General features: G+C 43.6%; 1 protein-coding gene across 1 annotated transcript; it reads right to left on the reverse strand.

Moving 5' to 3' along the window:
• Positions 1 to 9,127: 9,127 nt before the first annotated feature.
• Positions 9,128 to 34,512, reverse strand: LOC149438993 (apolipoprotein L3-like). Its single transcript, XM_089659601.1, has 2 exons — positions 34,423 to 34,512; positions 9,128 to 9,871 (listed from the first exon to the last, which is right to left on the reverse strand). The coding sequence occupies exons 1-2, from the start codon at positions 34,510 to 34,512 to the stop codon at positions 9,128 to 9,130; spliced, it is 834 nt and encodes a 277-aa protein (XP_089515727.1).
• Positions 34,513 to 72,089: the final 37,577 nt, after the last annotated feature.

The following is a 72,089-nucleotide window of genomic DNA, read 5'->3' on the forward strand; positions in this document are numbered from 1 at the left end:
CAAATATACAGAGCACATTTTTCAGCAGACAGTGAAAAACAGCAGACATGTTACTTCCTGAAGAGATGATGGAGAAGAAGATAGAACCAACAAGTTTTACACATATACACAACTAGTAACTTTTAGTGTATAGTGCCATCTACTGGCCAAGTGATATTATCACACAATACTATATAGTACATTATAGTACATGCTGTTGCATTCCCAACAACTGCAACTGTCACCCTGCCACTGCCAGCCACAAATACAGTTCTTCCATAGCACTGATTTTGTCTTTAATATTGGTGCTGGTGGCATCTTATGACAATTATTTTTGCAAATTAAAAGAAATTTAGCAGTTTCATGTAAAATGTATTTATTTATTTAATAAATGGTATTGCCTAGGGTGCAAAATAGTCTAGCACCTGCCCTGCCCCTACCGCTGTACAAGCTGTCAGCATGCAAGCTGGAGGGAGTGTGAATGGACTATGAGTGTGCTAATCATGGCCCATTCAAACTACAAGTCCGTTTGCTGCGATTTTCTCATTTACAGATTCTTGTGAATCAATGACACAGCTATTTGGGCGGAGCTCTGCAAAGCTATTTTCAAAATTTGACAGCGTGTGCAGAGAGAGAGAATCTCCTGCCCGCTCTCACAGGGAGTGGGGGATCACGGTTGTGGGGGGGAGGTTGCTGAAGATGCTACGTGTTGCTCCCTAGATACAGATGTAGCACATAACACGTTCAGGAAGTGAACTTAGCCCAGAAAGGCTAAGTTCCCCTTTAAGAAACAAAATAATAAATTAACATAATTCTTATTATTTTATATTTTTTTTTCAGCCGAGCCTGCAGAGCATTGCACCTGCGATCAATAGATCACGGGTGCAATGTCAGTTTCCTGCTTGCCTGCCATACCTCCTTATGAGCAGAGTTACAAAGCTGAAGGAACTATCCAGGAATTAAGAGGGTGCTCGTCGGCACCCTTACAGTTCATTGAAACCTACAAGCCATCAGATTACTGTAAATGAATGACTTGGCTGTGTGAATAGAGCAGCGGGCGTCGGGAGAGAATCAGGGGATGGGTGCCAGTGGGCAAACCTAGAACATGTTACATATCACACACTAAATATGGGTGTAATGTGCAACATGCTCCAAAAGGTGAATTTATCTTTTAACTGGTTCTGCGCCACCCTATAGCAGAAATACTCCTATAGGGCAACACAGGTGGGCAGGGGTGGACTGACAACTCATGGGGCCCCCAGGCAATAGGGGATCATGGGGCCCCTGTGTCCTTGGCCAAACTCAAAAAAGCCTATGAAAAGGTACCAGGGGCATCTCTTGGGGCCCCCTACTGACCCCAGGCCCTCGGACAGTGCCCGAGTTTCCAAATGGTCAGTCCACCCCTGCAGGTGAGCCAAATCATGTATATATATGTGATTTTTCAGTTCCAGGTAGGGGGAGCATGCACACCGCAATTTGCGGCCTCGACTGTCAATCACTGGGTCCCCGCTGGTGATTGCTCGCCAGCACCCGGTGATCACTGAGTTTTTACGATGGGGGAGAGACCTGTGTATAAACAACACAGATCTCTCCCCTGTCAGCTCCTGCACACTGCTTTGTATGGCTCTGCATAGCAGAGCCATACAAAGCAGTGTGCTTACAGTGAAGCGCACATACAGCCAACATGGTGAAACAGCACACAGTTAACCCTTTGATCGTCCCAGATGTTAACCCCTTCCTGCCCAGTGCCATTAGTACAGTGTCAGTGCTTTTTATTAGCACTGATCACTGTACTGGTGTCACTGGGGATGTCAGTGACACCAAGTCATTTTTCCCCCAGTGTCAGAATGCCCACCGCAGTCCCGTAGTCCTGCTATAAGTCACTGATCGCCGCTATTGCTAGTAGAAAAAAAAAATTCCAGTATCTATACCGCCATTTGTATACACTATAACATTCACGTAAACCAATTAACTTACATGTATTAGCATTTTCTTTTAGCAATGACATGTAGCAGAATACATTTTGGCCTAAATTTTTTAATTTTAATATTTTTTACTGGACATGTATAATAGCAAAAAGTCAAAAATATTGTTTTTTTCTCAAATTGTATTCTGCTTGTTTTTGGTTAAAAAAACTCCCAATAAGTGTATATTGATTGCTTTGTGTGAAAGTTATAGCGTCTACAAACTATGGTATAGATAATGGAATTTACACAGCTTTTACTTTTTGACTGCCCATCGCATTTCTTGAGGTGCTAAAATACCAGGATAGTACAAACACCCCCAAATGACCCCTTTTCGAAAAGTAAACACCCTAAGCTATCTGCTGAGAGGCATATTGAGTCCATGGAAGATTTATTTTTTTTCCACAAGTTTCTGGAAAATGACAAAAACTTTTTTTTTTTACACAAAGTTGTAATTTAAATGATATATTTCTCACACAAGCCATGGTTATATATGGAATTACACCCTAAAATACATTCTGCTACTTCTGCTGAGTATGAGGATACCACATGTGTGAGACTTTTTGGGAGCCTAGCCACAGACAGGAGCCTGCAATCCAATGACCATTTTGAAAGCCTGAAGGTGCATAACTTCCTCATTTCACTTCCTCACTACCTATCACAGTTTGGAAGGCCCTGAAATGCCAAAGTAGCACCAACCAATTCAAAAAGAGGCATGGTGAGTATTTTGCAGATCTCATTTTTTTCTCACAAAATTTTGATATATATAAAAAAAGAAAAGAAAAAATATGTTTGTTTTTTTTCTTCATTTTCCAAAAACTTGTGGCAGCAAACAAGATCTGCAAAATACTCACCATGCTTCTTATCAAATTCCTTGGCTTGTCTACTTTCCAAAAAGGGTTCATTTGGGGGGGTTAGGTGGTATCCTGGCATTCCAGGGCCTCCGAAACTGTGATAGGTAGTCAGGAAGTGTAATGAGGAAATAAAGCCCTTTAAAAGCCTGAAGGTGCTTATTGGATTTTGGAGTCCTGTACTTGGTTAGACTGCCAAAACGTCTCTCACATGTGGTACCCCCATACTCGTGAGAAGAAGCAGAATGTATTTTGGGGAGTAATTCCACATATACCCATGGCATGTGTGAGCAATAAATCATTTACAGGTAAGTGACAATTTTGTGTAAAAAAAAATAATTTTTTTTTGTTTGTCATTTTCCAAAAAACCTGTGGTAAAAAAATAAATTCTTCTATTGATTCAACATGCCTCTCAGCAAATAGTTTGGGGTGTCTACATTCCAAAAAGGGGTCGTTTTGGGGGGTGGGGGCGTTTTATGCCCAGCATTAGACGTTTATGCCACACATCACTCACTCTTCTAACCACCTGAAGACCAAACCTTTTCTGACACTTTTTGTTCACATGAAAAAAAACAGTTTTTTGCTAGGAAATTAATTTAACCCCCAAACATTATATATTTTTTTAAAGAAAACACCTTAGTGAATAAAATGACGGATGCTGCAATTTTTTATGTCATATAGTACTCGTGCAGTGATTTTTCAAATGCATTTTAAAAAAAAAACAACTTTTTTTTTTTACTTTTAATGCACAAATACACAATATATTGGCCAATTATTTGATAAAATATAAAAGATGATAGTATGCTGAGTACATAGATACCAAACATGACATGCTTTAAAACTGCCCATGCCCCGTGCAATGGCGACAACCTGCATACGTTTTTAATATCTATAGGCAACATTTTAAAAGTCTTTACAAGCTACCATTTTAGATTTACAGAGGAGGTCTAGTGTTAGAATTACTGCCCTTGATCTGACGTTTGTGGCGATAACCCACATGCATGGTGCAACTGCTGTTTCCATACTGGCACAGGGTCAACGCTCACAAACGCAGGTGTGCGCGTGAGCGGGGGGATGAGGGTACTTTTTTTTTTTTACGTTATTTTGATTTTTTTTTATTATTTTTACACTGTCCCTTTCATTTTGTTTTTTTTTCATCACTTTTAATGTTATCACAGGGAATGCAAATATCCCCTATAACTTCAATGGGCATTGTCATGTATTCTTTTTTGAGAAATCTGGGCTCTATCAGACTCTAGATATCTCCTCTGCCCTTATATTATCTAATCAAACCAAGATCGGTGTAATCAGGTGCTTTCCCAATTTACAAATGGTGCTGTTTAAACCCTGCAAAATTGAAGTGATGAAATGCTTGTAGCTTCTGATTTCTTACGCTATAGAGATGTTTGGCACCATTTGGGTATCCAATCAGCTCTATGGTCAGCTGGTAGAAACACCGACTGCATTCTCAGGTTCCCCTGATGGCACGGGACTGCCCGAGAAGGCCGTGGAAGGCAGCAGGGGAGGGGGGGCATTGTCTCCCTGTGCTTGTAAAAGCAATTCTGCAGCTAATTAGCCACTAGAATTGCTTTTACATTAAAGCCAATCGCCAGCTGAAAAAAATGATACCAGGATGATGCCTAGCAATGGAGGTGTATTGTGTATGAGCGTGCTCCTGGCAATCAAGGGTTAAATGTGATTACCAGTGTACTGATGGGCAATCTGACACCATCTGGGAGGGGTGTGAAAACCACAGCCTGAATCAGGTATATATATATGTGATGCCCTGTAGCAGTATTTCTGCTGTAGGGTGGTCAGGAAGCGGTTACATACGCAGTTTGTGTTACGGTGCTGCGTTTTACTTTAACTGACAATTGCGCAGTCATGCAACACCACCAAAATTAAATTTACATCCCTTTTTCCCCACAAAATTGAGCTTTTGGTGGTATTTGATCGCCTGTGCGTTTTTTATTTTTTGCGCTATAAAAAAAGTGACAATTTTGAGAAAAAAAAACAATATTTTGGACTTTTGCTATAAAATATGTCCAGTAAAAAAAAAGTAAAAATCTACCATATTTTCCGACGTATAAGACGACTTATTACCACTTGAAAAGCTTCTCAAAAGTCGGGGGTCGTCTTATACACCGGTATACGGCATACTGACACTTTTTAGGGGGGCGGCGGCTTCCAATGGAAGGGACACTAAGTACAGGGGTGGGCAGGGGCTGCTGTTTCTTACCTGGCTCCAGTCCCACGACGATCCGGTCCAGGAAGCGCGGCTGCTCCTTCAGTTCGGCCACTGGATGTTCACGCGGCTGCTCGGCTCTGCCTCCTCAACGGTGATTGGCCGCCAGAACTGTAGCTCAGGAAAGGCACACAGGCGGCCAATCACCGGCGAGGGGGTGGAGCCGAGCGGCCCCGCGAAAATCGAGTGCAGGAGCAGCAGGTAAGTGTTCAGTGTAGAGGTGCTGCTGCAACCACATATGCTGGCTGCAGCAGCACCATACTAGAACAGGGTCAGCAAGTGTAATTGGTGTCAGTGGGAGGAATAGTGCCCCATCATTGGTGTCACTGATACCAATGATGGAGCACTATTCCTCCCACTGACACCAATGATGGGGCACTATTCCTCCCACTGACACCAACGATGGGGCACTATTCCTCCCACTGACACCAACGATGGGGCACTATTCCTCCCACTGACACCAATGATGGGGCACTATTCCTCCCACTGACACCAACGATGGGGCACTATTCCCCCCCCCCCCCACTGACACCAATGATGGGGCACTATTCCCCCCCCCACTGACACCAATGATGGGGCACTATTCCACCCCCCACTGACACCAATGATGGGGCACTATTCCACCCCCCACTGACACCAATGATGGGACACCAGTCCTCCCACTGACACCAATGTTGGGACACTATTCCTCCCACTGACAGCAATGATGGGGCACTATTCCTCCCACTGACACCTATGATGGGGCACTATTCCCCCACTGATACTAATGATGGGGCACTATTCCTGCCACTGATACCAATGATGGGGCACTATTCCTCCCACTGATACCAATGATGGGGCACTATTCCTGCCACTGATACCAATGATGGGGCACCTATTCCCCCCACTGATACCGATGATGGGGCATTATTCCTGCCACTGATACCAATGATGGGGCACTATTCCTCCCACTGACACCGATGATGGGGCACTATTCCTCCCACTGATACCAATGATGGGGCACTATTCCTCCCACTGACACCGATGATGGGGCACTATTCCTCCCACTGGTGTGCATTGGAAGAGGGGTAGTCTTATACGGCGAGTATAGCCCAAACACTACATTTTTGCAAGAAAAGTAGGGGGTCGTCTTATACGCCCAGTCATCTTATACGCCGGAAAATACGGTAATTGCGTCATAAATTTCGGCCAAAATGTATTCTGCAACATGTCTTTGCTGAAAAAAAATCCCAATACGTGTAAATTAATTGGTTTACGTGAAAGTTATAGTGTTTACAAACTGCGGTATAGATACTGGACTTATTTTTTTATACTAATAGTAGCGGCGATCAGCGACTTATGGCGGGACTGCGGCGGACATTCTGACACTAGGGGGAACTGACTTGGGGTCACTGACATCCCCAGTGACACCAATACAGTGATCAGTGCTGCAAAAAAAAACACTGACACTGTACTAATGGCACTTGGGAGGAAGCGGTTAACTTTTGGAGACACTCAAAGGGTTAACTGTGGGAGGGGAGTGTTTTACCAGGGAGCGGGGGTGTGTACCACTCTGTTACACACTGTTCCAGAAGGCTGAACTCAGCGATCTCGGAACAGTGTCCTGAAAGATGACAGGGAGGAGAACTCCACTGAAAACAATGCAACCTTCCTCCCCATCAGTGTTTGCCGGATATTGCCGGGCATCGGCAGGTAATCACCGGCCGGGACCCGGTGATTGACACCCGCGGCCGCGATCAGTGCCGTGGGTAGGGCGGTCGCATGCCTCGCGCACACCCCCTACCCCGGAATGCAGGATCACGTTTATACTGCGTACAGAGGCCGCCTTGTAGCAGTATATGTACTGCGGGCGGTCCCCTAGTGGTTAATGAATATGTGCCTCCAATCTGAGTGAAGCAGACACTTTTAAAACTGAGTTTGTGTATCCTATAATCAGCTATGATTAAAGCGGTATTAAACCCAAAAACAAAAATGTAGTGAATTACAGCTTGCCAAGCATTAGATGTTGTGGCTGCATTAGTTTTCCTTTTTTGGCTTTATTCTCTCTTTCCACCTGGTGATCCCGCCATTAACATACCTCCTGTATTAGAGTGTCCGTATCCTGGATAAAGGAGCAACACAAACACCTTTGGACAGCAGCAACAGACTTACTGGCCAGCTCACCAGGAGAAAGTAAAAGAAAGAAAGCCTAAGGCTGCATTCACACTTGAGAGTTTTGTAGCTTGAAGCTCAAAGCTCCAAAAATGCTCGAACTTAAAAAATCAATTGTTCTCTATGGTGCCTGTTCACACCTGATCGAACAAACAGGCACTATAAAGAACAATTGATTTGTTTAAGTTTGAGTGTTTTTGGAGCTTCATGATTCAAGCTACAAAACGTTCAAGTGTGAATGCAGCCTAAGCAGAAAACTAATGCAGCCTTCACATCTAAGAATAGGTAAGCTGCAATGTATTAGATGCTTGCTTTTGTGTTTGATATCGCTCTAAGGTCCCAGTGGGCTGAAGTGTGTTATAGACCCAGTGCTTAAAATGTCTGTATGCTTACTTACATTTACTATAGTGCAGACCATATCTGTTGTCAAGGTGTAAAGTAAATAAAGAAATTAATGAGGAAGTGATTTGAAATAAATGTTTAATCCAATGATTGCCACAGGAACACATATAACTAATAACTGATACAATGCATTCATATATTTAGTATGCCTTTTTGACAGAAACAAAAAACATTTACTATTAAAATAAAAATGGCATAAAATGACAGTCTGTAGATAAATGAGTATAACACCATCACCTAAAAACTGACAGCAGTTACTGTATGTAAATGTAAATCATGTAAAGTTAAAGCAGCCGGGAAGTAATCTATCAAACACTTACAATTCATTACACCATTATGTGATTAACATATTCAATATTTTCTGTGTCAAAAGCTTTATGTTAAGGCTAGGAGCACATTGGCAATATTTAGTAGTTCAAACATGTTCATAAAATTGCTAATAGTAGTAGTGTTGATTGACCACTACACATGTAGAACAAATGGCTATGGATTGAGGAACACAAGTAGCATGCAGAAGTGACTGAATGATTGACAATGCTCCAAATGTGTGGGATTAATCACTACTACAAGATATTACCTGTTACTTGTATACCTCACTCCATAGAGAGGTTTTTGTAACAAATGTGTAATGACTGATTAATCACTGGCGGTTTTAGTAGTGCTTCCAGCCTAATCTACTGATTTCCCTAATAATTATTATATTAAAGTCAATATTTATGCAGCAAACATGTGGCCTAATATCACTTGAGCATTGGGGAAGCAGACGTAGTCCCCCTCTGTGATGTTCCAAGCCTGCATGCCCATATTGTGAGTGGGTTTTGAGAAGATGTGGCACACCTAACAAAGCATCAGACACAAGCCTGATGAGACCAATTATATGATGATAGTTTGTGTGACCAGGCCGGAATTCTCTTTAACCACCTCCCGCCCCCCATACAGTCCAATGACGGGCGCAAGGTGGTTCTCTTGTTCTGAGAGGACGTCATATGACGTCCTCCCATTCTCACCGCGCATGCGCGGCTCAGGGAGCGCGCAACGTGGCGATTGGCGGTGCGCTGTGTCCCTCGGACAAAGCGGATCACCGATCACGGAAAGAGCCGAAATGTCGGCTCGGTCATGTGATCAGCTGTGTCCAATCACAGCTGAAAACATGCAAACACAGAAATGCCAGTTATCGGCATTTCTCTCCTCTCGAGCTGTCACGCTGACAGCTCGAGAGGAGAGGCAAGCCGGTAATTGGCTTTCCGCGGAGGGGACATGTACACTGATCATCAGGGCACTGATGATCAGTGTGCCCTGATGATCAGTGTAGCCCCAGCAGTGCCAGTGGTTTTTGGTTTGTTTCAGAAAAAATAAAAAACCCAGAGGTGATTAAATACAACCAAAATAAAGCTCTATCTGTCACAAAAAAATGATAAAAATTTCATATGGGTACAGTGTTGCATGACCGCGCAATTGTCATTCAAAGTGTGACAGCACTGAAAGCTGAAAATTGGCCTGGGCAGGAAGGGGATATACAGTAAGTGCCCTGTAGGCTAGTGGTTAAGTTCCTTTCTCATCTCTTGCTCAATACATTTTAGCTCACTTTTGAGTTTTCTAAGTTTTTGAGCCAGGTCCCTAATCTCAGCAGCTTCCTTTGTTTTACAACCCTTTTTTAGATCTCGTGCTCCATTTACAATAAAATATGTATCAATAATTAAAAACAATCCAGCAAGAACCCCAGAAAGAGCCGTAATCACACGGGCCCCTTGGACTGCTGCTTCAGCACCTCGAGCTGCAGTTGCAACTATTCTGCCCAGCCTGCCTGCCTGAACTCCTGTATTTATAAGTATAAACCCAACTTTGGCAACGTTATGGATGTCATCGATACCATGTTTTTCAAAAACCCTTTTCATTTCTTCAGCAATCACTTGTATGCGCTCAATATGTTTCTTATTTTCTTTTACAATTTCTTCTGTTCTTTTGAGTTTATTTTTGATGTTCACAGTGTCTGCTATAGAGGCCGCAGCACCAGTGAGTCCTCCTGCTGTAGCCACACTAATACCAACTGCGCTAACAATCAAAGAAGCACCAAGTGTAAAAGGTGTCAGGATCAGGCCTACTACAGTGGTGATCCCTCCGGCTATGCCCACCGAACTTCCAAAGACACCAGTAATGGTAGCCTTTCTATGAAATTCATCTATGTACTTTGCAATGTCAAGCAATTCCGGGATACACTTGCTAAGGCACTCTTGCAGTATATTACTGGTTTCTAAGAATTCTTCCATGTATTGTCCAATCTGCAAAAAATAATTAAAAAAAGAAAGTATATGAAATACATGCCAAGAGAAAAACATCATCTTTGTAGTAATCTGTTCAATAGGATATGTAGAGTATATGTACACTGATCACTGCTGTCATCATTCTCTAGTTTCATTATTGTTTTAACTTTTAAAACTGAAGTTTTGTCATTTTTTTTGGAGGGGGGGGGGGGGAGATACAACAGTTATGTGTTATGATGTGTATCCTGTATCTTGCAGGAGGATGTTTCTTGTGACCATAATCTCTTTATGTCGCCTATATAGCCATCGGATATTCCTCAACAGTTATTTTCCAGTGCTGTATGTATTAAAAACAGGAGTATTTTATGAAATCAGGGAACCTGTGTGCAAGATCATACATTGGGCACCCTGTCCTTCAACCACTTGCCCTCCAGAGGATTTACCCCCCTTCCTGACCAGGCCATTTTTTGCATTACGGCGCTGTGTTACTTTAACTGACGATTGCGCACTCATGCAACGCTGCACCCAAATGAAATATATGTCCTTTTTCCCCCCATACATTTAGCTTTCTTTTGGTGATATTTGATCACTGTGTGGTTTTTATTTTTTTGCGCTATAAAAAAAAGACTGACAATTTTGAGAAAAAAATTTTTTTTTGCTGTTAACCACTTATCCTCCAGAGGATTTACCCCCCTTAATGACCAGGCCTCTTTTTGCTACTAGGCGCTGAACTAATTCAACTGATAAGTGCGCGGTCATGCAATGCTGTACCCAAACAAAATTTACGTCCTTTTTTCACACAAATAGAGCTTTCTTTCTGTGATATTTGATCACCTGTGTGCCTATTATTTTTCACGCTATATAAAAAAAAAAAAAGACCAAAAATTTTGAAGAAAAACAATATTTACTTTTGGCTATAAAAAATATATGGTAAACTCAAAGTTAGTTATAAATTTAGGTCAAAATGTATTCTGCTACATGTTTCTGGTAAAAAAAATCCCAATAAGTGTATATTGATTGCTTTGTGTGAAAGTTATAGCGTCTAAAAACTATGGTATAGATACTGCATTTTACGCTATTTTTTTGCCATACAGCACTGCACTAGTTTAACGGACAATTGCGTGGTCATGCAATACAGTACATAAATGAAATCTAGGTTCTTTTTTCACACAAATAGAGCTTTCTTTTGGTGGTATTTGATCACCTGTGCACTTTTTATTTTTGGTGCTATAAACAAAAAATTTTTGAGAATTTTGTTTTGTAAAAAACAACATTTTCTCAATTATGTCATATAAAAAAAAAAAAAAAACTAAAATGTCATCATAAATTTAGGCCAAAATGTATTCTGCTACATGTTTTTGGTTAAAAAAATCCCAATAAGTGTATATTGTTTGCTTTGTGTGAAAGTTATAACATCTACAAACTATGGTATAGATAATGGAATTTACACAGCTTTTACTTTTCTGGATGCCTATCACATTTCTTTAGATGCTAAAATACCAGGACAGTACAAACACCCCCAAATGACCCCTTTTCAGAAAGTAGACATCCTAAGCTCTCTGCTGAGAGGTATATTGAGTCCATGGAAGATTTTTTCTTTCCACAAGTTTCTGGAAAATGATAAACTTTTTTTATTTTTACACAAAGTTGCCATTTAAATTATATATTTCTCACACAAGCCATAGATAAATGTTGAATTACACCCCAACATACATTATGCTACTTCTACCGAGTATGGGGATACTACATGTGTGAGACTGTTTGAGAGCCTAGCCACACACAGAAGCCTGAAATCCATTGACCACTTTGAAAGCCTGAAGGTGCGTAACTTCCTCATTTCCCTTCCTCATACCTATCACAGTTTCAGAGGCCCTGAAATGCCAGAGTAGCCGCAAACCCCCACAAATGACCCCTTTTTGGAAAGTAGACACCCCAAGGAATTAAAAAAAGAGGCATGGTGAGTATTTTGCAGATCTCATTTTTTTCTCACAAGGTTTTGAAATAAAATAATAAAATAAAAAAATAAAATATGTTTTTGTTTTTATTCTTCATTTTCCAAAAACTTGGGATCTGCAAAATACTCACCATGCTTCTTATCAAATTCCTTGGGCTGTCTACTTTCCAAGTAGGTGCTATCCTAGCATTTCAGGGGCTCCAAAACTGTGAGAGGTAGTCTGGAAGTGTATTGAGGAAATAAAGCCCTTTAACAGCATGCAGGTGCTTATTGGATTTTGGGGTCCTGTACTTGGCTAGACTGACAAAACGTCTCTCACATGTGGTACCCCCATACTCGGGAGAAATAGCAGAATGTATTTTGGGGAGTAATTCCACATATACCCATGGCATGTATGAGCAATAAATAATTTGTGACAATTTTGTGTGAAATAAATTAATAAATAAATACATTTTTTGTCATTTTCCAAAAACTTGTGGTAAAAAAATAAATTCTTCTATTGATTCAACATGCCTCTCAGCAAATAGCTTGAGGTGTCTACTTTCCGAAAAGGGGTGGTTTTGGGGGGTTGGGGCATTTTATGCCCAGCATTAGAGGTTTATGTCACTTATAACTCTTCTAACAACCTGAAGACCAAGCCATTTCTGACACTTTGTTCACATGAAAAAAAAAATCAATATTTTTTTGCTAGGAAATTAATTTAAACCCCCAAACATTATATATATTTTTTACAGCAAACACCCTAGTGAATATAATGGTGGGTGCTGCAATTTTTTATCAAACGCGATTTACAAAAAAACAAAAACTTTTTTTACTTTTAATGCACAAACACACAATATATTGGCCAATTATTTGGTAAAATATAAAAGATGATGATATGCCGAGTAAATAGATACCAAACATGACATGCTTTAAAACTGCGCACGCAACGGTGACAAACTGCATACATTTGTAATATCCATAGGCAACATTTTAAAAGCCTTTACAAGCTACCATTTTAGATTTACAGAATTACTGCCCTTGATCTGACGTTCATGGCAATACCTCACATGCATGGTACAACCACTGTTTACATACCAGCACAGGGTCAACAGAGGTTATTTTTACACTGTCTCTTTCATTTTTTTTTTATCACTTTTAATGCGATCACAGGTAATGCAAATATCCCCTTTAACTTTAATGGGCATTGTCATATATTCTTTTTTGAGAAATCTGGGGTCTGTCAGACTCTACAGTAGATATCTCCTCTTACTTTACATTATCTAATCAAACCAAGATCGGTGTGATCCGATGCTTTCCCAATTTACAAATGGCGCTGTTTAAATTATGCAAAACTGAAGTGATGAAATGCTTGTGGCTTCCGATTTCTTAGGCTATATAGATGATTGGTAGAGATGAGCGAAGTATTCAAGAATTCGATTCGACTGATTCGGCGAATTTGTGAAAAAAATTTGATTCGAGTCGAATATATTCGCTGCGAATTTAACTTATAAAAGGGTGTTTCTAGGCTTCAGAGAGCCTTTATATTAGTGCAGAACACTGTACCTTTAATTTAAATGCCCTTGGAGTCTGCTGGGGAAGAGAAATAATACTGTCAGTCAGTATGACATGCAGATGAGTGCCGTCGATCTTAGAATCACCGCACACTTCACTCATTTGGGCAGTCACGGGGCCAAAACCAGAGTGTGGAGCCACAGTGTGGCGGTGGAGGCAGCAGCAATGGGAGGCCATACAGCACCCTATGACAAAATGGAACCCAGCAGCAGTGTGAGGAGACCTGAAAGTGGCACATGGCAGAGTGTGGCGATGGAGACAGCAGCAATGGGAGGCCGTACAGGGACCCATGACACACTCTGGACCTGGCAGCAGCATGAGGAGGCGGTACAGGGGCCCATGACAGATTACGGGCCTGGCAGCAGCAATGGGAGGCCCGTAATCTGCCAGCACCCTATCACAAAATGGAACCCAGCAGCAGTGTGAGGAGACCTGAAAGTGGCACATGGCAGAGTGTGGCGATGGAGACAGCAGCAATGGGAGGCCGTACAGGGACCCATGACACACTCTGGACCTGGCAGCAGCGTGAGGAGGCGGTACAGGGGCCCATGGCAGATTAGGGGCCTGGCAGCAGCAATGGGAGGCCCGTAATCTGCCAGCACCCTATGACAAAATGGAACCCACCAGCAGTGTGAGGAGACCTGAAAGTGGCACATGTTTGGGGCATGATTCATGGCGGATTTAGTCAGTTGTGTCAGGAACTGGTGGTTTGAAATCCAGACTAATCCACGCCTGATTCATTTTCACAAACGTGAGTCTCTCCACACTTTGGGTGGACAGTCGTGTCCTCCGCGGAGTTACAATACCTCCTGCCGCACTAAACACGCGCTCCGATGCCACGCTACTGGCCGGGCATGACAGCCTTTCAAGGGAAAATTCAGCTAGTTGGGGCCAAAGGTCAAGTTTCGTTGCCCAGTAGTCAAGGGGATTGTCTACCTCGGTTGGCAGGGTGCTGTCCAAGTAGGCCCAAGCCTGTTGTTTGAGTTCCTGCTCCAGGTCCACCTGATGCTGCTGCGGCTGGTTAGTAGTTTCCTCACTGCGCTGGTGAAGAAAGCTACTCATCATCGACTGCAGACTGAGGCAGCCGCTGCTGGTGGAGCTGCCACTGCTCCTACCACCCCACCCCTCCCCTGCTGCCATGGCAGCGGAACGCGAGCGCACAGGGCCCACAGTGTCTGAGGATGGACGTTGGCGCAGAAAGGCAGAGACCAACTGACTACATAGGTGGTTTTTATAGTACGTTATTTTGGCCTCCCTCTCAGCAGGTGTGAAAAAGGCCACCATTTTGGAATGGTAGCGAGGGTCCAACAAGGTGGACAGCCAAAAGTCATCCCTCTGTCTGATGGTTATTATTCTGCTGTCGCTACGCAAGCAACCGAGCATGCTATGGGCCATTTGTGCCAAGGAATGCGAGGGACTCCCTGCCTCCATCTCCACAGCATACTGCCACGGTGCGTCTGGGTCCTCTGTCTCCTCCTCCTCCTCCTCTACCAGATGCTCCTGCTCCTCCACTCCTGTCCGCTGAGTGGAAAAACCACCCATTTCACTCAATAATTCCTGAGCACCAATGTCCTCCTCTACCTCCTCCTCTTCTTCCTGTCCTGCCCCCACAGGGGTCATGTGGCGTTGAGATCTGTGCGCCACGTCTACCGCACCCTGACCAGCCATTGTTAACAGCATTTGTTGCAGGACGTGCAACAGAGGAATGACGTCGTTCATCCCATAGTCCTGCCGACTCACGAATAGCGTGGCCTCCTCAAAGGGCCTGAGCAAGCGGCAGGTGTCACGCATGAGCTGCCAATGGCTGACATCTAAGTTACACAGGGGAGTACCTTTATCCGCTTGTAACATCAGGAAATCGGTGATGGCCTTTCGCTGTTCGTAAAGGCGGTCTAACATATGTAGGGTTGAATTCCACCTTGTTGCAACGTCACAGCATGAGGAGTCGGTACGGGGGCCCATGGCAGATTACGGGCCTGGCAGCAGCAATGGGAGGCCCGTAATCTGCCAGCACCCTATGACAAAATGGAACCCACCAGCAGTGTGAGGAGACCTGAAAGTGGCACATGGCAGAGTGTGGCGATGGAGACAGCAGCAATGGGAGGCCGTACAGGGACCCATGACACACTGTGGACCTGGCAGCAGCATGAGGAGGCGGTACAGTGGCCCATGGCAGATTAGGGGCCTGGCCACAGCAATGGGAGGCCCGTAATCTGCCAGCACCCTATGACAAAATGGAACCCAGCAGCAGTGTGAGGAGACCTGAAAGTGGCACATGGCAGAGTGTGGCGATGGAGACAGCAGCAATGGGAGGCCGTACAGGGACCCATGAGACACTGTGGACCTGGCAGCAGCATGAGGAGGCGGTACAGGGGCCCATGGCAGATTAGGGGCCTGGCCACAGCAATGGGAGGCCTGTAATCTGCCAGCACCCTATGACAAAATGGAACCCAGCAGCAGTGTGAGGAGACCTGAAAGTGGCACATGGCAGAGTGTGGCGATGGAGACAGCAGCAATGGGAGGCCGTACAGGGACCCATGACACACTGTGGACCTGGCAGCAGCATGAGGAGGCGGTAAAGGGGCCCATGGCAGATTAGGGGCCTGGCCACAGCAATGGGAGGCCCGTAATCTGCCAGCACCCTATGACAAAATGGAACCCAGCAGCAGTGTGAGGAGACCTGAAAGTGGCACATGGCAGAGTGTGGCGATGGAGACAGCAGCAATGGGAGGCCGTACAGGGACCCATGAGACACTGTGGACCTGGCAGCAGCATGAGGAGGCGGTACAGGGGCCCATGGCAGATTAGGGGCCTGGCCACAGCAATGGGAGGCCCGTAATCTGCCAGCACCCTATGACAAAATGGAACCCAGCAGCAGTGTGAGGAGACCTGAAAGTGGCACATGGCAGAGTGTGGCGATGGAGACAGCAGCAATGGGGGGCCGTACAGGGACCCATGAGACACTGTGGACCTGGCAGCAGCATGAGGAGGCGGTACAGGGGCCCATGGCAGATTAGGGGCCTGGCCACAGCAATGGGAGGCCCGTAATCTGCCAGCACCCTATGACAAAATGGAACCCAGCAGCAGTGTGAGGAGACCTGAAAGTGGCACATGGCAGAGTGTGGCGATGGAGACAGCAGCAATGGGAGGCCGTACAGGGACCCATGAGACACTGTGGACCTGGCAGCAGCATGAGGAGGCGGTACAGGGCCCATGGCAGATTAGGGGCCTGGCCGCAGCAATGTGAGGCCCGTAATCTGCCAGCACCCTATGACAAAATGGAACCCAGCAGCAGTGTGAGGAGACCTGAAAGTGGCACATGGCAGAGTGTGGCGATGGAGACAGCATCAATGGGAGGCCGTACAGGGACCCATGAGACACTGTGGACCTGGCAGCAGCATGAGGAGGCGGTACAAAGGCCCATGGCAGATTAGGGGCCTGGCCACAGCAATGGGAGGCCCGTAATCTGCCAGCACCCTATGACAAAATGGAACCCAGCAGCAGTGTGAGGAGACCTGAAAGTGGCACATGGCAGAGTGTGGCGATGGAGACAGCATCAATGGGAGGCCGTACAGGGACCCATGAGACACTGTGGACCTGGCAGCAGCATGAGGAGGCGGTACAGGGGCCCATGGCAGATTAGGGGCCTGGCCACAGCAATGGGAGGCCCGTAATCTGCCAGCACCCTATGACAAAATGGAACCCAGCAGCAGTGTGAGGAGACCTGAAAGTGGCACATGGCAGAGTGTGGCGATGGAGACAGCAGCAATGGGGGGCCGTACAGGGACCCATGAGACACTGTGGACCTGGCAGCAGTGTGAGGAGGCGGTACAGGGGCCCATGGCAGATTAGGGGCCTGGCCGCAGCAATGTGAGGCCCGTAATCTGCCAGCATCCTATGACAAAATGGAACCCAGCAGCAGTGTGAAGACACCTGAAAGTGGCACATGGCAGAGTGTGGCGATGGAGACAGCAGCAATGGGAAGCCATACAGGGACCCATGACACACTGTGGACCTGGCAGCAGCGTGAGGAGGCGGTACAGGGGCCCATGGCAGATTACAGGCTTGGCAGCAGCAATGGGAGGCCCGTAATCTGCCAGCACCCTATGACAAAATGGAACCCAGCAGCAGTGTGAGGACACCTGAAAGTGGCACATGGCAGAGTGTGGCGATGGAGACAGCAGCAATGGGAAGCCGTACAGGGACCCATGACACACTGTGGACCTGGCAGCAGCGTGAGGAGGCGGTACAGGGGCCCATGGCAGATTAGGGGCCTGGCCACAGCAATGGGAGGCCCGTAATCTGCCAGCACCCTATGACAAAATGGAACCCAGCAGCAGTGTGAGGAGACCTGAAAGTGGCACATGGCAGAGTGTGGCGATGGAGACAGCAGCAATGGGAGGCCGTACAGGGACCCATGAGACACTGTGGACCTGGCAGCAGCATGAGGAGGCGGTACAGGGGCCCATGGCAGATTAGGGGCCTGGCCACAGCAATGGGAGGCCCGTAATCTGCCAGCACCCTATGACAAAATGGAACCCAGCAGCAGTGTGAGGAGACCTGAAAGTGGCACATGGCAGAGTGTGGCGATGGAGACAGCAGCAATGGGAGGCCGTACAGGGACCCATGAGACACTGTGGACCTGGCAGCAGCATGAGGAGGCGGTACAGGGGCCCATGGCAGATTAGGGGCCTGGCCACAGCAATGGGAGGCCCGTAATCTGCCAGCACCCTATGACAAAATGGAACCCAGCAGCAGTGTGAGGAGACCTGAAAGTGGCACATGGCAGAGTGTGGCGATGGAGACAGCATCAATGGGAGGCCGTACAGGGACCCATGAGACACTGTGGACCTGGCAGCAGCATGAGGAGGCGGTACAGGGGCCCATGGCAGATTAGGGGCCTGGCCACAGCAATGGGAGGCCCGTAATCTGCCAGCACTCTATGACAAAATGGAACCCAGCAGCAGTGTGAGGAGACCTGAAAGTGGCACATGGCAGAGTGTGGCGATGGAGACAGCAGCAATGGGAGGCCGTACAGGGACCCATGAGACACTGTGGACCTGGCAGCAGCGTGAGGAGGCGGTACAGGGGCCCATGGCAGATTAGGGGCCTGGCCACAGCAATGGGAGGCCCGTAATCTGCCAGCACCCTATGACAAAATGGAACCCAGCAGCAGTGTGAGGAGACCTGAAAGTGGCACATGGCAGGGGCATGATTCATGGCGGATTTAGTCAGTTGTGTCAGGAACTGGTGGTTTGAAATCCAGACTAATCCACGCCTGATTCATTTTCACAAACGTGAGTCTCTCCACACTTTGGGTGGACAGTCGTGTCCTCCGCGGAGTTACAATACCTCCTGCCGCACTAAACACGCGCTCCGATGCCACGCTACTGGCCGGGCATGACAGCCTTTCAAGGGAAAATTCAGCTAGTTGGGGCCAAAGGTCAAGTTTCGTTGCCCAGTAGTCAAGGGGATTGTCTACCTCGGTTGGCAGGGTGCTGTCCAAGTAGGCCCAAGCCTGTTGTTTGAGCTCCTGCTCCAGGTCCACCTGATGCTGCTGCTGCTGCTGCGGCTGGTTAGTAGTTTCCTCACTGTGCTGGTGAAGAAAGCTACTCATCATCGACTGCAGACTGAGGCAGCCGCTGCTGGTGGAGCTGCCACTGCTCCTACCACCCCACCCCTCCCCTGCTGCCATGGCAGCGGAACGCGAGCGCACAGGGCCCACAGTGTCTGAGGATGGACGTTGGCGCAGAAAGGCAGAGACCAACTGACTACATAGGTGGTTTTTATAGTACGTTATTTTGGCCTCCCTCTCAGCAGGTGTGAAAAAGGCCACCATTTTGGAACGGTAGCGAGGGTCCAACAAGGTGGACAGCCAAAAGTCATCCCTCTGTCTGATGGTTATTATTCTGCTGTCGCTACGCAAGCAACCGAGCATGCTATGGGCCATTTGTGCCAAGGAATGCGAGGGACTCCCTGCCTCCATCTCCACAGCATACTGCCACGGTGCGTCTGGGTCCTCTGTCTCCTCCTCCTCCTCCTCTACCAGATGCTCCTGCTCCTCCACTCCTGTCCGCTGAGTGGAAAAACCACCCATTTCACTCAATAATTCCTGAGCACCAATGTCCTCCTCTACCTCCTCCTCTTCTTCCTGTCCTGCCCCCACAGGGGTCATGTGGCGTTGAGATCTGTGCGCCACGTCTACCGCACCCTGACCAGTCATTGTTAACAGCATTTGTTCCAGGACGTGCAACAGAGGAATGACGTCATTCATCCCATAGTCTTGCCGACTCATGAATAGCGTGGCCTCCTCAAAGGGCCTGAGCAAGCGGCAGGTGTCACGCATGAGCTGCCAATGGCTGACATCGAAGTTACACAGGGGAGTACCTTTATCCGCTTGTAACATCAGGAAATCGGTGATGGCCTTTCGCTGTTTGTAAAGGCGGTCTAACATATGTAGGGTTGAATTCCACCTTGTTGCAACGTCGCAGATCAGGCGATGCTGTGGAATTCCGTTCTGCCGCTGCAGCTCAAGGAGGGTGTGCTTTGCGGTGTAGGAATGGCTGAAATGCATGCAAAGTTTACGTGACATTTTAAGGATGTCTTGCAGTGGGATGGTGGATTTTAGGAACCGCTTGACAACCAGATTGAACACGTGAGCCATGCATGGCGCATGGCACAACCTTCCTTGACGCAGAGCAGACACCATGTTCTTTCCGTTGTCGGTCAACATGGTTCCGATTTTCAGTTTGCGCGGAGACAGCCATCTGTCGATTTCTCTGTTCATTACACTCAGAAGTTCCTCCTCTGTGTGACTACGTTCGCCAAGGCATACCAGGTGCAGCACAGCGTGACACCGTTGCGCCCTGCACATGTGATATGCCGGTCGGGTAATGGGACTTGGCACAGGGGTGGCGGCTGAGGACACGGCGGAAGAAGAGGTGGTAGAGGCGGACATCTTTGCTGGACCAAGGACGTGCAAACGTGGAGGCAAAAGCGGCGTGACCTGTCCAAGTTGCTGGTGCGGCTGTGCCGGCACCACGTTCACCCAGTGTGCCGTAAATGACATGTACTGTCCCTGACCGTAGTTACAGCTCCACACGTCGGCGCTGCCGTGCACTTTGGCAGAGACCGACATGCTCAAAGACTGGCCCACCATCTCTTCTACATGTGAATGCAGGGCTGGCACTGCCTTTTTGGCGAAGAAATGACGGCTTGGCACTCTCCACCGCGGCGCGGCACAAGCCATCATTTCTCGGAAAGGTGCTGAGTCCACCACTTGGAAAGGGAGGGACTGCAGCACCAGCAACTTGGACAGGAGGACGTTCAGCTTCTGCACCGTCGGGTGCGTGCTCGCAAACTGTTGTCTCTTGGAAACGGATTCCAAGAAAGACTGCTGACGGAATCCGTGAAGAGGAGTAGCAGGAGAAGGAGCATCTGAACGAGCGGAAGATGGCAACGAACGACAACTCCCCTCAGCAGAGGTGTTGGAGCCTTGACTGGCTGATAGAGGGCGATTGACGTCGGGTGACGGAGCAAGTAACGGAGCGGGTGATGGAGCGGGGGCTGGGGCAAGCAGAACCGCCGTATCTTTATCACGGTTTTCCCAGGCCACCAAATGGCGACGCTGCATATGCTGACCCAACGCTGTAGTCCCAACATGGGCCCCCTGGCCACGCTTGACTTTCTGGCCACATAGTCGACATACGGCTACGTTTACTTCCTCGGGCGGCTTGACGAAAAATTGCCACACCGCCGAGTAGGAAACTTTGCCCCCGCTACTCCTCACTGGCTGACTGCTACTTCCTCCGTGCGCACCGGCACCACTACTGGCCGTGGTGGTAGGCTGCAGTGGAGCTGGTGCTCTACTCCGTGGCCGTTTGCCTCCACTGACACTGCTGCGACCCTGCTGCCTCCTGGGCAACCCACCGACTGCTTTGCTCACTGCCAAGCTGGCACCCTCTTCTCCTGATGATGCGGAAGCAATAGCCTGATGACGACGAGGCTGCCAAGTGCGATCAGCCTCATCATCATCAATTAGGGTCTCCGCCTCACTACTATCCCCCTCGGCTGCGTGTGGGTCAGGAGACAGACCTGTCTCTAGACCGGCTACCGAGCCACTCTCCTCGCCAGTACTTCTTCGCCTGGCTGCTGAAGAGGCGGATGTCTCCCCCCGTTCCTGACCGCCCTCTGTTAGCTCGTCCTCACTGTACAGTGGGGCTGAGCCCACAGCATGCGATACTTCGCTTCGTGAGGGAACACCAAAGGACAGGGGCAGGTAGAGGACACATGATTTCAGTGGGCTTGCTCCCGGGCCATGCCAACTAACGGTTGTGTCTGACGTACACACCTACCGTTGGCTGTAGGTGTCAGAGGTGACCTGGGAAGAGGAAGACGACCGAGCCAACCAATCGATGACGGCAGGGTTGTCGGTGGAGACACGACCGCTGGATGACACCGGGAGCACTGGCCTCTGGCTGCGACTAGTGCTGCCTCGACCCCTTCCTCTGCTGCCACGTCTGCTCGCTCCTAAAACATTGCCTCCTCTGCCACTCCTCTGCGTGTTGTCTGACATACTCTTTAATTCAACGATTCTGTGTCCCTGAGTAACAATTCTGTGTCCCTGAGTAACAATTCTGTGTCCCTCAGTAACAATTCTGTGTCCCTCAGTAACAATTCTGTGTCTGTCCCTGAGTAACAATTCTGTGTCCCTGAGTAACAATTCTGTGTCCCTCAGTAACAATTCTGTGTCCCTCAGTAACAATTCTGTGTCCCTCAGTAACAATTATGTGTCTGTCCCTGAGTAACAATTCTGTGTCCCTGAGTAACAATTCTGTGTCCCTCAGTAACAATTCTGTGTCCCTCAGTAACAATTCTGTGTCCCTCAGTAACAATTATGTGTCTGTCCCTGAGTAACAATTCTGTGTCCCTGAGTAACAATTCTGTGTCCCTGAGTAACAATTCTGTGTCCCTCAGTAACAATTCTGTGTCCCTGAGAAACAATTCTGTGTCCCTGAGTAACAATTCTGTGTCCCTCAGTAATAATTCTGTGTCCCTCAGTAACAATTCTGTGTCCCTCAGTAACAATTCTGTGTCCCTCAGTAACAATTCTGTGTCTGTCCCTGAGTAACAATTCTGTGTCCCTGAGTAACAATTCTGTGTCCCTCAGTAACAATTCTGTGTCCCTCAGTAACAATTCTGTGTCCCTCAGTTACAATTCTGTGTCTGTCCCTGAGTAACAATTCTGTGTCCCTGAGTAACAATTCTGTGTCCCTCAGTAACAATTCTGTGTCCCTCAGTAACAATTATGTGTCTGTCCCTGAGTAACAATTCTGTGTCCCTGAGTAACAATTCTGTGTCCCTGAGTAACAAATCTGTGTCCCTCAGTAACAATTCTGTGTCCCTCAGTAACAATTCTGTGTCTGTCCCTGAGTAACAATTCTGTGTCCCTGAGTAACAATTCTGTGTCCCTGAGTAACAATTCTGTGTCCCTCAGTAACAATTCTGTGTCCCTGAGTAACAATTCTGTGTCCCTGAGTAACAATTCTGTGTCCCTCAGTAACAATTCTGTGTCCCTCAGTAACAATTCTGTGTCCCTGAGTAACAATTCTGTGTCCATCAGTAACAATTCTGTGTCCCTCAGTAACAATTCTGTGTCCCTCAGTAACAATTATGTGTCTGTCCCTGAGTAACAATTCTGTGTCCCTCAGTAACAATTCTGTGTCCCTCAGTAACAATTCTGTGTCCCTCAGTAACAATTCTGTGTCCCTCAGTAACAATTATGTGTCTGTCCCTGAGTAACAATTCTGTGTCCCTGAGTAACAATTCTGTGTCCCTGAGTAACAATTCTGTGTCCCTCAGTAACAATTCTGTGTCCCTCAGTAACAATTCTGTGTCTGTCCCTGAGTAACAATTCAGTGTCTGTCCCTGAGTAACAATTCAGTGTCTGTCCCTGAGTAACAATTCTGTGTCCCTAAGTAACGTTTCTGTGGCCCTAAGTAACGATTCTGTGGCCCTAAGTAACGTTTCTGTGGCCCTAAGTAACGTTTCTGTGGCCCTAAGTAACGTTTCTGTGGCGCTAAGTAACGATTCTGTGGCCCTAAGTAACGTTTCTGTGGCCCTAAGTAACTTTTCTGTGGCCCTAAGTAACGGTTCTGTGGCCCTAAGTAACGTTTCTGTGTCCCTAAGTAACGTTTCTGTGTCCCTAACTCTCTCCCTCAATACAGCCAGGTCTGCCTCTCTTGAATGACTGGAGGCAAATGGAGATTTCTAAAATGGCCGCCATTTATAGCTCGACCATTATACAGTGCTGGCTGGCTGGCTGCTGATTGGCTAATGCGATCACATGTCATGAATGAATGCATTATGGGTCAGCGCGCCTTGTCTGCGCGCCTTTCCAGACATGCCCGCTCCGTCGCCGCACATGTCGCCGCCATTTTAGGAAAAATTTCGATTCGCGCATCCGAAGTATGCTAATTTTCGGATTCGGCGCGAATCGAAATTTTTCTAATATTCGAAACGAATTCCACTTCGCCTAGTTCGATTCGCTCATCTCTAATGATTGGCACCATTCTGGTCTTCAATCAGCTCTATGGTCAGCTGGCTGCATTCTCAGGTTCCCCTGATGGCACGGGACTGCCCGAGAAGGCCGTGGAAGGCAGCGGTGGAGGGGGGCATCATCTCCTGCTGCTTGTAAAAGCAATCCTGCAGCTAATTAGCCACTAGGATTGCTTTTACATGAAACTCGATCGCCAGCTCAAAAAAAACATACCAGGATGCTGCCTGCAGCTGTAGGCATCATCCTGCTATAACCATTCAAAGTCCAGTGATGTACCAGTACGTCGCTGGTCCTTGTTGGCAATATATGCTATGTTCTTTTTTTTTTGTATGCAGCTTGTGAGCTGAATGAAAAAAAGAGAAGAATTCTCTGCCAGAAAAAGTGTGTGGTATTCCCACCATTAGAATATACTGCCCTGCATGCACCCACTTCTAATGGTGGGCACACGTTAGGTCGCACGGTGCCACATGCGCCTGTTCCAAGATGATACAAATGTCTAAATAGTGGCACGCTTGAATAAAAATTGTCCACGTATAAGTGTTACCCCATATGGAAAAAGGATGACACCAAGTCCCAAACTATCTTGCCACTGCTCCCCATGTAGTCTGGGCATCCGGGGGGCTCATGTGACTATCTTTTCCCTTGTAAATCTGAAACTTATAAGTATAGCCTGTTGCCCTCTCACAGGTCTTATACATCTTGACCCCATATCTGGCATGCTTGCAGGGGAGAAATTGTTTGAATGCCAGGTGGCCAGAAAAATTAATGAGGGACTCGTCAACGCAGATTTTTTTGCTGGGGAGTATAGACATCTGCAAATTTTTGGTTAAGGTGGTTTATGAGGGGCTGAATTTTGTTGAGCCGGTCAAATTCAGGGTTACCCCGAGGATGACAGAGTGTATTGTTGTTGAAATGCATAAAACGCATTATACTCTCATATCTATGCCTGGCCATGGCAACAGAGAACTGCCATGGCCAGGCAGAGAACACAGGCATATGATGAATCGGGTCTGTGGACCAATACAACCGCAATTCATTTTTTTTAGTAATGCCCATGTTGAGGGTGAGGTCCAAAAAACATTTACATTCGAAAACGTAATGAGTTTCCATCTGAATGGTCCGGCAAGGTTTGAATTTGAGTTGGCGGCGATAAATTGTTGTGCATATAAATGGTTTTGATCCACAATCAATGCATACAGATCTTCCGTGGAAAACAGCTCTAAAAACTCAAGGGGAGTAGTTAAATTTGCTGTTTCCACCTAAATTCTGGATTGGGCAGTGAATGGGGGAAGTACGGGTGCTGCAGAATTTGTGGGCTGCCAATCGGTATTGCAAGCACATCCGGAAGGATACTAGGGGCTCTACGGCCTGCATGAAAATTCTTGTTGACTGCTATAGGGCAGTCAGGAAGCGGTTACAGAAAAGGTTTGTGTTGTAGTGCTGCGTTACTTTAAATGACAATTGCGCAATCATGCAACACTGCACAAAAATGAAATTTTGGGGGGGAACTGACTTGGGGTCACTGACATCCCCAGTGACACCAATACAGTGATCAGTGCAAAACAAGCACTGACACTGTACTAATGGCACTGGGCAGGAAGGGGTTAACAGGGAGAAGCAATAAAAGGTTTAACTGTGTGCAGGGAGTGTTTTACTTCACTGTAAGCACACTGATCCGGAAGGTTGAGCTCATCCAACTGGATCAGTGTGCCCAAACTGACAGGGAGGAGAGCTCCATTGAAAACAATGCAGCTGTGCTCCCTGTCAGTGTTTCCCGGCAATCGCTGGGCTCCAGCAGGTAATCACCAGCCGGGACCCAGTGATTGACACTCCGCAGCCGTGATCGGTGCTGTGTGTAGGGCGGTTGCGTGCCCCCTACCCCGAAATCAGGATGATGTTTATAAACGTAATCCTGCGCACAGGGGCTGCCTTGCCGCAGTATATGTACTGTGGGCGGCCCCTAGTGATTAGACACGTCCAGTGAAAAAATGTTAAAAATCAAATTTCGTCATAAATTTAGGCCAAAATGTATTCTGCTACATGTCTTTGCTAAAAAAAAATCCCAATACGTGTAAATTAATTGGTTTACGTGAAAGTTATAGTGTTTACAAATGGCAGTATAGATACTATAATTTTTATTTTCTTTACTAGTAATGGCGGCAATCAGCAACTTATAAAGGGACTGCAAGTGGACATTCTGACACTGGGGGAAACTGACTTGGTGTCACTGACATCCCTAGTGACACCAATACAGTGATCAGTGCTAAAAAAATAGCACTGACACTGTACTACTGTAATGGCACTGGGCAGAAAGGGGTTAACATGAGGGGCGATCAAAGGGTTAACTGTGTGCAGGGAGTGTTTTACTAGGTGGCCGTGTCAGTGTGCTTCACTGTAAGCACACTGCTTTGGATGACAGTGCTGTGCACAGCCATCCAAAACAGTGTGCCCAAGCTAACAGGGAGGAGGACTGTTAGTTCCCCGTCGGAGATGCTCAGTAATCACCGTGCGCTGGCGAGTAATCACCGACTGGGACCCGGTGATTGGCAGCCACGGCCACGAAAGGTGGCGCGGGTAGGGCGTATGTCCCCTACCTGGAAATGCAAAATCACGTATGTATACGTGATTTTGTGCACCCCTGCTTTCCTGTAGCAGTATATCTGCTATAGGGTGGCGGGAAAACGGTTAACAAGGGGAAGCCATGCTGCTCGCCAGTCATCTACATGTGTAAACTCTTTTATAACACCATACAAACAATATGTGGAGCAATAAGGCAGTGCACATAGTGCACCACAATGAGTGATGGGTGAGGTCAGACTGCACTAACAGTGAAGGGTCTTGAAAGTGCACGGTAAAAGAAAACCTGGGTGTAACAGACATGTACAACATATTGCACAATCATTATTATTAAATTCTTCTATTAAATTTGCATTTCAGCTAATCTTAAGGAAGAACTTCATAAAATATTCAATGTCTACTTATCAACCAGGCAGCAAGTGACAACCTAACCAACTTTATATCAAGAGTTCCATTTGCATCATTAGTTCCACAGTTGACATTACGGTCCACCAAGTTGACATGAGGGTCCTCCCCAGTTCACATCAGAGCCCTCCAGCTCACATCAGAGTCCCTCAGTTCCCATCAGAGCCCCTAGCAACCACACAAAACCTCAATTTGTTCAATCACTGAGTGCACAGTAGGTCCTATCCCCCCAAGTACATGTTTCTGACACACTACACACATTGAGGATATGTCACTGGGTTAATTCATCATAAACGCATCACATTCTGTGAATTAGCAGTAGAGATCCTGTCATTCATCTACTCCTCCTCGATTCACAGAGAAGTATGCATTTTGGGAGAATAGTAGTACGCAGCCATGGAGGTGGTAAGATGGAAGAAGTAGTTGCAGGAGATGGGATGCTCACCATTACATCAGTTTCATCTGGTCTATTTGTAACAAAGTAAAGTTTATGTTACTGTCACTGCATGTGTCATAAGGTAGATTCTGGGAAAGGGGACATTAAATGGTGTAGTGATTTGCCAGAGGCCTTCCATGGCCTGGACATAACAGATTTTCTATTAGGGTGGCATCTTACAAACATAAAAAACAAGCTCACTTTGGCTGAAAATTGTGTACACATTATTTTGCTTCTAAGAGAGTATTACTTTAACTATATCTGTAACGGGGGTTTATCAATACTGACTTGTTTAGATATGCACATTTAGGTACACTAAAGAGAATGGGTGTAAAACTGAGCAAGAGCGAAAGTTTTCTTATAAGTGATATCATACCAGAGCCCTCATTCACCCCTGTAGGTGTAGGCATTTTAGAAAAATTAATCTTCAAAGTTCACAGCAGAGGTACTGAAATCACATTACTTTTTCTTTTTTACTTTCTATGGCAGTTTAGGAGCCTGCCAGCCTTCTAATGTAAACGCGCAGCAAGTGTTTGTAGGCTGTTAGGAACAGAATAAAACTAACTTTAGAGTCTTTGTTGTGATCGTTGAGTATTTTGGAGAATGAATTACTACACACTACATGCAGCTAGAGAGGCCTGGCCACAGAATAATTTTAAAGACTTCTTAACAATTCTAGTACAGGAATAATTCTAGCTGTGCAGTATTTACTTTTTATATTTGATATGGTCTAAGGGCCCCGTTGTGTACTTGGCAGTTGGTACCCAGTGTCATGACATGACAGGTGCTTAATCTTGCTATATTTGGCCTGATCATTAAACAGTCTGAACCCCTTGGCATTGCCTGTACACATAAGGCCTCATTGAAGTGGATCTTCTCCTGTAAGGCTGCACATGCGTACCTGTGTTTGTGCTGGGAGCGCACTGCACAGCATGCTGTCAGCAAAGAGACTGAGCTCTCGCTGAGAGCCCTGGATCTTATACTAACATTTGGGAATTAGAACCCCCCAGTACCCAATCCCTGATCGCCTGGCTATCAGAGTGGATAGTCACTGTGTAGCCCACCCATGTGTCTTCTTCCTCCTCTGAATGGAGAGAAAGATACATTGTTGGATAAAAAGCAAAATGCGCACTGTTGTTTCTGGGCCCAGCTATGGGTACAAACAACTTCATACATATTTGGTAATGCTGCAATCGTCCGGAGCAGGAACATGTAAAATGGGTTGTTCTTTAGTGATAAATTATTTTAATAACAAGAAATATACAGCTAAATGTAACTGCTTCCCATCCTGTATAAATGGCCTAAGGTTGAAATGGTTACACCAGGATCATGACTGCAGCTACAGTCATGATCCTGATATGCAGTAATTTTTTTAGGGACAGCGATTCTGTTTAATAAAAGTAATCCAAGTGGCTAAACAGTCACTGAAGGTCTCCCCCTTCCTGCGCTACCTTTACCGACTCTACCATCCATCTGGCTCTAGGCAGACAGTGAGAGGAATGGCTGTTGTTCCTCCCACAGTGTGTCATCAGAAACTGGAAGTGACAGTTCTGTGTTTACTGGCTGGTTACCGACCAGTTGATCAGACTTATCTGTGGCTGCATTGGAGGATAGAGGAGAGATTTGGGGTCTAGTAGAACCTAGATCTCTTGATAAAGAGGACCTGTCATGCCTATTGCTATCACAAGGGATGATGCTCATCATTTGTATTAGAAATAAAGTTGATAAAAAAGGTAAAGTGATAAAATAAAAAATAAACGTAAAAAAAAAAAATGAAAGTGCTCCCGTCGCCCCATGCTCACATGCAAAGTAAATGCTGATCGCACCACACATGTGAGGTATTGCCGTGAATCTCAGAAAGAAAGCTTTAATTCTAGCACCAGACCTCCTGAGTAACTCTAGATGGATAACCCGTAAAGGCTTTTAAAGCGTTGCCCATAGATATTTTTAGGTACCATAGTTTGGTGTCGCTCCACGGGTGAGACATGTTTGATATCTTTCATATTTTTACCAAACAATTTAGGTATTATATTGTGTTTTGGTGGATTAAAACTCATTAAAATGAATTTTTTAAAAAAAATTGTGTTTGAAAAACTGCTGCACAAATATCACGTTGCATACAAATATGCAAAATCCACTATTTTATTCTCTAGGGCCTCTGCTTATAAAAATGTATAATGTTTGGGGTTCTAACTAGTTTTTAACAAAAAAAATTGCTTTTTTACATGTAGGAGAGGAATGTCAGAATTGATCCGGACTGGAAGTGGTTAAAAAAGTGTTTTTTTTTTGTTTACTATAATGGGCCATTTTCCCTTTGATAATTTAAAAAAAAAAATAGGAGATATCCTTTACCAATTACCACCAAAAAGCCCAATTTCGTCCTGAAATAAAAACAAGGTATTTTTTGTCTGGACACAAAAAGTACCGTATTTTCCGGCATATAAGACGACTGGGCGTATAAGACGACCCCCTACTTTTCCTGCTAAAATGTAGTGTTTGGGCTATACTCGCCGTATAAGACTACCCCTCTTCCAATGCACACCAGTGGGAGGAATAGTGCCCCATCATTGGTGTCAGTGGGAGGAATAGTGCCCCATCATCGGTGTCAGTGGGAGGAATAGTGCCCCATCATTGGTATCAGTGGGTGGAATAGTGCCCCATCATTGGTATCAGTGGGAGGAATAGTGCCCCATCATTGGTATCAGTGGGTGGAAAAGTGCCCCATCATTGGTATTAGTGGGTGGAATAGTGCCCCATCATTGGTATTAGTGGAAGGAATAGTGCCCCATCATTGGTATCAATAGGAGGAATAGTGCCCCATCATTGGTATCAGTGGGAGAAATAGTGCCCCATCATTGGTATTAGTGGGAGGAATAGTGCCCCATCATTGGTGTCAGAGCGACGAATCGTGCCACATCATTGGTGTCAGTGGGAGGAATAGCACCCCATAATTGGGGTCAGTGGGAGGAATAGCACCCCATCATTGGGGTCAGTGAGAGGAATCGTGCCCCATCATTGGTATCAGTGGCAGGAATATTGCCCCATCATTAGTATCAGTGGGAGGAATAGTGCCCCATCTTTGGTGTCAGTGGGGGGAATCGTGCCCCATCATTGGTATCAGTTGCAGTAATAGTGCCCCATCATTAGTATCAGTGGGGGGAATAGTGCCCCATCATTGGTGTCAGTGGGAGGAATAGTGTCCCAACATTGGTGTCAGTGGGAGGAATGGTGTCCCATCATTGGTGTCAGTGGGGGGTGGAATAGTGCCCCATCATTGGTGTCAGTGGGGGGAGGAATAGTGCCCCATCATTGGTGTCAGTGGGGGGGAGGAATAGTGCCCCATTGTTGGTGTCAGTGGGAGGAATAGTGCCCCATCATTGGTGTCAGTGGGAGGAATAATGCCCCATCATTAATATCAGTGACACCAATGATGGGGCACTATTCCTCCCACTGACACCAATTACACTTGCTGACCCTGTTCTAGTATGGTGCTGCTGCAGCCAGCATATGTGGTTGCAGCAGCACCTCTACACTGCACACTTACCGGCCGCTCCTTCATTCGATTTTCGCGGGGCCACTCGGCTCCGCACCCTCGCCGGTGATTGGCCACCTGCGAACATCCAGTGGCCGAACTGAAGGAGCAGCCGCGCTTCCTGGACCGGATTGTCGTGGGACCGGAGCCAGGTAAGAAACAACAGCCCCTGCCCACCCCTGTACTTAGTGTCCCTTCCGTTGGAAGGGGGGGGCGGCGGCGGCCCCGCCCCCCTAAAAAGTGTCAGTATGCCGTATACCGGCGTATAAGACGACCCCCAACTTTTGAGAAGATTTTCAAGGGGTAAAAAGTCTTCTTATACGCCGGAAAATACGGTAATTACAATGACATGTACAGCTCTACTAAGACATGTCAAAGTTGCAAAACTGTGTTCAGACACAAACATATTTGTTTTAGCCTAGCATGCAGACATAATTCTCTGAAATATATAATCGGCTTAAAGCGGTTCTTTACCCTCGAATAAAAAAATGTAAAGTCAGCTGCTACAAATACTGTAGCTGCTGACTTTTAATAATAGGACACTTCCCTGTCCAGGAATTCACCTCAGTCCTCACCTGGGTCGGCTCTTTGCTAGTGTTCTGGTTACCGGTGCTGGCATGTTTACTTTGGGAAGCTGACTGTGACCACTTGCTGCTCCACAGTTGGCTTCCCACTGCACATGCGCAAGTGCTGCACTTTGTGAATGGTCACGCAGCATTCTGGGGCTTGTGACGTGTTCCAGAAAGCAGTGAGCGAATGGGGGTTCAAACTTCCACTCGAATCACCTAAATGATCCAGGTAGAAGTGAGAGTGGGTACCTGTCAAAAGCAAAAACAAAAGTGCCAAAAGTTAGAGGAGGGGAAAGGACAAACAAGCGGACCTTACCCTTTTGGGTGAAATTACACTTTAAGACATGCAGATATCAGACCTCATACAAGCACTGCTGAGAGATTTCCAGTTTCTGGTCAGCCTTTCATGTTTGGTTTTTACGATGTACAGTATATATACACTATATTGCCAAAAGTATTGGGACGCCTGTCTTTACACGCACATTGAACTTTGAAATTGAAATGGTATCCAAGTCTTAGTCCGTAGAGTTCAATATTGAGTTGGCCCATCCTTTACAGCTATAACAGCTTCAATGCTTCTGGGAAGGCCGTCCACAAGGTTTAGGAGTGTGTCTATGGGAATGTTTGACCATTCTTTCAAAAGCGTATTTGTGAGGTCAGACACTGATGTCGGACGAGAAGACCTGGCTCACAATCTCCACTCTAATTCATTCCAAAGGTGTTCTATTGGGTTGAGGTCAGGACTCTGTACAGGCCAGTCAAGTTCCTCCACCTCCAACTTCCAGTCTTTATGGACCTTGCTTTTTGCACTGGTGTGTAGTCATGTTGAAACAGAAAGGGTCCATCCCCAAACTGTTCCCACAAAGCTAGGAACATGAAATTGTCCAAAATGACTTGGTATGCTGATGCCTTAAGAGTTCCCTTCACTGGAACTAAAGGGCCAAGCCCAACCCATGAAAACCACCCCACACCATAATCCTCCTTCCACCAAACTTTACACTTGGAACAATGCAGTAAGGCAAGTACCATTCTCCTGGCAACTGTCAAATCCAGACACATCCATTGGATTGCCAGACAGATAAGTGTGATTCATCACTTCAGAGAACATGTCTCCACTGCTCTAGAATATTGTGGTGGCGTGCTTTACACCACTGCATCCGATGCTTTGCATTGCAATTGGTGATACAAGACTTAGATGCAGCTGCTCTGACATAGAAACCCATTCTATGAAGCTCTCTACGCAATGTTGTGCTAATCTGAAGGCCACATGAAGTTTGGAGGTCTTTAACTATTGGCTCTGCAGACAGTTGGTGACTTCTGCGCACTGTGCGCTTCAGCATGCGAGGAAATCACAGGAATCACAGACAGAATTACAGTTATTCCAGATCTCAAATTGCTAGATGTGAACTGACCCACCCCAGGACCTAACGCAACAGCACTGGAAGACTCAGCCCAGCCTCAGTCACTGTCATTAAGACCCTGTTCACATCTAGCGATTTGGGTTTGGGGCTGTGTAGAATCGCCGCTATTCCAAATCACACTACAATGCTGGCACTGGCAAATTGCAGCACACATGACTTGTTTGTGTTCAATTCATTTTTAGAATAACAAACAAGTCATGTGTGCTGCGATTTGCCAGTGCCAGCATTGTAGTGTGATTTGGAATCGTGGCGATTACGCACAGCACACAGCCCCAAACTGCTAGATGTGAACAGGGTCCTAATGACAGTGACTGAGGCTGGGCTGAATCTTCCAGTGCTGTTGCGGTAGGTCCTGGTCTGGGCCAGTTCACATTTAGGGATTTGAGATTGTGGGTGCAATCGCTGTGATTCTGCCTGTGATTCCAAATCACACTGCAGTTCTGGGAAAACGCAGCACACATGCCGTGTTTGTGTTCCATTAATTTTTAGTGGCACCAGAATGTAGTGTGGTTTTGTTGTGATTGTTAAGCGATTTATCGCATAACAAACACTCCAAAACCACACCACATTTGTGGTGCCACTAAAAATGAATGGAGCACGTCATGTGTGCAGCGTTTTGCCAGCATTGCAGTGCAATTTGGAATTGTGGACAGAATCATAGTAATTCCGCCCACAATCCTAATTTGCTAGTTGTGAACAGGGCCTTAATGAAAGGCTGGGCTGAGTTTTCCATTGTCACACTGTTGCATTCTAATGTGAACCTAGGCTAATAGTACCTCCATAAATATAATGTGAAAATGATATAAATATAATGTGAAAACAAAAAACACCCTTTCACCTACACTAATTCCAAATTGGAAAGAACTTTCAACCCCTGAAAGCTTAAACTCAAATAAATAGATCCAAACAAGAATCTACCCTCTTTCAACAAATAATCCAGCTATATGTGCAACAACAAAATTTTCCCCATATAATTATACAAAATCATAAAGTCCAGTGTCTCAGTGATTTAAACCAAATAATAAAAAGTCCAGTGTCTCGATAAAAAAGAAGAAAATAGTAGAATTAAAGAAGATGTATTTCTTGCAGTGTTGATTGTTGTGAAAAACCTCAAAAATAAAGAAACTCACAATAGTGCATTACCATAGAATCACCAGAGGAAAAATAAATAAATAAATAAAATAAAAAAATATATATATAATACTTATATATACACATACATGCACACACAAATGTGTATCATAAAATTGTGCAGCATTTAAGTGAAAAAAAAATATATTAAACACTTGTGAAAACCTTCCAAAAAAAAAAGGTAATAAAACACTCGTGCTCATAAATTATAAAATCATGAAGTGATCCACTCAGTGAGATTCCTACCCACACGTGACACTTCTAGTGAGTAAGGCCATTATACCCTTACCAACAGTAGATAGAACTCACGCCTTATTTATATATTATATGGAAATCCTCCAAAGGAACTTTGTCCTCCTCTTCTCCTTCACTTTTTGTTAGGGTGATATTAACATGCCATCCACATTCATAGGTCTATGAAGCATGACGTACCTCTCCGGTCAGCAGGTAGATGATCTCCAAAGTGAGGTCCAATATCTTCTCAGTCATGTGACTTTGGTCGCTCCTCAACGATGTGGTCATGTGATCCATACAGAACTCTCCTCTGTTGCCAGTTCCAACAATGTCTCTTCTCTACTTCCTAAGGAAGTAGAGAAGAGACATTGTTGGAACTGGCAACAGAGGAGAGAGGAGAGTTCTGTATGGATCACATGACCACATCGTTGAGGAGCGACCAAAGTCACATGACTGAGAAGATATTGGACCTCACTTTGGAGATCATCTACCTGCTGACCGGAGAGGTACGTCATGCTTCATAGACCTATGAATGTGGATGGCATGTTAATATCACCCTAACAAAAAGTGAAGGAGGAGAGGAGGACAAAGTTCCTTTGGAGGATTTCCATATAATATATAAATAAGGCGTGAGTTCTATCTACTGTTGGTAAGGGTATATTGGCCTTACTCACTAGAAGTGTCACGTGTGGGTAGGAATCTCACTGAGTGGATCACTTCATGATTTTATAATTTATGAGCACGAGTGTTTTATTACCTTTTTTTTTTTGGAAGGTTTTCACAAGTGTTTAATATATATTTTTTTCACTTAAATGCTGCACAATTTTATGATACACATTTGTGTGTGCATGTATGTGTATATATAAGTATTATATATATATATATATATATATATATTTTTTTTTTTATTTTTTTTTTTCTCTGGTGATATTATGGTAATGCACTATTGTGAGTTTCTTTATTTTTGAGGTTTTTCACAACAATCAACACTGCAAGAAATACATCTTCTTTAATTCTACTATTTTCTTCTTTTTTATCGAGACACTGGACTTTTTATTATTTGGTTTAAATCACTGAGACACTGGACTTTATGATTTTGTATAATTATATGGGGAAAATTTTGTTGTTGCACATATAGCTGGATTATTTGTTGAAAGAGGGTAGATTCTTGTTTGGATCTATTTATTTAATAGTACCTCCATGCATCTCCACTAAGTAGCAGCATGTTTTTCTTTGCAGGTGCAGGACGTTGTGCGATTACACACCTTCCTGCACCTGCTCAGATGTGCGATTACACACCTTCCCACACCAGCTCAGATGTGAAACAATAACATTCTGTGATTACTTTACTTTTTTTTATCCATGCAGTGGGGCTGTGCCCACACTGCACAGTTTAACTGCTCGGTTTTATCTAGGGGATTTGCAGAGCAGAGATATACTTACCTAATCCTCCAATTCTATCAGGCCCAGCAAAAGACCAGTCCCTGCCATTCCTGCCTCCTGCAGTCTAGTGGTCTTGTGCCGCGGACCGTTCCTGATGTCATTACAGCCATAGACCGGTTCTGGACATGAGGATGGCAGGATCAGTCCACTGCCGAACATGGCAAAGCTCCATTTCCAGAGAATCAAACAAGTGGGTGTGTATAAGCTCTGCATTCACCCATGGAAAAATCAAGCAGTTAGCCTATGCAGTGAGGGCACAGAACCACTGTAGAGGGGAAAATAAATGTCCTGGACTTCTACATGCGTGAACACTACCTAATTTTATGAAAGTAGTGGTTTGTGGGTTGGGTAAAGTCCTATGTGCTGTAATTCTCAGTATCTGTCCTTATTCTGTATGTACGGACTCTGCTCAGTACCATTTCTCCTGTCCTGGATGCTGGATGTAATTCTTGGTATCTGTTCTTATTCTGTTTGGATGGACTCTGCACAGTCCCACTTCTCCTGTCCTGGATGCCGGGTTTAATTCTCGGTATCTGTTCATATTCTGTTTGGATGGACTCTGCACAGTCCCACTTCTCCTGTCCTGGATGCCGGGTGTAATTCTCGGTATGTCCTCTTATTCTGTATGTATGGACTCTGCACAGTCCCACTTCTGTCCTGGATGCCGGGTGTAATTCTCGGTATGTCCTCTTATTCTGTATGTATGGACTCTGCACAGTCCCACTTCTCCTGTCCTGGATGCTGGGTGTCATTCTCGGTATCTGTCCTTATTCTGTATGCATGGATTCTGCACAGTCCCACTTCTCCTGTCCTGGATGCCGGGTGTAATTATCGGTATGTCCTCTTATTCTGTATGTATGGACTCTGCACAGTCCCACTTCTCCTGTCCTGCATGCCAGTTTAACACAAAATCAGTGAATGTGCTGCCTTTCACAAGATGGTGCTCTGTGCACCTGCCCAGTAATGTTAGTACACCATCCTGTGGTTGTCAGTGCATTCCCTTTTTTTTTTTTCTCTCTGAACTTTAAAAAAAAGTCAGGGTGCTGCTTGACGCAACATGGTGCCCTTTACACCATAATAGCCAAGCCGATCTTACTAAGCAGGTGCAAAGGGAACCATCTTGTGGTAGGTAGACTGCAGCACACTCACTTTGTATCTGTTCAGTTTGCACATTGTGACTAAATAATAGCCATCCTTACTGAGCAGGTGCTATAAGGGCACCATCTTATAGCAGGCAATGCACTTTTTTAACCTGTAAATTGTATACTAAGAAAGTTTATAAAATGTTTTTTGAGCTGAAAGGTGTCCACGCAGAGTTTTTTTGTTTATTTTTTTTTTCTGTGACCAGTAATCCTGCTGAATTGTTGCTCCCGTGGAATTATCTGCTCACCATTGGTCTATAGAGAACCAGGTATTAAACAAAAGGTCTTACAATTCCTTTTTTTCCTGCCTCAAGATGGTGCTTTCTGCACCTGATCAGTTTGGACATGAATACTGGACAAAAGCCAGCCTTACTGGGCAGGTGCATAGGGCACCATCCTGTAGCAGGCAGCACACTCACTGGAGTTCTTTAAAAACTGTTAGAGAAGGAATTTTATGACTTTTTTTCTTTTGAAATATATAGCCAATAACATTATAGCTAATACCCTGTCCCAAGGATCAGTAGAAAATACAGAGATAGCATGAAAATACAATATTACTCAGGTTATGGAATGTCAGAGGCAGTGGAGGGTTTGGCCAGCCATTTGGACCATACTCTATCATATTTTTTGGGGTATCCTCTGTGCATATACTGTAAGTATCCTTATAAAGTGGTAAATTGGCATTAATTATCCGCTTCCATGACATAACAGATGGAGGAGCAGGTTTTGTCCAGTTCAAAGTGATGGCCTTTCTAGCGTAGAACAATAATAGGCTAATCCGGGTATGTTCAACTACAGTGGGCAGGAGATCACTAACCAGACCTAACAAATACACCAACATAGAAGGTTGTAGGGGGACCGAGGTCAACTTATTGCACAAGGATATTACTTCCTTCCAGAAATCAGAAAGTGCAGCACAATGCCAAAACACATGGGCAAAATCTCCCGGTGAGCCCCCGCAACGCCAACATTCAGGTAGGTGTGAACTCATTTTATGAAGCCTATATGGGGTGTAATGGGCCCGATGTACTATCTTGAACTGGATCAAACGGTCCCATAGAGAGACCAGAGAGCGAAAAGGCAAATCCCAAATATCATCCCAGTCGTCATCATCTAATTCCGGGACATCCTGCAACTACCTCTCCCGCAGGCTGCCCAGAGCAGGTAGGGAACCCCATAACAGGTGTGAGTACAGATAGGAAGTAGGTTTCACCAAACAATCAGACAGCAAAACCTCTTCTAAGACTGATTGAGTTAGCCAAAGGGCAGAATGAAGGAATTGAGTACGAAACGCATGGGAAAGCTGTAAATATCGAAATAAATAGGCAGGAACATTATAAGTAGAACAAAGGGTAGACAGAGGAGAAAGGGTGGATCCAGTGACAATTTGTGAGATTAATTTGATATTAAATTTGGTCCAGGCATGGGGCTCAGGTAACATGAATATATGGGGCAGGGTAGGATTTAGCCATAATGGGGCATTCAGAGACACAGCTAGCTTGGGATAATGTTCACAGGTCAAACCCACCCACCAGGCCCGTAGAGTGGTAACCATAGAGGGTGTCAACAGATATGGGGCCCAGGGTCCCCTATGTAAAAGGAACCTCAGAGCCACCAATGAACGCAGAACCGCAGCTCCAAACCCGTGGAGGGATTGGAAGAATTGGGGGTCAGCCACCAGGCTGCCGTTACCAGTTGGGTGGCCAAGAAATATTTGTAACAGTCCAGAAATGCGAGGCCGCCTTGAGCCTGGGGCTGCATGAGGGTAGAAAGCTTTTACCTGGGAGTATTGGGGCCTCAGATGAAGGAGAAAAATAGGTGATTAAGATGGGTAAAAAAGGATTTGGGGATCTATTGCGTAGAGTGTCAAAATAGGTAAGTGAATTTCGGCAGGATTTTCAGTTTAATAAGGTTGATACGCCCAAGGAGAGATAGAGGTATGGATGCCCATGTCTTCAGCTTCAATTTAAGATCTTGCACTATCAGAGCTAAGTTTAAGGAAAGAAAGTCCGAGGCCTGATGAGAGATCACGACCCCCACCCACTGCAGTTGGATAGCGGGAAGGGCCTCACCAGGAGTCTGGGGTCAATGGGAAACAACAAGGATTTCGCCCAGTTGACGCAGAGACCCGTGACAGGGGCAAACATGTTCAAGACAAGGAGAGCCCCAGCCAGCAATGGCCTAGCGTCATTCAAGAACAGTAGAAGGTCATCAGCGTATAAGGCCTCCCTCTCCTCCAACCCGCCGACGGAGGTACGGAGAGCCTCCGCAGTGGGCTCCACTGCAATGGCAAAGAGAGTCGGAGAGAGAGGGCAACCCTGCCAGGTGCCTCTGGATAGGGAAAAAGGGGCCGACAGGCCACCATTCAGATGGACCGCCGCAGTGGGGTTGGCATAGAGGGTCTTAAGCCATGCAATGAAAATTAGAGGAAAACGTATTCTGCGAAGTACCTCCCATAGGAATGACCATTCCTATAGTATTCCTAGGAATGACCATTCTATAGTATCAAAAGCCTTTTCAAGATCTAAGGAGGCCAAGACTCTATTACCCATATTATCATGCACTGCGTGAATATTCGTGAACAATCTACGTATATTAATGTCAGTGGCTCTGCGTCATAAACCCAGTCTGATCTGGTACAATAATGGTAGGTAATATCGGTTGCAATCTTAAGGATGGAAGCTTGGTTAGGATCTTAAAATCGGTATTTAGCAAAGCGATGGGCCTGTAGGAGGCACAGGAAGTGCGATCCTTAGGGGTCTTATGAATTAACACTACATGAGCATGATCCATAGAGGAAGGCAACTTTTCCATAGACAAACTATGTGTGTACAAAGAGGCCAATAGCGGGGCAAGCAGATCACTGTGAGTATTATAGAGCTCAATGGGGAGACCATCTGGGCCAGGGGCCTTCCCAGAGGTATACAAATGAATAGCTGTAGAGACCTCCTCAGGAGTTATGAGCCTCACCAAGGCCTCACACTCCACATCTGAGAGCCATCCCAACGCTAACTAATCCAACAAAATGGACAGATCAGAAGCCCAAAAATCGGAGGGCAGTTTGGAGGCATATAGAGTACCGTAAAATTGTCAAAGTGTCTAGAATGTCTAAAAAGGAGGAAACCATCTCCCCTGAGGAGTACTAAAGCTGAGAAAATATTGTAAATGGCTGATCGTGATGAGCTAGTATTGCAAGGAGCCGTCCATTATGGTCGCCCTGTTCAAACACTCTTTGCTTACTATTAAGAAGTTGCAATCTGATAACTTCCTTCACATGCAGATGTAGTGCTCTCTTGGCCTTGGCTTGGAGATCAAAGGTTGGTGTAGTAGAATCTGCATCATACTTGGTACAGCAGTCCTTCACAGACTCCTGGAGAGTATGGGAGGCAGATGCATGAACTTTACGGATTGCAGCAACAGAGGAAATGTATTGTCCTCGGGTGTATGACTTAAAGGCATCCCAAGTGACATCCGACAGGATGACCCGACATTATTCCAAAACTCATTTAGTAATGGCGGAATAGCATTTGTAATGGATGGGAAATCCAGTGGGGTCCCAGTCGCCAAAGGGAGGCGGTACGAGAAGGGGGGGAGCGGAGTCTCAGGGCCAGCGGACATTGGTCTGACAGCCCGCTAGTTAGGTAAGAAGCAGAAAGGACATCTGCCAATAATGCAGGATTAGCAAAAGCCAGGTCAATTCGGCCGGAAGTTTTGTAAGACGCAGAATAACAAGAATAGGAACGAGTGGTAGGATGCAACCAACGCCAAGCCTCCACCACACCCACCACCTGGACCCAGTTAAGCAATTCTCTGTAGAAATTTTTTTTGGGGGGAGTAGGTTTATCTAGGTCAGGGGCTAAGATGGCATTAATATCCCCCATAATTAACATTCTCTCCAGAAGTGAGTATAACATAGTAAAAGAGAAGGGTGGGGGAATATATACTGAAGCAACCACATATCGCTGACCCCAGAGTGTGAAAACTATATAAATGTATTTCCCTTGTGGGTCAGTATAAATGGACTCTATCACACATGGTAGGGATTTGCTAATCAGGATTGATACATCCCTAGCATAAGTGGAGTAAGTAGCATGGAAGACTTTCTGAATCCATGGCTTTTCCAAAGCAAGGAGCTTGCTGCCCATGAGATGCGTCTCCTGGAGAAGTATAATATGGGGAGTATGAGTTTTGAGGTACTAAAAGAGGAGAGCCTGCTTAAATTTGGAATTTAAACCACGAACATTCCACGATAGAGCTTTAAAGGAAGTCTAGTCTCTGACATGTACACAATAGATGTAAAGAATTGACAGGAGACCATATAACCAGAGAGGGCAACTCAGAAGCAGCAACCTCCACCGCGGCCAGGGACAACAGCGTACCAAAACAATTAAAACAGCCAAAACATAAAACAAGTACCCAACAAGCACTGAGGTGCATACCCTATGCTCTATCTGCATCCTCCCCGTATGACCGAGAGAATGCAGATGGGGTCAATACCCTGAACAAGAAAAAGTGCAGGCAACAGTGCAAAACTATGTCCAAATGTCAAAATAACAAAAAGGGGTCCCCTCTTCGGGAAACTGCTGGGGGGGGGGGTGATAACAAAACAGGATATCTAGAGAGAGTCTCCCGGAATAAAATAGAAAGGTAAAACAAAAAGGGGGGAGAAGGGTGGGGGAGAACCAACCTAAAAATTAAAACGGGAGCAGAGAAACAAAAAAAAAGGGGGGGATCGGGGGGAGGAGAGCAACTGTAGAAAAGCTGTAGGGTTTGGTTAGATCTGGACTGGAGCTCCAGTATGTAACCGGATAATGCACGTGTACACCATAATAAAAATTGGGAGACAGGGGGACTCCAAAGGAGCAGATCTTTATCAGGAGGAGGAAGGGGAAAGTTCCAGTACCCCACGGCACATCTGGAGGAAAAATGGGAGGAAGGGAAGAAGAGGCACTTAGCTGACATCCATCGTTCCAAGGGGGTCATTATCAACAAGCAAAGTCCCAGACCTAGTGAGCATCCAACCAGTCCGCGATGGCCTCAGGCGTCTTGAAGCGGGCCTGGTCCCCATCAGAAATCCTCAGCTTGCTGGGATAAAGAAGACTGAAATGGATACCTTTCTCCCAAAGTCTCCGGCGGATATCAGAAAAGGATTTGCGGCATCACTGGATCTCCTTAGAGCAATCTAGAAAAAATAGAGGCTTAGTATTTTGCATAGAGGAAGTCAGGTGTAGTGCGGGCTGCAGCAAGGATTCTATCTCGATCCCGGTAATTCAGGAGGCGTAGAAGAAACGGGTGTGGGGGGCCCCCGGTGGTGGAGGTGTCAGTGGGATCCTATGAGCCTGTTCTACTATGAAGGTGGGCTGGAGGGAAAAGTCTCAGCTGCAGATGGAGTCTGAGTGCTGGCTGACATACTGCAGGGAACAGACCTCGTGGCCAAGATGGCTGCCACTGAGGGAGAGGAGCGGGAAGGAGTCAATCCACCGCGGGAGGAACGGGGTTTCCCGGGTGACATGGCAGAGGGTAGTGATGCAGGAGAGGTCCACCGAGCCCAGGTGTCCCTTAGAGGGTGAAAATTAGTAAGCTGGAAGTAGGTAAAGAAGAGACAGGATTGGAGCTCCAGCAGTGCACGTCTTATCCTGATCACATCCTAGCCACGCCCCTTACGACATTTTTTAATGGAAGAAAAAGGTCACTACTGTAGTAGGTGATGGGTTTATAGCTTTTTTTTCTTAAACAAAAAACAAAAAAAACCTTACAAATTATGAAATACATTTAGTAGGCATACTCCTTGTATTACTTTCCAGTCGGGCACCTTATTTCACACCCTCCTGCTCCTTCATCTTTTCATAGCTTTGGATCTACATTCCCATTGTGTGCTGCACCAGTCACTAGCTGAGCTGCAAGGTGTCTGTGCAATGTTTTTTTTTTTCTGTGACCAGTAATCCTGCTTAATTGTTGCTCCTGTGGAATTATCTGCTCACCATCAGTCTTTAGAGGATCAGGTCTGTACTATAGTATTTTTATATCATACCTTAATCATACATTGTTTTGTTGGTATGTTGCTTTCTTTGGAGGAATGGATGGCTCTTATGTGTAGTTTTTTTATCTATTAAAAAAAGGTCATAAAATTCCTTTTTTTTTCTACCCCATGATGGTGGTTTCTGCACCTGATCAGTTTGGACATGAAGAATGGACAAAAGCCAATTTTACTGGTCAGGTGCATAGGGCACCATCCTGTAGCAGGCAGAACACTCACTGGAGTTCTTTAAAAACTGTTTTAGAAGGAATTTTATTACATTTTTTAATAGAAGTAAATGGTCACTACTGTGGTAGTTGATGGGCTCACAGCTTTTTTTTCTTAATCTGCCTAGCGGTCTGATTATGTCCATATTTCTCTGCTTAAAGCGGTACATTTTTTTGCATGGAAATATGTCATTTTTTTATTGCAGGCCTGTAATTTTAAGGAATAACTCACTGAAATCTGTCCAAACAAGAGTCTAGTAAACATCCCGGGTAGGATAAAACTTGAAACACGAAATCATAAATTATAATTTAATAAATAATCATAAAAAATAATATAATAATAATAATAAATTTAATTCAATAATATAATCAAACAAAAAACACTGAAATTTGAAATATAGCGCCAAGTTCGCATATCACTGAGCAAAGTCGCAAAATCGTTTTCAGTGTATGATGGCAAATTTCCCCACGAATCATTATCACTCAATTCTGAAAGTAGTTCTAATTTACTATCGCTGTTCTCTAGCTGGTCTAAAACCGCTTTTGACCTAAAGGGACACTTTTTGGACGCCATGGACGTTTCTCAGTTTCCAGGCAGAAAGAACATTAAAAATGCAGGCAGGGCACAGGACAAAATGTATGTGAAATGCTTTGATATAGTAATGTTTTACTATGTGATTTTAGTGAATGTCACTTTTTGTCATTTTCAAATTTCCCGCCGTTCCGTCCCCCGTACTTCCCGACGCTCGCAGGGGATGGAACCCAAAAGACAGATGCCAGCATCCGCCAGATTACATTGCCGGGGACACTGCAGGAGGGACATCGCGGGAGCGCAGGACAAGGTAAGTGATTGAGGGATCGCGGAGCAGCGCCGAATGGTAAGCCCGAGTGTAGCTCGGGGTTACCGCTTGTGGTACTGAAACTTTACCCCGAGCTACACTCAGGAATACCACCAAGGAGGTTAAAAACAAATCTTACAGTAATGAAATACATTTAGTAGGAGTACTCCTAGTATTATTTTTCAGATGGGCACCTTATTTCACACCCTCCTGCTCCTTCATCTTTTCAGAGATTTGGATCTATATTACCGCGGTGTACTGCACCAGTCACTAGCTGAGCTGTAAGGTGTCCGCTCAGTGTTTTTGTTTTTTCTGTGACCAGTAATCCTGCTGAATTCTTCCTCCTGTGGAATTATCTGCTCACCATTGGTCTTTAGAGGACCAGGTATGTACTTTAGTATTTCTACCTATCACTTTAATCCATGGAACTTTTCTTTGTTACTGTCTTATACAGTGTATACAGTACTTATACAGTATATATCTCTGGACTTGTTTCTTGTTGTGGAAATGGAATGGATTGTGTCCCTGGGTGTTCTGACATTCTTTTGATTGTCACTTAAGTGTTTAGTTGGAAGAAGATTTTTAAGGAGTGCTGATTTCATTGATGGATAGAGTAGGATTTCCTGAAAATACATTTGACTGGTCACTTATTGTCATGTTGTACATTTATTGCTTGCATATTTTCATGATTGCTTGCCTTGCTAGTTACCCGTATACCATTTGCTGCATGCAAACTGCAAATAAAAGTAGACTTTTTTTTGCTATGCTCTTCTAGGAAATCACAATGAAGGCAGCAGCAGTAAAAAGATCAAAATAAACTACCATTAGTTCCTTTTTTTACCAGAAAGTTCCTAAACAGGACTCCCTGGATGAAAATGAAGACAGAAATACAGATGGCTTATCCTTACAGCAAAATAGCTCTAGTTCTTTTATGGTTAATGAGCCCCCTAATTCAGCAATAATGGAGGATTCTAATGCAGCAAGCAGTGTTGCTGTATGTTCACCAACCACATTGAAGAATGACATATATAATTTTGTAAAAAAAAAAAAGGAGCAACATAAGTGATGCAGAAAGTTTAGACATTCTAAAGAATCTTTGGGTCCCAGGTGAAACATATTTATTTTCAGTGTCAAAACACTTTCAAGCAAAAGGACGAAATCTAAGATTCCAGCACAAGTGGCTATCTAGATGGAAGTGGTTGGAATATTCTGCAGCTGAAGATGGGGCTTACTGCAAATACTGCTTAGCTTTTTCCAAATCAGGAGCTGAAATCAAAATCAACTCTCAGCTGCTTACCTCTCTATGTAAAACCAAATTTGACAATTGGAAAAAATCAATTCATTATTTTGGAAAACATTCTGCAAATACCATCAAAATTGCATTCATGATGCAGATTGCTTTTTGTCTGTCCAAGAAAACCCAGAAAAGTCTGTGGAAAACCAGCTGGTCACCGAAAATCTAAGAAAAGCAGCTGAGAACAGAAAGAAATAAATACCTATAATTGAAACATATTTTGTGTGGAAGCCAGGAGCTTGCTTTAAGAGGAAATAGAGATCATGGAAAAATCAGTTGCTCAGACCCGCCAGACCATAATGTAGGAAATTTCCATGCTTTATTAAGATATCGGTCTAACGTTGATAAAGAGTTGAGAACCATTTTAGAAGGTCCTGGAAAAAAGGATACATTTACAAGCCCTTCTATACAAAATGAAATTATTGGCGCATGTAATACTATCATTCTCATCAAACTTGTTGAAAAAGTTAAAAAAATCAAAGTTTTTCTCTGTATTACTTGATGAGACTGCACATGTCAGCGGGGTTGAGCAGGCCTCTCTTTTGTGTTGACTTTGATTCCAAAATTCTTAAAGAGGACTGTCACAATGTGCAGGCACCTGTCTCTGGACTGTCAAGGTGTTTAGGCAGGGTGTCTCTTTGCTTCTTTCCCTCTCTGCAGCTTCCCCCTCCTGCCCCTCCCCTCATCCTGTCACGGCCCTTTGATGCGGACCATCCAAGAGGAGAGGTGTGACTTTTGTCCCCGAGAAGCCCACATGTCTCAGGGAGGAATAGGGAGTGCAACTCACCAGGGAGCCCAGGCCACAGCAGCCACACTGACGCTGCACGGCCCCGACACACAGCGCGAGCACAGAAGTTTTTCCCAGGGGTTGCACTCCTTAGAGGACAAAGGCCACAAACCCGAGAGCACGGCCCGTGTCAAGGGGGCGTGCCTCATTTCCGGGCGACGAGGCACGCCACCCCAGGTTGCTAGGGCAAGCAGGGATGCTCCATACAGACCTTAAGAGGCCTGAGCGGAGGGTCTTGGATTTTCTTCACCGCTGTGCAGCTGCCAGGAAAGTCTGTGCTGAGGCAGGACTTCTGTAGCCCTCTGCAAAAGACCTCAAATGGCTATTCTTGTCGCCCCTGAGCTGGGGGGAATTATTTATTAATACTGCTGTACTGGGGTGGAGAGCGAGGAGATTATTCCCACTACTGACTCTGCAGCAATACCCAATGCTTGGGAGGATTATTACTACTTCTGACGCTGATGCTAAGATTGGGAGGATTATTTCCCACGGAGTACACTGCTGGTACTTAGGACAGGTACCTGTTGTTAGGACTTTCTGTTGTGTGCTGAGGTGGGTCGCCCCCCTGGACTGTCGTCTGCTGTGAACCCAGGCATCCCTGCTGGAGCCGTGAGTGTTGGCACCCCTGTTTATTCCCCCTGGACTGTCCTTGAACTCTGCTCCCCTCTGCTCCCTACTTGGATTACAAATTGCTAGAGACTCTAACTTTGCCCCCCTTTGGGGATGGATTACACTTATTTTGAGCCCTCTCCTTGCTGTTCCCCTAGACTGGGTACTGCCACGCTACCTGCAGACCTCAATTGAGTGACTGTCATTTCCTTAATAAAGCTTTGTATGTTTATCATCTGCTCTGTGTGTTCTGTCCTGCTTACGCTCCGTCACAAGGACTTCCTGCAATTCCTTCCAGTTACTGATTTGACTGTGGGAGGCTTAGCCTCCTTAATGTTACAAAGTTTAATAGCATTTGGAATAGATTGTCAGCATTTAAGAGGACAAGGTTATGATGGAGTTTCATCTATGTCAGGCAAACTAAAAAGGTACACAGGCTGTAGTTAACCCCTGGCGGTATTCCCGAGTGTAGCTTGGGGTAAAGTTTCAGTACCACAAGCAGTAACCCCGAGCTACACTCGGGCTTACCATGCAGCGCTGCTCTGGGATCTGTTCTTCACTTACCTTGTCCAGCAGTGTCCCCGGCAATGTAATCCGGCGGATGCCGGCATCTGTCATCTGGGTTCCGTCCCCTGCGATACGTCGGGACGTATGGGGGACGGAACGGCGGGAAATTTGAAAATGTCAAAAAGTGACATTCAATAAATACACTAAAATCACATAGTAAAACATTACTGTATCAAAGCATTTCATATACATTTTGTCCCTAGTGCTTTGTCCTGTGCCCTGCCTGCATTTTTACTGTTCTTTCTGCCTGGAAACTGAGAAATGTCCATGGCGTCCAAAAAGCATCCCTTTAGGTCAAAAGCGATTTTAGACCAGCTAGAGAACAGCGATAGTAAATTAGAACCACTTGCAGAATTGAGTGATAATGATTCGTGGGGAAATTCGTCATCAGACACTAAAAACGATTTTGTGGCTTTGATCAGTGATGTGCGAACTTGGAGCTATATTTCAAATTTCAGTGTTTTTGGTTTGATTATATTATTGAATTAAATTTATTATTATAATATTTTTTATGATTATTAAATTATAATTTATGATTTCGTGTTTCACGTTTTATCCTACCCAGGATGTTCACTAGACTCTTGTTCAGACAGATTTCAGTGAATTATTTCTAAAAATTACAGGCCTACAATTAAAAAAATACATATTTCCATGCAAAAAAATGTACCGCTTTAAGCACAGAAATATGGACATAATCATACCGCTAGGGAGGTTAAAGAGCAATATCTTACTGCACTCTATATTCACTGCTCAGCTCACTCTTTGAATTCAGCAGTGTCTAAATCTTGTGAAGTGCAAGCTATCAGGAACTACTTAGGGATTGTAGGGGAAGTTCACAACTTTTTTAAATATCCAAAAAGAAAAGCAGTGTTTTGCAGTGTATTTAAACATGCAGTATGCTACCTACTGCACAATCTTTGAAAAGTCTTTTGTGCAATTTGATGGATAGAGAGATTTGATGCAGTCACTGATTTTATAGAACTACTTGAGCCATTGGTAGAAGCATTGACAATTATATCATGCTGGCCAAAAGATTCCTCAGACACGTCTAAAGAGGCAAACTCATTAATGTGCTCTATTCTACAGTGTGACTTTATCATCTTTCTCTTTGTGACCGCAAAGGTTTTGAACTTGGTCGAACGTTAAGTAAAGTCCTTCAAAAGCTACAGGAACCTTTCAAACTCTCTTTCAAACAGCAACAGATGTTTGTCAGAAGCTGAACATTACAATCTCTCTTCCAATAGTGGTAGCAGCCCAAAGAAACAGACCAAACTACATGACCAATTGTCCTGAAAAGTATTTCCGACTGGCAGTATATATTCCATTTTTGGACAGGTTTATAACAGAGCTGAATTGTAAGTTTTCAGAGTTTAGGAAAGTGCTATCTGGATTTTCATCCCTTTTTCCAGCTGAAACCAGTGATATTCCTATGAAAGAGGAAGACCTGGAGGACTTCAGGACCTTATTTCTATTTTATATGGAGGGTAGTGGTGGTATCTGAACTGCAGTTATGGAGAAGGAAATGTAGGAAACTAAACCCAAGGCATACAAGGTATACCAACCCATTGTTGGAGATACAACAGCATGTACTATAAGTATTGTATGTTAATATCACTTGACCAGTAGATGGCACTGTACACTAAGGTTATCAGTTGTGCATATGTGTAAAACTTGTTGGTTCTCTCTCTTCCTCTCTCTTTTCTCTCTCTTAAGATGTCTGCTATTACAACCTGCTGAAGTGTGCTGTGTGTTTGCAACTTAAGCCACACAAGTAAAGTCACAGTTCTGCCTCATCACAAACTACCAGTGTCTTCTATAACACATAACCAACAGGTCATGGGCCCAGCTCCAGACACTGGAAAAAGGAGAACTACAAGCAAGTAAGTGCTGCATTTACAATCCTACCAAATCCTGTGTGAGAAAACAAGAGCTGTATCCAATTCACTGAAAGATGGCAAGTGATTCAGATATGAAGTTTACAATAGCAAAGCTCAACAATACCAACTACCAGCTATGGAAGTTTAAGCTTGAAATGCTGTTATCCAAAGATGACTTGTGGCAGGTACTAGATACACACAGACCCAATGACAAACCGGAAGAATGGGACAGAAAAAACAGGCAAGCAAAAGCAGTCATAAGCCTGTTAATGGAGGAGGATCAACTCATTCATATAAGGAAAGAAAGCACAGCTAAAGGTATGTGGACTGCATTACAAAAACTGCATGAACGTGCAAACCTAAACAGTAAACTATATCTGCTGCGCAAACTGTATAAGATGAGGCTGGAAAAGGGGCAGGAAATGGGTGAACATGTAAATGCCATGCTAGAAATTGTGGACCAGCTGAGTGCAATAGGTGAAGAAATGAACGAGAACCATGTTGTGGCAATACTTCTATGCAGCCTTCCAGAATCATACAGTGCCCTTATAAATGCTCTAGAAACTAGACCGGAAACTGAACTGACGCTAGAATATGTTAAGGGAAAATATATTGATGAATACAGCAGAAGAAAGGAAAATTTGCATAGTGAAGAGAACGAGAGACCAGAGGCAGCTCTGAAGGTGCATGAAGGCATAAGACAAAGCAAAGAAACCAGGGTATGTTTTCGCTGCAAAAAGGCCGGTCACCTGAAAAAGAACTGTTCAATCTGGAAAGCTGAGCAGCGAAAGCGGGAGCTACCCACAAGAGAAAGAGCTAAAGCGGTCATGAAAGAAAATGAAAGTGCATCATGGAGTGGTACTTTTAAAGTGACTCAGAATAGTACCTCACACGGATGGTACATTGATTCAGGGGCAACAAGTCACATGACAAGCAACGAGACATTCTTCACAGAAATTGATTTTAGTGTAAAAGATAAAGTCTTCCTAGGAAATGGGAAAAGTATTACAGCGGAAGGTAATGGTCAGGGATTTCTGAACTGCAAAACATCATCAGGGGGCAAGCAGAGCATCCTTGTAAAGATTGTTCTATATGTTCCAAGCCTAGAAGGAAGCCTCCTATCAGTTAAAACCCTTGCAAGCAATGGACTCACTGTCCAGTTCAGAGGTGATGAATGCACAATTCAAAATGGAAAGTAAATTCTAGCAAGAGGAAGATTAAATGAACATCTGTACAAACTCATCACTGAAAGTGAGAAGGCTAATGCGGAAACTCATAACCCACATGACAAGTGCATCCGCCTGTGGCATAGAAGATTGGGGCATCGAAACCCAGAAGCTATAAAGGACTTTGCAAAGAGAGGTCTATCAGAAGACATGAAAATATTGCCTTGCCACACACTCAGCAAGTGCACGTGTTGCATCAAAGCAAAGGCCACCTGGACCCCTCTTCCACAGACCAGTCAGAGTAAAACCATTAAACCCATGGAACTGATACACAGTGATGTGTGCGGACCAATGAAAACCATCACACCTAGTGGGAACAGATATTTACTGACTTTCATTGATGATTATTCCAGGTACACAATAACGTATCTAATGAAGCACAAAAGTGAGACATTAGAAAAACTTCAAGAGTTTGTAGCTATGACAAGCAACAAGTTTCAAAGGAAACCTGGAATAATACGCACTGACAATGGAGGGGAATATATGAATAAAGAGATGGAATCATACCTAAAGAAACAAGGTATTATACACCAAACAACTGTACCATACACTACTGAGCAAAACGGTGTAGCGGAAAGAAAGAATCGCACTCTTGTAGAAATGACAAGATGTATGATTACGGATGCTGCCTTACCTAACAAACACTGGGGAGAAGCAATAATGACTGCAACATACCTACAAAACAAGCTCCCATCAAAAGCTATTAAGAGTACACCATATGAAATGGATCAAAACCTAACGTAGGACATATTAGAGTATTTGGCTGTAAAGCATATGCCCACATTCCAAGTCAGAAACGCTCCAAGTTGGAGAACAAAGCCATAGAAGGCATTCTGGTGGGCTACAGTGAGCAGAGTAAGGGATATAGAATCCTTTGTCCAAAGACCAACAAGGTCACAGTAAGCCGCAGTATTTATTTTGATGAAAGTGAAGCACCAGATAATACAATTCTTGAAAAATGTGGAGAGGATTTACGCGCTGAATCGGCAAGAGACACTGACCCATGCGAAGCAGGACAACAGCCAGAACAAGAAGTGGAATTTACAATCAATGAGCCAATAGAACCCACTGAACAACAAGAAATCAGAAGATCCTCTCGAATGACAAAAGGGATACCACCCCGCAGGTTATCATACGCTGCTAAAACACATCAAACACAGGAGCCAACATCCTGGGAAGACATAGAAACTTTGCCAAGAAGGGAAGCCGATCAGTGGAGAAAAGCAGCTGAAGAAGAAATAAAATCACTTCAAGAAAATAAAACTTGGTCACTAACAGAACTCCCTCCTGGTCGCAAAACCATCGGAAACAAGTGACTGTTGCACTCTCTTCAACTGAAGCGGAATACATAGCAGCAGCACATGCATGTCAAGAAGCCATTTGAATTCGTCAACTTCTACTAGACATGGGACTGAATATGTCACAACCCACACCCATCTTTGAAGACAATCAGGGATGCATAAAGCTTACACACTCTGAGAAGATTAACCCAAGAACCAAGCACATTGATGTAAGATATCATCTGCTCAGAGACATGCAAGAACAAGGGGTTATCGACATCCAGTACTGCCCATCAGAGGAGATGACTGCAGACGCACTCACCAACCTTTGCCAAGGGAACGTCATTGTTTTCTACAAAAGAGACTAAATGTCATATAATTATGCACATGCCGTTGAGAAGGGGTGTTGGAGATACAGCAGCATGTACTATAAGTATTGTATGTTAATATCACTTGACCAGTAGATGGCACTGTACACTAAGGTTATCAGTTGTGCATATGTGTAAAACTTGTTGGTTCTCTCTCTTCCTCACTCTTCTCTGTCTCCTTAGATGTCTGCCATCACTGTCTGCTGAAATGTGCTGTGTGTTTGCAACTTAAGCCACACAAGTAAAGTCACAGTTCTGCCTCATCACAAACTACCAGTGTCTTCTATAACACATAACCAACACCCATGTGGTATACAGAGACTCAGCATTTGTGACAGACATATATCCAAACATTGCTACTCTTCTGCAAATTCTGGCAACACTTCCTGTGTCAGCTTCCACAACTGAGAGGTCATTCTCCAGTCTGAAAAGGATCAAGACATACTTGAAGAATACAACAGGTCATGTAGGTAAAATAATACATTATTAGAAGTTGAATATTACTACTTTAATTTCTATAATGTGTGTGTGTGTGTGTTTTTTTTCTTATCCAAACAGACTGAATGGATTAGCACTCTTATCAGTTCACCATTTGGAGCCAGTAACACCACTGGAAGTTTTGGATAAGCTTGCTAAGAAGAAAATAAAACTGGACATGACATTATAGCTTTGGTAAGTACTGTTTATGTCCTCATGCATTGTATTTTCTGTGCTGGGCCACATTCAAATGAAATTGACTATTACAAGTGTTCTTCAAAATGTCTCCACACTTTTTGTAGCTCTATTTAGTAAGAAAAAGTGCAGAAACATTTTGGATGACTTCTCATACTATTTTAATTTCCATAATATATTTTTTTTTATCATGGCCAAGCTCAATGGATTAGCACTTTTATCAGTTCACCATTTGGGACCCCAAGCCTTTCCCTGAGTTCAAAGACATTCCAGAGGAGTAATAAACTAGATACCACATTCAAAAATCCATTTTTCACCTATGTCTCATATCTTGGAATAACACCACTGGAAGTTTTGCATGAGCTCTCTAAGAAAAAAGAAAGTGGACATGTCATTATAGCTTTGGTAAGTAATCTTTGTTATGTCCTCATGCAATGTATTTTCTGTTCTGGGCAATGTTCAAATGAAGTTGACTATTACAAGTATTCATCAAAAGGTCTCCACACTTTTTGTAGCTCTGTTTAGTAATAAAAAGTGCAGAAACGTTTTGAAGGCCTCTCATACAATTTTAGTTTCCATAATGTATTTTTTTTTCTTTAATATTATCAGGCCAGGCTGAATGGATTATCACTCCTATCAGTTTACCATTTGGAACCAGTGACACCACTGGAAGTTTTTGATAAGTTTGCCAAGAAAAAAGAAAGTGGGAATGTCATTACAGCTTTGGTAAGTAATCTTTCTTATATCCTCATGCAACCTATTTTCTGTTCTGGGCCAAGATCAACTGAAGCTGACTGTTTTAAGGGTTCTTCAAAAAGTTTCTGCGCTTTTTGTAGCTCTGTTTAGTAAGAAAAAGTGCAGAAACTTTTTGAAGACCTCGCATACTATTTTAATTTTCATAATGAATATTTTTTCTTACTAAAAACATATAACGTAAGTGAGCGCCTTCCAGTCTATCAATTCCCAGATTATAGCAGCTGTACACAAAAGGCACCATATAAAACCTCTAAAACTAATAACTAATATTTTTTCTTAGTTTCTATAATGTATTTTTTTCCATAATGTATTGTTTTCTTTAACTTCCCTAGCGGTCTGATTATGTCAGTATATCTGTGCTCAAAGCGGTACATCATTTTCAATGGAAATATGTTGTTTTTTTTATTATAGACCTGTAGTATGAGAAGACGTCTCATACTATTTTAGTTTTCATAATTATTTTTTTTTCTTATCAGGCCAGGCTGAATGGCTTAGCACTCCTATCAGTTTACCATTTGGAACCAGTGACACCACTGGAAGTTTTTGTTAAGTTCGCCAAGAAAAAAAGAGAGTTGACATGTCATTACACATTTGGTAAGTAATATTTCTTATATTATCATGCAATGTATTTTCTGTAGTGGGCCATGTTCATAAAAACTGGAAGAGGGAAAAACCAAAAGGATATTTAAATTTCAAGAGGACTTAAGAAAATAGAATGAAGTATGTGATTGTTTACTGTGGGCAACACATTTAATTTTTCTTTTTACAATCTTTATGAATTTGGTGCAATTTATGTTATTTAAAAACTTTTAATTGGTACCAGCTGCTGAACCCCCTCCAGAACAAAAAATTATCTATGGCCCTTTGTGTGGGGGATATTTTTTCAGCACTAGCAAGGTGTACCTAATACAGTAGCTGGTGAGTGTGTATCTTTCTATTATTGGTTTTACATGAACAGAAAGTAAATAGCTATTATATGATAGAAAAAAAAATCTACCTGAGAATGTAACAAAATATTAACAATTACCTTTTTCTTTAGCTCCAACATATCAAGCTGTGTGATTTGAGATTTATTCGACTCAGAACTTGGGTCCATGATGTCAGCTGCACTTTCTTCTGCTTTAAATCAATAAAAAAAAATTTAATAAATGTGTGTTAATCATTTTAAATTTTATAAGCCAATACACCAAAACACAAAAACATTGTGCCTTCTTCCACATAAGCCCCCCTCACATGAAGAGCAGAAATATTACATTGTATGCACATCCCTTAGTAATTGTTACTTAAGAATTTGTCCTTCTGAACAGCTGTAATGCAGTTTTTGAGGAATAAAATGGTTGAAATGAAAAAGTTACCGAGAGTTGCTGTTTGTATGTATGCATTGGGGGAGATTTACTAAACCTGGTGCACACAGGATCTGGTGCAGCTGTGCATAGTAACCAATCAGCATCCAGGTTTTATTGCACAAGCTGAAGTTAGAAGCTGATTAGTTATTATGCACAGCTGCGCCAGATTTTGAGTGCACCAGTTTTAGTAAATCTCCCAACCCCCCCCCCCCCCATTGCGTTTTTATACTCTATAACATATAAACTGTTTAGACAAAATCTTTAAAGCTGACCTCCATCTTACTCCTCATTAATAATATCCCGGCACCATTGTACAGCTTGTGAAATGGCTGCTGTATCTTTTATTACCATTTTTCCTACTCATATTAACTGAGGGCAGAAGATTGAGTCCCACTTCTGTTCTCAGAATTAGTTTCAACCCCCCCCCTCCCCCCAGGGATGCACAGGAAGATTTTGGACATGCTTCGCTGTACCCAAAAATCTTATTGTTTACATAACAGTACATGCCATCTGAGATCTTGAAAGAGCTCACGAGATCATGCAGCATACAGCCAACATCTCTCTGTGGACGGCACTGGCGATGTAGCCTTCCCAGGGTACATTTCTGGATTTGACACCAGTGCCCCATTCAACCTAGAAGTGGAATCCATTTATCAGTTAAATAAATATTTGATTTACAAAATGACTTGAAGATGTTTTGGGAAGTGCACGCAGAGCTGCATGCAACTGGAATTTTTAGAATTTTGGGGGGGAATTGTCCTCTTTAAGGTTGCATTTACACTTGAGCTTTTTGTGGCTTGAAGCTCGAAAATCCAAAAAAGCTGAAACTTAAAAAAATCAATTGTTCTCTATTGTGCCTGATCACACCTGGTTGTGTGAGCAGGCACCACAGAGAACAACTTATCTTTTTAAGTTTGAGCGTTTTTGGAGCTTAGAGCTTCAAGCCACAAAAAGCTCAAGCATGAATGCAACCTTATAAAACAGGGAGAGGCTTGAAAATGGCCAGTTTATGAACTGAAGTGTTGCTGGTACGATGGGGTGCATAAGGGAGTGATTACTAAACATCCATCAAACTTAGGCCCCTTTCACATGGGCAAAATCCACTTGCTCAGCAGGGGATCTGTCCCCTGAGTGGAACGGACGGACAACAGGTCCATGTCCGCTCCGCTTACAGACCAGTTGTCCATTTACACCCGAATGCCCTCCGCTCTGAACCGCCTAGACAGAGTGGAACGGATCCCCTTCCATTTGTTTTTAGTGGATCAGTTTATTAGTAGGCAGGCGTAAACGGACACAAGTCCATTTACATCCATTGCTCTATAGATGGAAATGAAGGGTCCAATTGGGTCCACCTGTCCATTTTTTAGACACACCAGATCGGACCCTTTATTCACAGCTAGGGGGTGGCAGATGTAAAGGGACTGATCGTGTGAAAGGGGCCTTAAATGTGTAATCTTTAATTACTAGAGATCAGCTTGATGTAAATACTGCTATTAATGTGTGTAATTATGGTAAAATCTTTGTTTCTATGTATTGTTTGTCATTTTTGCAGCCAAATATGACTGCTCCAAAATATGGGGGCATCTATACTCGACGTTCCCTAAATCTCTTCCACAAACGTTATACATTTTTGAAATGGATTCTGAAACCCACATATTAGTTCACACGTGAAATTCACAATGAAATCTACAGTAAATATTTTAAAAATACAACTTCTTTTTCTTAACATGCAGGCGTGGTTGCTGTGTTTAACCACTTCAATAACAGGCACTTTTACCCCCTTCTTGCCCAGGCCAATTTTCAGCTTTCAGCACAGTCGCACTTTGGACGACAATTGCAACACTGTACCCATATGAAATTTTTATAATTTTTTGCACACAAATAAAGGTTTCGTTTGGTGGTATTTAATCACCACTGAGTTTTTTATTGTTTGATATAAATAAAACAATAATACTTGAATTTGTCTTTTTTTTCAAATATTTCAATTTTTTTTTTTAAATGTTTTATTTTTTTACTATTTTATTTTTCAGCACACTGTGACCAAAGCAATACAATGTTACCATAGTAACATTGAACTACTCTGGGCAAGTGATCAGAATTTTTTTTTAACACATTATGATTGCCAATGTATTTCATTTGATATTTGCATTCATTGTTACTGAATGAAACTGATTCATTCAGTCTTTTGTTGTGATTAGTTGTGATTGGGCAAAGCTGATCACATGATACGTGATCCTTCACCGATAATATTAGCTCTACAGCTGTAAACTTTTTGGATTTAACCATATTTAAATATGGGGATAGATTTTGTTTTCGAACCCACTTTAAAGAGGTGGATAGAAATGGGTACATCCCCATTCATAGCTGTCATCATAGGGGTTGGTTGAATGCTATTCCAAAAAGTCAGCTGGTAAGAATTAAACGGAATTGTGATGATAATAGGGACTTTGCAATATAGTCTGGTGCAGGGGTGGACTGACCATTCGAGCACTCGGGCACTGCCCGAGGGCCTGGGGTCAGTAGGGGGCCCCTTGAAATGCCCCTGGTACCTTTTATAGGCTTTTTTGGGTGTGCTTTGAGTGTGGGCAATGACACAGGGGCCCCATGATCCCCTATTGCCCGGGGGCCTCATGAGTTATCAGTCCACCCCTGGTCTGATGTGCTGTTACAGAGGTTTGAAGAAAAAGGTTATAAGATGGAGAACCTAATTAATACAGAAGAACAAGTTAGAAAAATGAACAGAGATGATTTATTATGTAAAAAAGCAGGAAAAATGACAACTGTGACCTAGCTTTTATAACGGGATTCTCTAAGCAATATAAATTAATGGAGAAACTCATTAGTAATCATTGGCCTATTTTAATGCGAGACGATGTATTAAGGAAATTATTACCAAAGAAGCTGAGATTTATCTATAGGAAATCACAAACCCTTAGGAATAGGTTGGTAAAAAATGTCCCTGCTGCACCCTCAAAGAAGCTTACTTTCCTTGATAGAGTGGGCTTCTTTAAATGTGGTAGGTGTTTAGCAAGTAGGACTATGAAACAGGATAAGAATATAAAGAAATTTGCACATTTTCAGTCCCGGTCTAATGGGTTGTCCTCTAAGATTGGGAAGTTTGTTACACGTGAAAGCACACATGTAACATATCTGTTAGAATGCCCATGCCCATGCCTAGGGAGAACAACAACAAAGCTAGCAACGAGGTTGGGAGAACATATTGGAAACATAAAAAAGGGTTTCAAATATCATAGCTTATCCCATCATTATAGGGCATTTCATAATAGGGATCCATCTTCGTTGCGGTTCTGTGGCATACCAAAAGTCACAACCCCTTGGTGACCTAGTCAAGTTTATTTCACAGAATGAAACAAACTGGATTTATCAGCTAGGTACATTGGCCCCTAAAGGGTTAAATGTGGACATTGATCTAAATTGTTTTCTTTCTAATTGGTAGTCCTATCTGGTATTGTTTTTAGGGATATATGGGGTTTTGGCATTTGGATCTCCATAGTCATATATATATAAAACATTGCGATTCCTTAATTTTATTTTTTTATTTATTTTTAGTTTTATTTTTATATTTATTTTTATTTTCATTTATTTTTATTTTCATTCACTTTTTATTTTTATATTTTTTCAGAGATGATTCGTAATTAATTATTAAAGATTTTTTTAAGAATTTTTGGTTATAGATATTGTGTTATATACATTCTATATGTGTACATTTATTAAGCTTTGTCCTAGTTGTAATGTGGTGCTTTAATTTATAACAGGATTATTCTGTAATGTAGATTACCATCAGTTTAATGTAATTTATTGTCTAAAATTGTAAAGAGATCCCGCATGAGTAATAGCTGACAGCTGAATTCTCATTGAAAATAGTGGTCAACCAATCCGGAGTAGGGGGAGGATTGAAAATATAGTATATTAAGGGTTGGAGGCTGGAGTATTGTTGTCTGTGAAAACGCCCTGGATTAGGGGCAAAACGCGTTGACACACTTCTGGCTTTGCCATCCAATGTGCCACGTCACTTCCGGTGAGTGGAGCACACACCGGCGTGCGGCGCTCTCAGGGGCCATCTTGCTTGAAGGAGAAATCACTGATGTCTCTACATGCTGTCATCTGTGTTTAGCTTTCAGGGCTGTTGCACTTTGACAATTACGTGGTCATGCAACACTGAGCCCATATGAAATTTTTATGATTTGTTTTCACACAAATAGTGCTTTCTTTTGGTGGTGATTAATCATCACTGTTTTTTTTATTTTTTGCACTATAAAGGAAAAAAGACAGAAAATTTTGAAGAAAAAAAACAAAGCGGTTTTCTTTGTTTCTATTACAAAATTTTGCAAAGAAGTAATTTTCTTCAAAAATTTAGGACAAATTTATACTGCTACATTTCTTTGGTAAAAATAAATCAAATCAGTGTATATTATTTAGTCTGTGTGAAAGTTATAGAGTCTACAAGCTATGGCACCAATCATTGAATATTGATCACACCTGATGCACTGAGGGTCTATTTAATTTCTTGAGGCCCTAACATGCTATGAAAAGTACAAATCGCCCCCAAATGACCCCTTTTTGGAAAATAGATAGTCCAACGTATTTAGTAAGAGACATGGTGAGTTTTTTGAAGTTGTAATTTTTTTACCACAATTCTTTGGAAAATGAAGAAACTATTATTTTTTTCACACATAATTGTCACATTAACAAGTTATTTCTCACACCTGGCATACGCATACTTGCAATTGCACCCCAAAACACATTCTGCTACTCCTGAGTATTGTGATACCACATGCGTGAGACTTTTCTACAGCCTGGCCACATACAGAGACCCAACATCCAGGTAGCATAGCACCTTCACGCATTCTAGGAGAATAAAAGGGGCATAAATTACACATCTAATTTCCTGACTACCTATCACAGTTTTAAAGCCGCAAGCACCAGAACAATGGAAACACCCACAAAATGACCACATTTTGAAAAGAAAACACTCTAACGTATGTTCTTTAAGGCATAATGAGTCTTTTGAAATGGCGATCATAAAGTCTGCTGACACAATCGGAGCGAATGTTTTGTAGTGGAAATTCTTTCTGATAGATTAGGGTAATGACAACCTCTTCTATAAATCTGAGGAAGGTGGTAGGTCTTTCCATTGACGTTTGATAGGTGATATATGCATTAAAAAATGGCTATGTGGAAAAAGTATATTGCAACTTTTTTATACCAGAAGATGGACTTCCTTGTTGATAAACAGGGCTGCAGCATCTGATCATTTTAACCTCCCTAGCAGTATGATTATTTCAGATTTTTGGTGCTGAAAGCGGTACCATTATTTTGCATGGAAATATGTAGTTTTTTTATTGTAGGCCTGTAATTTTTAGGAATAACTCACTGAAATCTGTCCGAACAAGAGTCTATTAAACATTACGGGTATGATAAAATTTGAAACACAAAATCATAAATTATAATTTAATAAATAATCATAAAAAATAATAATATAATAATATTACATTTAATTCAATAATATAATCAAACCAAAAACACTGAAATCATTATCACTCAATTCTGCAAGTGGTTCTGATTTACTATCGCTGTTCTCTAGCTGATCTAAACCCGCTTTTGACCAAAAGGGACGCTTTTTGGACACCATGGACTTTTCTAAGTTTCCAGGCAGAAAGAACATTCAAAATGCAGACAGGGGACAGGACAGAGCACTAGGGACAAAATGTATGTGAAATGGGTTGAAACAGCAATGTTTTACTATGTAAAATCGTTTTGAAAAAAATGACATTTTTTAAAAATTTTCAAATTTCCCGCCGCCGCCGGCGCCCGTACGTCCCGACGTCACAGGGACCGGAACACAGGAGCCGGATGCCGGCATCAGCCGGAGGAGATGGCCGGGGACACTGCAGGGGACACATCGTGGGAGCGCAGGACAAGGTAAGTGCTGCAGGGACTCCCTATGCAGCACCGCATGGTAAGCCCGAGTGTAGCTCGGGGTTACCGCTTTTGGGATAGAAATTTTACCCCGAGCTACACTCGGGAATACCGTTAGGGAGGTTAAATCCACCCCTTGCATGAATCGATTGTAATTGTAGATACACTCTGGCTTTCGGAAGGGACCTTGTCTTCTGTGAATTTCCACCATGGTGTCATTGTGGATGGTGGACAGGGTGTAAACATCTCTCCTATCCCTCGTTCCTCAGACTTGCAGATTGCCCCCTTTGTAGCCCTGTGTTCACTAGATTTTGTGGGAAGCCCCTCCTGTTTGTTTGGGTGGTTCCGCAGGCCATTGTTTTCTCAAGGTACAGGTAGCGGAAAAGGGGCAGGCTTGTGTAATTGTCTAGGTAGATGTGATACCCTTTTTGAAAAAGTGGAGAAGCCAGGTCCCAGACAATTTTTCCACTTGTGCCAATGTAGGTTGGGCACCCAGGGAGCTGAAGCTGGGAGTCTTTGCCTTCATACATGTGGAAGGCATGCACATATCCCGTGGCACTTTCACATAGCTTGTTGAGCATCAGTCCTTACCTGGCCCTTTTACTGGGAATGTTTTGCTTGATTCCCAGCCATGCAGGAAAATGTAAGGGAATTCCTGTGAGATGGCTGGAGAATAGAAATTCGCACGCGCACGGAAATATACGGAGAAGAGTGACCAGATGTGTGCATGTGCACAGAAATGCACGATCGCGCACAGGCACGGCAAAGATTGACGCTAGATGGACTATTTAAAGGGTGCCTCTGCCTGTGCTTACTGCTGACTGGTCTTCAGCTGTTCCCCGTGTCCTGCTTGTTCCTGTGTGATTCCCTTGTTGCTGACCTGACTCTTGTTTCCTCTCCTGCTTGATACTCGTTCCTGACCTCGGCTCTACTCCTGACTTTGGCTTGCTTATGATTTGGTACCTCGCTGTCCACCCGTTGATGACCCCGGCTATTCCTATGACATTGCTCTTGTCTCCCATCCCAGCTTTCTGCCTTGCTCTGGTGCACTCCTGGCGATCTACCATACCAGCTCTGCATATCACTACTGTTCCTGAATCGGTGGTTCATCAGTCTTTTAAGGACTCCAGCTGCAAGTACTTCAAACAACATCTGCTGGCACTCTTGTCCCCCTGGTCCCTAGACACCCTCTGTTCCACTTCCAGTGGGGTCAGGGCTAGTGACACAAATGAGTCCACACAGATATTTTGGTCAGGGACATAAAGTTCAACAAATATTTTAGAAAAAAAATTAATTAGTAGACAAATTTATTACATTACAGCTAAAATATGAAAATATGGGAATGTGATGGATGGGGTCGGTGGACCAATATGAATGCAATTCGTTTTTTTTTTTGTAAGCCCCATCTTGATCATAAGGCCCAAAAACAATTTAAACTCCTCTACTGTTAGCCATTTCCATTCACATGGACGGGCATTGTGTTGAATTTGTGTTGATTGGGATATATTGTTGGGCAAACAGGTTAGTCTTATCCACAATAAATTGAAGGAAATTATCAGGGAAAAATACATTTAAAAAATCAATTGGGGAAACATTTTCTGTGTTGGGCTGCACATCTGGTTGTGAAAGGGGGATTATAGCTGATCCTGAGCTGGAAGGCAGCAATAAAGGATTTGCCAGAGCATCAGGGAGGTATTTTTGGGTCCTGACTTTTGGGGTCTGGCGTTATATTCCAGTGCTGGTACTTTCATCCTGGGGTCTTCCTCCATTGGAGTTTGCCGATTGACCACTTGGGTGTAATGACGCTGGTACATTGGTGCTGCTTGTGGTTGCCTGCTCTTCAGACCGTCTTACTTTTTTAGGAGGGACTGCTTCCTCTTCTGATTCAGTCACTGATCCACTACTTTCTACTGGCTTGTATTCCGAATCAGAATCAGACAGTGAGAGCTCCCAGCTGCTTTCGTTTATCATGCTGAGGTGTTTAAAAGCCTCCTCACTAGTGAAATATTTTTTTGACTTCTTGGTTGTATGACAGGCAACTGTGATGGGTACACTGCTGATGGGTGGCAGTGATGGCGGCTCTGTGATGTCTACACTTATTAGGCTGCACTGGTGTGTGCGCTCACAGGTACACTGATGGGCTACACAACAGGTACACTTATGGGATGTGCTGACAGGTACGTAATGGGCTGTGCTGACAAGTACGCTGACGGACTGTACTGACAGGCACACTGACAGACTGCAGGACAGGTACACTAGTGGGCTGCGCTGACAAGTACATGACAGGCTGCGCTGACAGGTACATGATGGACTGCGCTGACAGGTACTCCTTCTCTTACAGGATTTCATTGGCTGTTTACCTACATCAGGGAAGCGCTGTGTCCATGGGACATAGCAGACGAGTGATTGGCACAGTGCGAGTTGCTGGGAGCGCACTCGAGGGGTGTGACCGGGAGGACGTCATATGACATCCTCCCAGAGGGACAAGAGGCCCATCCGGCCGTCATTTTACCATAGGCCAGGCTGGGAACAGGTTAATGATTCATACTCTGAATGGTCTAGGGTTGTCAGTGGTGTACCCCAAGGTTCAGTGTTGGGGCCCTTACTTTTTAATATATTTATAAACGATATAAGGTCTGGGATTAAAAATACCATTTCAGTCTTTGCAGATGACACCAAGCTGTGCAGTGGAATATTGTCCTTACAGGATGTCTTCAACTTACAAGCCGACCTCAATGCACTGTTTAATTGGGCAACTATGTGGCAAATGAGGTTTAATGTTGATAAATGTAAGGTTATACACTTGGGGGCTAAGAATATGCATTCATCATACATACTAGGGGGGGGTACAACTGGGGGAATCAATGGTGGATCTGGGGGTTCTGGTAGATCATAAGCTTAACCGATTAGGACCGCCCTATAACAGATAAACTTCTACAGGGCAGCACCTGTGTGCAAAATCACGTATTTATACGTAATTTTGCATTTTCAGGCGCCCTACCAGCGCCGACATTCACGACCGCGGATTTCAATCACTGGGTCCTGGCCAGTAATTACCAACCAGCGCCCGGTTATTACTGACAATCACCGACGAGGAGGAAGACTGTTTTGTTTACAAATAGTCTTCCTCCCTGTCAGCTCGAGCACACTGCTCTGGATGGCTGTGCACAATACAGTACACAATAACACAATACTTACAGTAAAGCACCCCCCCACCCCCTAGTAAAACACTCCCAGCACATAGTTAACCCCTTGATCGCCCCTCAAATTAACCCCTTCCTGCCCAGTGCCATTATTACAGTGTCAGTGATTTTTTTTAGCACTTACCACTCTATTGGAGATGTCAGTGACACCAAATTAGTCCCCCCCCCCCCCCCCCCAGTGTCTGAATGTCCACCGCTGTGCCACAGTCCTGCTAAAAGTCGCTGATCGCCACCATTACTAGTAGAAAAAAAGAAAAAAAATCCCAGTATCTATACTGCCTTTTGTAAACACTGTAACTTTCATGTAAAACAATTAGTTTACACGTATTGGGATTTTTTTTTAGCAAAGACATGTTGCAGAATACATTTTGGACTAAATTTATGTAGAAATTTTATTTAAAAATTTTTAATGGACATGTTTAATAGCAAAAAGTCCAAAATATTGTGTTTTTTTTCAAAATTGTCTGTCTTTTTTTGCTTATAGCGCAAAAAATAAAAACGCACAGATGATCAAATACCACCAAAAAAAAGCTTGATTTGTTGAAAAAAAGGACTCAGATTTAATTTGGGTGCAGCGTTGCATGACCGCACAATTGTCAGTTAAAGTAATGCAGCGCCATAACTCAAAAAATGGCCTCTGAATCCTCTGAAGGGCAAGTGGTTAACCACTTCCATACAGGGCACTTTTACCCCCTTCCTGCCCAGGCCAAATTTCAGATTTCAACGCTCTCACACTTTGAATGACAATTGAGCGGTCATGCAACACTGTACCCAAACTAAATGTTAATAATTTTGTTCACACAATTAGAACTTTCTTTTGGTGGTATTTAATCACCACTGAGGTTTTTATTTTTTGCTAAATTAACAAAAAAGACTAAACATTTTGAAAAAAAAACATGTTTTTCTTTGTTTCTGTTATAAAAGTCTGCAAATAAATAATTGTTCTTAATAAATTTAGGCAAAGATGTATTCTACTACATTTCTTTGGTGAAAATACCGTATTTTTCGCCGTATAAGACACACTTTTTCTTCCCCAAAACTGGGGAAGAAATGTCAGTGCGTCTTATAGAGCGAATATGGAGCGGCCGGTCCGGTATTTCCACCGCCGTGTCAGAATACTGGGCCGGCCGCTCAGCTCTGCAGCGGGACCTTACCTGTTCCTCTATCCAGCGGCGTGCTGTCTTCCCGGCTTCTGTAGTGTGGGCACTGGGCATGACAGCCGGGTGCCAAGTGCGCATGCGCAAGAAGCGGTGCTTTTTGTGAATGGTAAGGCGGTACCTGGGACACATGACAGATGCCAGAAGCCGCCGGACCAATCACAAAGCGCAAGTGCTTCTCACTCATGCGCACTGGGCACCCGGCTGTCATGCCGAGCGCCATTACAGAAGCCGGGAAGACAGCTCGCGGCTGGATCGAGGAACAGGTAAGATCAAACAAAAACTCTGCGGAAGTAAGAGCGGGTACCTGTCAAATTCAGGTACCCGCTCCCCACCTCCCCAAAGGTCAGCAGTCATCTGTACTGTCCGCAGTCTCTGGTCATCCCTGTGCTGTCCGCAGTCTCTGGTCATCCCTGTGCTGTCCGCAATCTCTGGTCATCCCTGTGCTGTCCGCAGTCCATTAGTTCAGAATTTTTTTTTCCTGTTTTCTGCCTCTAAAACCTAGGTGCGTCTTATGGTCAGGTGCGTCTTATACGGCGAAAAATACGGTAACCCAAATCAGTGTTTATTATTTAGTCTGTAGGAAAGTTATAGAGTTCACAAACTATGGTATATATCTAAAAATTGATCAGTCCTGAAGTACTGACTGTCAATCTAATTTCTTGAGGCCCAAAAGTGTAAGAATAGTACAGATATTCCCCCAAATGACCCCTATTTGCAAAGTAGACAGTCCGATGTATTTCATAGGAAGCATGGCAAGTTTTTTTGAATTTTGTAATTTTTTGGTCATAATTTTTCGGACAATGAAAAAATTAAAAAAAAGTTTTCACATTTTTTTTTTACATACTGTCTCTAGTGCAGTACAGAGTCATCATATAACTGGCATGGTGGTGATCAGGGACACTGACTGGTGACAGTATGAAAAAAAATATATAATTTTTTTTTTATTATTTTTATTTTTTTATTGCATTTTTTCTCTTTTTTAAGATTTTTTTTTTCATAATTTATTATGGCCAAAGTAGTAATGTCATGGAAATTTTCTATTTACAGGTTGAACTTTAAATGTGTCATATATTAGTGTTATTCATATGTCTCTCGTGTGGCTTAATTGAAGGCTGCAATTAGGCCATGCGCATGTACAATGTATATATTACAGTACTCAGCTCGGTAATGGATGAGATGGCAGATCTGCGCTTATAGACTGGCGTGTATGCCACCACGGCATTCGATGCGAATGCCGCTGGCGGTAGGCCGCGGGCCTGTATCCACATATCAGAAGCATAGTACCACATGGACTTCGTATGGCCAGGCGCCGGGCAGTGCAAACTCTGCGTGTAGGCTCATGTATATCTCTACAAGCCACTACCGACCTGAACTGTATCTGGATGGATGTGTTTTAATAAAGATCGTATGTTACACTCCAAACAGGATGTACATTCTGTGTATGGACACTCCCTATACATTGTTCTGTGGGAGGAGATTGACCTGACCCCCGTGTGGGGGGGCGTGTGTGTGCTTTTTTTAATAAAACAAGAGTCCGGGGTTAGAGCCGGACAGAGGGAATTCCAACTGCAACCTGAGAGTGTCGCCTGATTATTCCTGGGTCACGGGAGCTCCATTTTCCCCACATCTCAACAGAGCTAAAAACCTTTGCATACCAGCTGGAAGTGCAGGAATCGTAGAGCTAAGCTGCAGTCGCGGTAAGTGGAGAGCGTAATACGGCTGCAGCGAAGTTCGCACAGCTTTATGGGGAATTGCTGTGCATCCAACTGCGGGTACTCACGGTAAGGAAAAATTCGTTGAAAGCGAATTTCCAAGACAGTATAATGTTACCATAGTAACATTGTAGTACTTTGGGGAAGTGATCAGTGTTGTTTTTTTTTTTTTACACAATTCGATTGCTTATAGCAAAGAATTTCTGTGCTGTAAGCAAGCATTTAACTGAATGACATCGATTCATTCAGGTTTTTTTTGTTGTGATTAGGTGTGATTGACCACGGTTAATCACATGATACAGATGGGTTGTGATTGGCCCAGCCTGTGCATGTGATTGCTGTGACCATTCACAGCTAGACACACTTGTATACAATGGATGGCATGAAAGGAAGGTGATTGGTCACAGCAGGTCACATGGTACTGGCAACGGGGTCGGTACACAGATTGTACCACAGTGCGGCCCTGCGGGCATGTGCAATGCGCGTTCCGGGAAGGATGATGTGTCATGAAGCCAGATGGCGGCCGGGCGGCAACTGGTTAATAATGGAATGCAATGCCATGCTGCGGCTTCTAAAGAGAGCAAAATCCTCTCTTGTATTAAAAGAAGTATAGACTCAAGAGAGAGAGATATCATTTTACCCCTGTACAGATCATTTGCAATATCGTATCTGGAACATGCAATCAGTTTTGGGCACCAATTCACAAAAAGAACATTGGGGAACTGGAGAAAGTACAGAGAAGGGCAACCAAACTGATAAGAGGCAGGGAGGAGCTCAGCTATGAGGAAAGATTAGAGAAACTGAATTTATTCTCTCTTGAGAAGAGGAGATTAATGGGGGATATGATCAACATGTATAAATACATCAGTGGTTCATATAGTGAACACTGTGGATATAGGATTATAACTTGTTTTGTTTTTCTTTATGGTTGAACTGGATGGACTTTTGTCTTTTTTTCAGCCAGTCTAACTATGTAACTATGTAATTTATTCACAAAAAAGTGTGAATAAATTACCCAGCTGTGTGGGTGGAGCCCTGAATGGTCATGCTATTTTCAAATTATGACAGCGGAGGTGAGTATTGGGGGCCTGGCCTGGCCATGAGAGCATGAGGACATGCAGCCTGAGAGCTTCCATCCACCCAGGGACGTTTACCACTTCACAGAGCAAGGGCGCTGACATACATATAACCCACGATGCCAGGAAAGCAGCAGGCATATTCCACACCTGCCCGGGCCCCACGGGGGCCCTGAATTCCTATTTTACCCCGGGACCGCACCATGAGGAATCCAAGATGGCACTGGATCGCTGTCCGTCCTCTGCTTCCTCTCCAGCCACTACCTCTGACCATGGGGACGCTGCCAGCTCTTCAGGCATGCTGTGATAGCCCTACTCCTTCACATGCTTCTACACAGTCCTCAACAGTGGGCTCTGTACTAGATGACCTTACAGGAGACTGGGACATTAAAGAACACATTAGAGCACTCCCTACTAAGGCTGATTGGTGCAGCTGATTGCAATCTTCCTTTAAAGAGGCCTTGGATAAAGTTTGAGCTGATACCACAGTTATAGGTCATCGAGTAGATACTTTAGAAATGGCTCATGAAGATCTATCTCATCCAGTGACTAAATTGGAGGAAGCCTCCCATACACATGACACCATGATTGAATCCCTTTTATTACAACTGGATGACTATGAAAACTGTAAGCGATGGCAGAACAAACAGATTTGCGGTTTGCATGAGGCTACCCATGCACAAGACCTGGTACCCACACTCCAGGGTAACTTCAGTCTTATTCTTGGCGAATCTGCATCAGCGCCAGTGTAAACAGATTGTGCGCACATGACCTTATTACCACCACCCCGGGACGTCATATGTAAGGTGCATAAGTACATGGTTAAAGGGGCCATCACGTCTGCCATGCATGGAAAGCAATTTGTGGAATTTGATGGGGCTTTCCTGCTACTTTTTTCTGACCTATCTGAATACACCCTCATGATAAGATGGGCCTTGTGCCCTGTGCTGGTGGTTCTTTGCCAGGAGGGGGTGACATATCGATGGGGCTTCCCCTTTCGTCTTACCACACGTAGAAAAGGGAAATCTGCCACCCTACACAACATGGATGATTTGCCTAAATTACTAGAAACACTGGAACTCCCTTAAGTTGATTTCCAGGATTTCCAGGATTGGCGCTTTACAAGGGAAGTGTACATCCCCCAAGGCCCGGTACGCTGGCAATCAGCACCATAGCGCTCGCGCAGCAGCGCCAATGGAGAGGGGCTTCTTGGACTCCCATAGACAGGACCCTTGATGGTTTTCTAGTTTCTCAATCAAATGCCTTCAGGTGCTCTTTTAAGGCCTTACAGTTTTTTGCTTCCAACGTTCCTGCAGCCTCGTAACTGAACATCGCCTACTGAGAATCTATGCTGGGAACCCTACAGTTGCTGTTTTTTTTTGATGCTCTTCTATTTGGTGGTATGCATCGGTGTTCCACTACATATCGCACTGGAGACGTCTGCCCATGACTATGAATCACCAAAAGACGCTACTGTGCTTCTACTCTGGTATTGAGAACAATGATTGCTCTGTTTTCGCTTACGTAGGCCTCCCTTCTCCTGCTTGGTTTTTGCTCTTGGCTTTGGGTCAGGCTGCTGCTTCCTACTCATGGCTAACCACTTCTCCCACATAGGACAATCTACATTAAATGGCGATCATGCTGTAGATTACAGTCATTTGGGGGCTTTGGCTACGTACCCCTTCAGGTGCACATTCGAACCCTCTATCCTCGTTCGCAGTTGGCAAACTTCTGTATTGGTTGACTGTTTTTTCTCTGTTTAGATTTTATTCCATGTATACTCTTTTTCCAATTGATCACTGGTATACTTGGAGGTTTTTTTTTTTTTTACTTCTATGTGGTTTGTGCTGCCTTCTTTACATGTATTGTCCCCTGGGCTGGGTCTTCTGGGATGTGGACCCCAGCCTTCCCTTCCAACTGACACTATGGTATCCACATTGTTGGTGGTTTCATATAATGTCCATGACATCTGCTCACCATCTAAATGAGGGAAATTATGATAGGAACTCCGCCGATTAAACCCAACAATGCTACTTCTTCAGGAGTGCCATTTCACAGTGACTTCCATGCCCATTCTCCCATAGTCAATATTTAACCAATGGTTCCTATGCCCTTCTCCGATTCCTAAAGCAAGGGTTGTGTCCTTTTATCCCTCTCACCTATATAGCTGAACGGGAAGGCAGATAATTGTTCTTCCAGGTTCACTATTAATAATGAGTTATACACCAATGATTTTCTCTCTACTGTATTGAGGAACCTCCTTGAATTTTAGGATGGCCTCCTCATACTTGGGGGGGGGGACTTCAATCTTCCCCTGGACCCTCAATTGGACACCTCATCAAGGAAATCATCCTTCTTAGAGATGAGCGAATTTTTCAAAAATTCGATTCGCCTGATTCGCTGAATTTTCCGAAAAAATTTGATTCGATTCGAATTTATTCGCTGCGAATTTTACTTATAAAAAGGGTTTCTAGGCTTCAGAGAGCCTTTATATTAGTGCAGAACACTGTACCTTTAATTTAAATGTCCTTGGAGTCTGCTGGGGAAGAGAAATAATACTGTCAGTCAGTATGACATGCAGATGAGTGCCGTCGATCTTAGAATCACCGCACACTTCACTCATTTGGGCAGTCACGGGGCCAAAGAAGAAGAAGGAGAAGAAGAAGAAGAAGAAGAAGAATGAAAAGAATGAAAAGAAGAAGAAGAATGAAAAGAATGAAAAGAAGAAGAAGAAGAAGAATGAAAAGAATGAAAAGAATGAGAAGAAGAAGAATGAAAAGAATGAAAAGAAGAGGAAGAAGAATGAAAAGAATGAAAAGAAGAATTAAAAGAATGAAAAGAAGAATGAAAATAAGAAGAAGAATGAAAAGAAGAATGAAAAGAATGAAAAGAAGAATGAAAATAAGAAGAAGAATGAAAAGAAGAATGAAAAGAATGAAAAGAAGAATGAAAAGAATGAAAAGAAGAATGAAAATAAGAAGAAGAATGAAAAGAATGAAAAGAAGAAGAAGAATGAAAAGAATGAAAAGAAGAATGAAAATAAGAAGAAGAATGAAAAGAAGAATGAAAAGAATGAAAAGAAGAATGAAAATAAGAAGAAGAATGAAAAGAAGAATGAAAAGAATGAAAAGAAAAATGAAAATAAGAAGAAGAATGAAAAGAAGAATGAAAAGAATGAAAAGAAGAATGAAAAGAATGAAAAGAAGAATGAAAATAAGAAGAAGAATGAAAAGAAGAATGAAAAGAAGAATGAAAAGAAGAAGAAGAATGAAAAGAAGAATGAAAAGAATGAAAAGAAGAATGAAAATAAGAAGAAGAATGAAAAGAAGAATGAAAAGAATGAAAAGAAGAATGAAAATAAGAAGAAGAATGAAAAGAAGAATGAAAAGAAGAATGAAAAGAATGAAAAGAAGAATGAAAAGAAGAATGAAAATAAGAAGAATGAAAAGAAGAATGAAAAGAATGAAAAGAAGAATGAAAATAAGAAGAAGAATGAAAAGAATGAAAAGAATGAAAAGAAGAATGAAAAGAATGAAAAGAAGAATGAAAATAAGAAGAAGAAGAATGAAAATAAGAATAATTCCAGTAAAGCAAAAAGTGTATGTGCAGAGTTCCTCTATTTCTGACAGTTCTCTGACAGTTCTTTCACATTTACAGCGATTGAAACATTGTATCTATTTGTTTCCTAATAAAAACATCTGTATCCTAAATGGAAACAAATACATACAATGTTTCAACCGCTGGAAATGTGAAAGAACTGTCAGACAGCTGTCAGAAATAGCGGAGCTCTCTGCAGGGACATTTTTGCCGGCTGTAGAAGGGATGAAAACGGCCGATCAGGAAAAATTTGATTCGACCATCCAAAGTTGGCAAATATTCGGATTCGCTGCGAATCGAATTTTTCCTGAAATTCGAAACGAATTCCACTTCGCCTGATTCGATTCGCTCATCTCTAATCCTTCTCTTTTAAAGCTTTTAAACATTTCTGGAAATGTCTACAGGATCTTCACTTAGTGGATAGTTGGAGAGTGGCTCACCCTTCTGTTAAATATTATAGCTATTTCTCCCATGTCCATAACTCCTATTCATGGTTTGATCAGTATTACCTTTGCCGACTTAACAATATGGATATTGGCCCAATAACTATTTATGATCATGCCCCTGTTTCTTTGAACCTGCCTATGTACGCCTCCCAAAGACCTGCTTGGACTTGTCATTTGAACGAGTCCTTGTTGGATGACGATACCACCCGTACCGCCATTGAATCCTCCATTACCACATATTTTCAACTTATTTCCATTGATGAGGTGTCCACAGGGACATTG

The sequence above is a fragment of the Staurois parvus genome, unplaced genomic scaffold (genome assembly GCF_062004578.1).
Source record: "Staurois parvus isolate SC_StPar_1 unplaced genomic scaffold, SC_StPar_1.0 ptg001168l, whole genome shotgun sequence".
Classification (NCBI taxonomy): Eukaryota; Metazoa; Chordata; class Amphibia; order Anura; family Ranidae; genus Staurois; species Staurois parvus.

Bases quoted from the DNA above. Each gene is read 5' to 3' on its own strand.
- LOC149438993 (XM_089659601.1), bottom strand. From the start codon at position 34,512: ATGACCACATCGTTGAGGAGCGACCAAAGTCACATGACTGAGAAGATA. The intron at 9,872-34,422 runs GTACGTCATGCT...TATTTTTTGCAG, and splicing joins TCTACCTGCTGACCGGAGAG to ATTGGACAATACATGGAAGA.